The sequence below is a fragment of the Apaloderma vittatum genome, unplaced genomic scaffold, assembly GCF_000703405.1.
Source record: "Apaloderma vittatum isolate BGI_N311 unplaced genomic scaffold, ASM70340v1 scaffold11885, whole genome shotgun sequence".
Taxonomy (NCBI): domain Eukaryota; kingdom Metazoa; phylum Chordata; class Aves; order Trogoniformes; family Trogonidae; genus Apaloderma; species Apaloderma vittatum.
In genome coordinates this window covers 1-58,631 of record NW_009715950.1, presented here as the reverse complement: position 1 = coordinate 58,631, position 58,631 = coordinate 1, and the positions used below count along the sequence as shown (strand labels likewise).

Here is a 58,631-nt window from a genome sequence, read left to right as displayed (position 1 = left end):
CTTCAGGAGTGCCCTTCTCTGTGCACTTCTCTGTGTCCGTAGCGGGCTTCATGAGTATCACCTTACGTGTGAAATAAAGAAGTGTCATTTTTGTGAAGCTCCGCTTTTTTTGCTGAATGGTGAGGAGGGCTTGTGCTGCTTTTGAGGTGGTAACGGAAGGGGTGCATGGGCTGTGCCGGCTGTGTGCTCCAGCGACACAGCAGGAGGAGGTAACAGTGCCCTTCGAACTTCCTTGGTTTCGCACTTTCCAGCTCCAGGTAGCAAGATGAAGTTGTAGGTCTTCATGTCCTTCACACTGAGGATCCAGATTGGGAGTGTGCTGAAGTAACAGACATGACTACAAGCAGCTGTTTGGTCAGCAGCAAGTGAAGATAGTTTTCATGGATTTGTGATCAATGAGGATACAGTGTTTGTATGTTAATATTGGGCTATGTCCCAGTCCATGCCTGTGTGCCATCTTTCATGGATGCAGGTGTTTACAGAAGTGCCTTGCAAGATCCTATCTATAAAAAAGAATTGGGCGAGAATGTCTTGCCTACCTTAACCAATCTGTCAACAGCCACCTAACAACTGAAGTGCCAAGGTCTCTACTAGCAGACATCTATTGTACAAACATTTGCAAAGCCAGGTGCGTGGGTTTTGTCATGTCAAAAATATGCTGCTGATTGTATTATTCAGATACTAGTTTTGTTAAACACTAGAGGTGCAAAAGGCACCTCTAATGGTAATTCAGTTCTGAGGATAACATCACAGTGACTACCTTGAAATGTAATTGAAAGTAATTTAGTTGCTTGGTTCAGGTCCAGTTGGGTTTTTTTATGTTGAAATACGTTTTTAGTTTTTAGTCAGTAATTTCTGACAGTAATTAAATCTTAAAATTTAAGCTCTAATTTAAGATCTAACACCACAGTTAGATGCATAAATTGATGGAGGTTGTTGAGTGTTAAAGTCTTCCCTTCACTGTCACAAATATTACAGCAAACGTATCTCTCCTGTTTCTACTCGCTGATTGTTTTTCTGTCTGAACTTCTTAGGATAGAGCCTTTTTAGGAAGAGGTGCTTTTCTTGCTCTAAAAGTGTGAGTGCAGTGTTGTTCACTTTGCATAGGGTCTTAGAATCGTGTTTCACAGTGAACAGTGCTATGAATTATTGATCTGTGTGTCATTCTGTATTTGCTTAAGCATTTGTGAAAGAAGTTCTGGAATTCAGCTATCAAAAGTCTTAGCTTTCTTACTGAAGTAGAAGTCCAGGGCTAGAGTGAGGCTGAATGTACAGGATATTTATTTCTAGTTATGCATTAGTGGAACAGCCATAAAAGTTCAAGGAACAGGATGTCACCGGAGCTGGTTGTGATGTTTCTCAGGATGAGAAATTGAGTAGCGCTTGTATTGGATTTATTTATGAAACAGGTTTTTTGGTTTTTGTGTTTTCATTTGGACCTTGATGCAAAGTTTTATACTTTTTTTTGGAGTTTGCATTCAAGTGAACTTATTAAAACAATATTTATTTCTGTTAACATTTCTGGTTAGTGCAAAACTTACACGTTTCTCAGAAGTGATTTCTGCCTGCCTAACTCATTCTGTGGTCTCATTATTCAGTGGATGTTACATCAGAAGTCATGTTGGAGGTGATTGTCCTGAACAAATACTGACTTTATGATATCATTAGTTGAACTAGACAGAAAGAGAAGAGTTAGGAAAATATGCTGTCTGGCCACCCTGTATTAAAAGTATTTTTTGGAAAGGCAAGAACAGTTCTTGACCGTACAGGAAAGACTCGATCATGCTTTGGTAAATCTGAAGCTTTTCACAGCCTCAGCTACTATATGCCTTGAAATACTTTGAGATGTTTATTCAGAAAAAAAATGGCTATAAATTAGGGTATGAGGAAGAAAACCACAAAATCCCCATCATGTTACATATTTTGTCCTAAATGATTTTGCTGGAAAATTTTTAGGCATTGTATGTATTGTATTGTATTGTTTCTTTTCAACTGATTTGTTTTAAGTCTGTTCATAGACTTTTTTCCTGTACATATTGTATTTATTCTTATCAGAAATCACGTATCCTAAAGAACAGAATTACTTGAGATGAGTCTTCCTTTCTTTTGATGGTGCATTTGAAAGAGTAAATACAGAGGTTTTTTAAAATATGTTTAAAAAGAGAAACAGCCCCTCCCCATATTTATTTAAGGTTCATAAACTAAGAAGCAGAGGGAAAAAGGTCACTTTGCTGGAGGAACTCCATATGTTAGCATTATTTATGCAGTGTTGCTGACAAAAGTATAATGAAAAATATAAAAATGTGTCATTATAATAGGCATGCAGGAAGCAAGTGCATCGCAATTTAAAGTAACTGAAACTCACGGACAATAGTCCAGCTTTATACAGACCCTTCTCTGAACACTCCCATCCTTTTAAATCTGTATTAAAATTGTGAAATGACCTGGAACTGAGATTCAAGGAACATTAGTCAGAATTAGCATGTCAGTGAAGGCATGGAAAGGGGAGGCAAAGGATCTGGATATCTCTTGTGAATAGCTTGAGAGGAAGCTCTAGTCAGTATGGTGAGGTATGAAAAACAAAAACAGAAGATAGTATATTATATGCTTCCTTTTAAGCTGGTGTTGATGATTCCTTGAATATCACACTCTTTTCTCTCTCTTCCAGAAAAGATACAGAAGATGGTGATGAAAAATCTCCCTTTCTTGAGAATGGGGCTTTTTTTGGCATAGTTCCAACTTAATTGTGGAACTTACCATCAAAGGTATGGGTTTGGGGCTGCTGGTGGTGGTTGGTTTTGGGTTTAGTTTGGTTGGTTTATTTAATAGTAAGAGTGCATAATGTCATGGAGGCAGAAGTTAGTCACTAAGTTGTAAAGATTTGGGATAGATTTCCATTATAGACATTCGTTTTGTTTTTTCCAGAATCTCACTGCTTATTGCTCACATGTTATTCTTAGCAGGTCAAGTATTTCAATACTTGTATCTTTCTGTTTCGTTTGTTGAGCTGTTATTTCCCCTTCTGAGGAAGTGCTGTGAAGTCATGGAATCTCTTCTGCTCTGGTAAGATGGAAAACAGATGGATTCCTCAGCGGTCAGCAGTATTTCTAGCTGCCACTGTTCTTACTTTTGGCCTCTGTGTTTCTGCCACTCTGTGATTTCCCTTTCCTAAATCCATGCTGACTACTCCTAAACAGCTTCTTATCCTTCATGTGTTTGGAAGCAGTTTCCAGGATTATTTGCTTCACCTTCCCCTTGTGAGGGGATCAGGGTGAGGCTAACAGGCATGTAGTTGCCTGGATCCTCCTTCTTGGCCTTGAAAACAGGGTTGACCCTTGCTTTCTTGAGTCCTCTGGAACCTCACCCTTCAGTTTAAAAGATTCAAATGTAGTTGAGGGTAGCTTCACAATGACAGGGCTAACTCTCTCAGCACTCACGGTGACATCAGGGTCCAAGGAAGTGTTATTTAAGTGTTATTGTTAAATGTTTAAGAGTTTCTTAATCTGATCTGCACTCAGATCAAGTCTGTTTTGATCCAGACTTTCCCACTGGTCTCAGGGGTCTGGGATTCCAGAAAGCAAGTCTTACCTGTGAAGAGCAAGGTGAAGAAGGCACTTTGAGCTTTCTGTATCCTTTCACCAGGTAGCCCGCCTCATTCAGCAGCAGGCCCTCTACCCTTCCTTATGCTGCTAATGTAGCTGTACAAGATTTTCCTTTTGACCTTCGTATCCCTCACCAGATTCAGCTCCAGGTAGACTTTGCTTTCCTAACCCTATCCCATTACACCCAAGTGGTGATTCTGTATCAGGTGTGTGCACATACTTGATGTGGCCCCACTTCACCTCTGTTTTTTTAATTATAAGATCTCTTGTCCTCTTCATCCTGCATCCTTTGCTTGCAAACCCTGACTGCCATTTCCTTAATCATAGGCCACCACCTCCCTCTCTCATCGTTCCTAGTCTAAGCCTTCCCTTAGCAGATTGACCAGCCTGTTGACAAAGATGCATTTACCCCACATAGTGTCAGGTGGATCTTCTCCCCCATCCCCTGCAGTTCTTGATCCTCACAGAAGGTCCTGTCGATGTAAAAGTTGAGTTGCAACTTTTGACACAAGCTGCACAACCATCCTGTTGGTCCATGAGGTCTGTCTACTCCTCCCCAAGTCCTTTCCCTTCACCAGCAGGATGAAAGAGACATCCTCTGGTTCCCGGTCCCTGGTCCTCATATTCCAAGCCACATACTCATGCGTGAAATGCTCCTGGTCTCCCCTGGCTGTATCTGTGGTGCCCGTATGGAAGAGCAGCTGAGGGTAATAGTCTGAGGGCCAGACTACTATCAGCCTCAGTAGCAGCTTTTCCATGGTATCCAGGACCCAAGGCCCTGGGAAGCAGAAAACCTTGCCAGGTGACAGGCTGGGCTGTCAGAGGCGCCCCTGTCCCTGCAGCAGGGAATTTACCACCACTGTTCCTTGCCCTCTACTGCCTGTGCTGCCACAGGACAGAGGCACAGCCAGCTCAGTGGCTTCATTAGAGAGAACTGCCTGTCTTTGCCTGCTACCAGGGCTCAGAACGTGCCCTGTAGATCAGAGGTGCAAGTGGAGCAGGAATTGTTGTCCTGGTGCAGAAGCTCACAAGCTCCCAGGTGTTGCCAGGCTTAGCATCTGCATGCCCAGCTTGACAAGCTAAGCCTCTGCCTGGTTCTCCTCTGTGCAGTTGGGATTCCTGTAGCTGCAGGGTCTTGGAGGAGGTCGGGTTCATCTCCTTTTCAGCATCACTGAGTGGCCTGCTCACCTCCTCCCACAGCTTCTCTGCTTGTGGTGACAGATTCTCCATGAGTGCACACTTAGAAGGATATAAAATGGTTTTTCGTTCTAAACCTGCTGGTTGCCAAAGCTAACTTGCAACATGGGCACTTTAAGAACTGGCAGATTCAGGGGTATAATACTGTATCATTTATATGTCTACATACAGGGGTAGTATATTAATACCATGTATACAGCTGACTGGTGCATGCATGCTATGTATAGTAATATTAGAAAAGGGTAGTAAATTAGGCCAAAATAGGTAATAGGCTCTTTTTTTCATGGATTTAAAAACTGTTTTAAGGGCACAGTAGCTGTATTCAGTATGCAACATGGGTTATAAAACAAGTGTTAGCAAATCTAATGCATTTTTAAGGAAAAATATAAGGACTTAATACTCTGCTGTACTTGATTGATAACACTGTTGCATGGGAAAACAGCAAAGGATTAGATAAGTGCGCAGGAAGAGTGTAAAAAAATGTCAGAGAGCTTATTTGAGTCTAATTTTGCCTAGAGATCTAGAAAAAGAAGAAAACAAGACATCAATGCAGCCTGTGGAGAGAAATTGTGAATGCGAGTGACCATAGACAAACATGAAACAAATAAGCAAAACTGGAAACAGAGATGTCTGACTAATAAATAAGTTGAAATTTTCAGTAGAACCTGAAAGGAATGGAAGAAAATCCATCTGAGAAGTACAAGTTCTCTGAAGCCCAGAAATCAGGGATATCAATGGGTAGGAGGGTAGCTTGGAGTTTATGTGTGTTGTAATATTAAGATAGGTATATGTAGGCAGCCCAGCAAAAAATGTAGCTAGTAATCCTTCCCTTGAAGCTTCTGCTGAACAATCCTTATGACTTGGTGCTGTGTTTTTATTAAGGTAGCTTATGAAGCTCTGAAGTTCATACTGGCTTGATGAGGTTTCTTCCACCTAAAACAAAAAAGAACCTTGCACACTAAACTATCAGAATGAGATCTTGATGTTTTAAGTCTGATTAATAGTGAGAAAACTTAATATTGTATGATACCTTTTAATAATCTATGTGGAATATATTAGGATAGTGTGATTCCTTTCTCTCTAGTGGTTTGGTATAAATGCCTTTAAAGTGGCTTTTTAAGCATGGAAAAATGAAAAATTCCTGGGGAAGCTTGTGACTATTTAAAGCATACAAGCTTTAAAAAAAGTAATGTTGAAATATAGTTGGGAGACTACAATAGGTCGATGGGATGAATCCTTGTGCAACATAAATCATTCCCTGTATTTCTTGTTTGCTTCACAGGCGTTTTATTGTGATGAGAGGCTTCTTTAATGTTTGTATCTTTTATTGCTGTCAGCTGGCTGGCAGTTGTTTGCTTTACCTATTACTTAACAGTTTTCCCAGGTACTTGTTTTACTTGAATCTTGATGATAAATGCTACTTTTTAGCAAAACCATAAAATATTTCTCTTCCTGGTACTTGAAGAGTGTATGTGAAATATCTGTAAGTTTTCATATAATTTCTTAAAACAGTGGCTGACAAGGTAGGTTTTTTTATTTGAATGTGTGTGAAACTGTGCAAGATGCATGATACTATTTAATTTACTCTTTTTTAAAAAAATATTCTCTCTCTAGGATAATCTTTTCTGCCTGGGTTGTGACAGACGATTACATTTTTGTGTTCAATGGGACGACAAATTCACTTTGTGGTTGACCCTCAGGGTTGGTGCTGCATGGGCCTGATTATCTTCGTCTGGCTGTACAACACAATCTTCATTCCGAAAGTCATCCTTTTTCCTCACTATGAAGAGGGACATATTTCAGTTGTGGCAATTTTATGTAAGTCAATTTAAGTTAGCCCTTTTTTCTATTAGGAAAAATAATATCTTTGGGCAGTAGTTACCATAAATGAGAAAGGTCAGAAAGTAAAGAGAAAGATGCAAAATTAAGATAAAGGATCAGAGTAATGGGACGCATCCTACGTTTTTGTCTTCTGAAAAGTTGAGACACTTCATTTCAGAAGTGTTATGGTAAAACTTACTTGCATGGAAACTGGGGAGAAACATTAATGTCACTTTCAGATCCTGTAGCTAGAACTTACTGATAGAATTTCAGGCCCATTATTCTACTCTTAATGCTCTTTGGGTTGTTAGTACTGGTGATTGACAAACCGAGTTTTGTTAGTTCATCGTACATCCCTGGATGGGGTCAGCTAATATGAGTTATGCTAATAGGTTTCGCTGGGGAATAGGCTTGAATTATAATGGGAACCAACTTTTAAGTGCAGAAGGGCTGTTGGCAGTGTCCTTTCACATAGCAGCTTTGAGGTGTAGAATGATTGATGCTTGTTTGATAGGACAGTGGAGAAACTTCTCAAATACAGTCATAAGGTCATAGTGGCATCCTGCTAGTGTTACCAAAACAGGGTTCAATGCTGTATTCTCCTTTTCCTTTTATAGACTGAGGAGTGCTTAATATTTTAGACTGTAGAGTACCTAATATATATATGTAGTTGAATGAGAAGGCTGAGTTATTTATTTCCAGCTCAGTGCTGGAGAATCTATATTTTTGATTCAGTGCACAGCAGGTATTTTTTACACTTGAAAAAAGCAAACAAATACTTTATTTTTTCAGGTTACTACTTCTGCTCATTGTTTTGTATAGCTTCATTACTAAGAGCCTCAGTAGCTGATCCAGGAAAACTACCTGAAAACCCAAAGATACCAATTACAGGTATGTTGTTTCTATATAATTGAATAAAAGATATTTTAATGCCCTCAAAAGAATCAGGAATCAGTCTGATTTTGTGAGACTTGATGGAAATCATGAGCTGTCTCTGCTGAAGCCTTATTGTTAGTCGAATGAAAATTAGTATATCACTGTTTTCAACTTGTAAATTTCTAACACTTTCCTTTCTGTAGACTCAAAACTTGTTATTCAAAGCTTGTATTCCAGTGAAAGTTCACTTAGGTAGGACCTTAGGCTAGAAAATTTTTCCATAGGAAGAATCTTTTTTTTTGCATTCTAGAATTTCAGACATATTGTGTCTACTTGTAATTTGATAATATTTTAGAAAAAAAAAATTAGAGATGGTTAGTCATTATCATTCTACAGCTTTTTTCTGAGTAAATTTTTAAGATGTTCAAAGGGATGGTAGAAGGTACCCTTATGCTGGATTTTACCTGTGCTTTTTTATACACTTTTATTTTCAATGATGTAATATTTGTATAGCTGTTAGCCAAGTGTGATGCTAATTGCATTGTCTTACTATAAAGTAGAAACTTAACAGAATTCTCTTCTGACCTTGTGAATTTATCCCACAATTCTGATGCTCCAGAAATTGGAGAAAAATTTGAAACCTGAATAATCCTCCACAGAGAAAGCTAGTATTTTTGTGAACTGTTTGTTGCTATTGAGGTTCTTGTCTAATGCACAGAGCTTTTACATAACAGTTTAAAAAGAAATAGGGCTATTAAACAGCATGAGCTTTGTCACATTAACAGAAAATACTCATTGAACGTAGGAAATGTATCAAATGCAGTGAGGGGTGAATATTTCAGTTTTGTCTTGCAACATTGTGGTTGCCAGAAGCAGCAATTTTCTCCCTGATGTTAGTGAGAATCTAGGATGAGGTTTGGAATCATGATCTGTTTAGCTTCAGCACTGATATTATGATGTTCACAAACTAGGCAGCCGAGAGTGGGAAGGGATATATTTCCCTAGGATTCGGGTGTGAAACACTGATCACAGAAAATCTTGTATCAATGTTCTTTCTGCTCCTGGTTACTGAGCCTCTGATCCATAAAATGAAAGGTGGCTTAGAACTTGGATTCTGCAGTCATGTAGCAGGAAGAATGACATGGATTCTGCAGCCCAAGCTGAAGAATGAAGACACTCAGTACAGTTATAGACAATTATATTTATGGCCGAGTGTTTGTTTACCTGCAAAATACCAGGACCAGTGCAAATTCCCTTTGTGCATGAATGTTTCTTTCACTTTTAAAGGATCCCTTTGATTAGCTCTTCAACATCTTCATGCTCCATTTCATATTGCAATGTTACTTTATAGATACTTCTGAAGATGGACACTTAGGCTTGACTGTGACATGGGTGTTATGATTTGGTGTACGCTATATCAAGCATAAAAAAGTAGCATTTCTGTTTCTGATACTCTCTAGGTTGATGGTAAGATATATTTTACATTGTATAAATTGCATTAAAAAATGAGGTTGGGGTGTTTCTAAACTCTGCTGGTAGCTACCCTATTACGGAGCAACACCTTTGTGACACTGGATTTATGGGAACAGATTGTAAATTAAGTTTCCATCTGGCATTTTTACTAGTTTAATGTTCTCACATACTAGGCTTCTTTACTTCCAATGTCCAAATGTTGTTTTACAGTAAGAAAGACAAGATTAGAGCTGCCTGCAGGTGGCTCAGAAGTCAGAAGTGCTAAATTTAATTAACATAGAGACAATGCGTTATAAAATTCCAGAATGCCCTACTGTGAAAATTAAGCTTTCTTTTCTTTTCTTCCCCCCCCCCCCACCCCCGCCCCAGGATTTAAGTTGTTTCTCAGCATCAAAAAAGTTCTAGTTAGGTAGAAACAAATCAGCTGAAATATTTAAGATTCTCCGTCATGCACTAGTTTTCCTTAAAGACAAAAAATACGTGCTTTTGTGAATGGAAGTATTACGGTGTTAGTGTGATTTGCTTCACATCTGAAGGTGAACTTTCTGATTACTCCATTTTCAAAGTCTTTGTCTAATTTGGATGATGTTTGAGGTAAATAGTAGCTAAGCTCAGCAATGGTAGCTCCTGGTAGTTTCTGCTGCTTGGTTTCTCTGGACATCAGCTTAAAGAATCTCACTTTGGGCATCCAAAAGTAGTGTGTATTTTTAAATACAAAGCTAACCTATTTCTGTTCTTTGATTACCTTATGTGTAAAATTTCATGCTGTTATATGCATGTTTTAAAATCCTTCAAGATAGAAGCTACTCCTGAAGCTTTTCCTTGTATATTTTATTTTAGTTATCTAACTTTGACAAATTTGAGAATCAGTATTTCCTCAGGAGATTTTGGAATGACAAGGAAATTGTAGGATGGTTTGGTCTAGCAGATAAGTTTTTTCACAGTAGACATGTAAAAAAAAATTTGAATTACAGTCTTCCTTGTTTGAGTAACAGCTTTTGTGCTGTAGTTATTTTTTGTGCTGTAGTTATTACTCTATAGATACGTATAGGAGAGAGGATTTTGGAGAAGAGAACTGACAGAGTGGCAGAATTATCTTGCAGTTTAATTAAAGTGACAGTGGGGAAAAAAAGGTGTTTTATACATTGCTTACCCTTCTCATATCATAAGAATAATTTTTTCTCTCTTTGAATGTAGCATGTAGCTTTATCATAAACTTGTTTAAATCTCTTCTACATTTTCACCTAGAACGAGACTATTGGGAATTATGTAACAAGTGCAATATGATGAGACCAAAGCGTTCACACCATTGTAGTCGTTGTGGACATTGTGTGAGGAGGATGGATCACCACTGTCCATGGTAAGACCAGAACATTTGTTCTAGCAGTACACTGTTGTTTCAGTGAATTATTTCAAAGTTCATGGTCTTGACTGCTGGTCATTTGTCATATTTCTTTCCTAGTACTGCTTGATTATTTAGGCGTTTTGAGCAGGGAAAGAACTTTCTTATGCCCGTAAGTAATACTGACAGTAAGAACTGTTGTGATGCAATGTTTTGTTATTGTCAAATTCTTATATGCCATATAGTTCTGGAAAATTCCCGTTTTGTTTAAGGAATTGGAATTTTTGTTCCTAAGACTGATCTCAACAAAATTGATTTGTACATTGCAGATATGTTTCATTGGTTGCAATTTAGTTTCTAATGCTGGGAAAACATATATTTTGTAGGAAATTAAACAATATACATGTTCCTTGGATTGAAATAAAAGATTACAGTTTAAACATAATAGAGGATGCTCCTTATAATAATAAAAATGGATCATTGTTTCAGGCAGTTTTTGATTTTAATTTTCTGAATGACAGTGCTGAGTAGAAAATGTTACTGACTCATACCATTCCCCACTTGTCATAGCCTCTCTATTTTTGTAGTGTTTGCTAACTAGTTTCAGTCAAAATGAACTAATCTGGCTAAAATTCTCTACTTAAATTGATTGTTTGTAGCTTAAAATAAAAATAAACATTTTTGACTGGTTCTGAGGCGAGACAGCAAGACAGCAATAATGAATGGCAGAGGACGGGATTTTCTCATGTTGATTTAGTAATTTTTTAAACTAGACTTTTTATCAGTCACTACTTCAGAAGATAGTGCCAGCTTAGTGCTTCTGTCGTTATTGGCTGTGCCAATGCTTCTATGAAATTGTACCCCGACCACATTTTTTGCAGCAATGTAATTTCTGTAAATCAGACTAGACTTAGATTTCAAAAGTTTTGAACCATGTACTTAATATTTATATTATCTTTATGAATCCTTTACTGCTTTATGTTGGAATACACAGAATGAGCTTCTGAGTAGAGATGCTGTTGTGTCTTCTGTGTCTTCGGCTCATTCCTAAGTCATGCTGATTTGTCATTAGGGTATTCTGTGAGATCACATTTATTTCAAGCCATTCATTTGTATTTCCAGTGTTTGGGCTCTGCATAGTTCACAACACTTGAAATGTGTTGAGAAGCAAAAAGTAATACATATTACTGTGAAATTTTGCAAACTTAAGAAAATGATTTTACTCTTGAACATTACGTGGAAGTTGTAGGAGTATCTTTGCTGTATGAAGATATGGAGAAATATGTCTCCTATTCTAAGCAGAAATCTTGGTAATAGAATCATAGAATGTTAGAATGTGTTGGGCTGGAAGGAGCCTTTAAAGGTCATGTAGTCCAGCTCACCTGCAGTCAGCAGGGACATCTTTAACTTGACCAGGTTGCTGAGAACCACTCAAGCCTGACCTTGGATGCCTCCAGAGATGGGGCCTCCACCACCTCTTGGGGCAACATGTTCAGAGTTTCACCACCCTCACAGTAAAGAACTTCTTCCTAACATCTAATCTAAATCGACTCTGCTCTAGTTTAAAACCATTGCCCCTTGTCCTGTTGCTGCACGCTCTTGTAAACAGTCCTTCCCCAGCCTTCCTGTAGCCCCCTTCAGGTACTGGAACGCTGCTCTGAGTTCTCCCCAGAGCCTTCTTTCCTCCAGGCTGAACAGCCCCATCTCTCTCAGCCTGTCCTCAGAGGGGAGGTGCTCCAGCCCTCTTGTCATTTCTATGTTCCTCCTCTGGACCCACTCCAACAAGTCCATGTCCTTTTTGTATTGAGAGCTCCAGAGCTGGACACAGTGCTGCAGGTGACGTCTCACCAGAGCAGAGCAGAGGAGCAGAATCACCGCTCTTGACCTGCTGGCCACGCTTCTTTCAATGCAGTCCAGCATGCCTTTGGCCTTCTGGGCTACAAGCGTGCATTGTTGGCTCATGTCCAGCTTTTTGTCCACCAGTACCCCTAAGTCCTTTTCCACGAGGCTATTCTCTGTCACATGATCCCCCAGCCTGTACTGATAATGCAGATTGTCCTGACCCAGGTGCAGGACTTTGCACTTGGCCTTGTTGAACCCTATGAGATTCATATGGGCCCACTTCTCCAGCTTGTCCAGGTCCCTCTGACATATTGACCTCATCTCATAGCTTGATGTCATCTGCAGACTTGTTGAGGGTGCACTCAGTTTTACTATGTGATTGATGAAGATACTGAACAGCACTTGTCCCAGCACAGAGCCCTGAGGGACACCACTTGTCACCCAATACAACCTACACTTCAAGTAGCAGTGTAAGGAAACCACTATTTGCCATCGCTAACACAGAGACCATAACTGTGATTAGGAATGGAGTGATTAGTCAGTAGTTCTTATGTTTGCTCCATAAGTAATCGTAATTTCTGTTACTCACAGTATCATAACTGCAGTGTTAAAGTCTTTGTACTTCTGTCTTTATGTATACAATTTGTTTTTCTGCAGGATTAATAATTGTGTTGGTGAAGACAATCACTGGCTGTTTTTACAGTTGTGTTTCTACACTCAGATCCTTAGTTCCTATACGCTGATACTAGATTTTTGCCATTACTACTACTTTTTGCCTCTGAAAAAAGAAAATGGGGTAAGAACTTGTTTTCTCTACAAAGTGAATAAATAGCTAGTATTTCAATGTGATATCTGGTTACTGCACATTTCTGCTAGCTCAGTTTTTGAGAGTGAGGAGAGTTCAGCTACATGTATGTCACCAAGTGAGCAACGCATTTATGGTCAGTAACAAAATGCCATTCTGCAAGAGTTTACAATATTTATGTGTTAAAAACAACATTAGTTTTCTTAGAAATCTAGGAAAGGAGGACAGAACCAGTTCCTTTGCATTTATACTGTACCCTAACAAATACAAGTGCATCGAATAGAAAAACCTGGAAAACAAGCTTAAAACATAGTCTAAGTTAGATAACATTCCAGATATCCAAAGAGATTAAGACCATCCCAGAAATTGGTAGTGTACCCTAAATCTTCCTGAGATTTTTTCCACTACTGAAGTGCTGCAGATTTTTTTATTCCGAGTTGATGTGACACCCTGGCATACCCTCTGCTGGTGGCATCACACTCATCTTTCAAGTCTGCTGGAGACTGGCCTTTGGTTATGGGTAAGGCAAGTCTCATTTTCCAGTCTGCTGAACAACTTAAGCTTGTCGTATTATTTTGTATTCTACATAAAAAATAAGAACAAATATTCTAAATAAAATAAGAATGTTAAACTTCTTGAAAAAATCTGCTTCTGGAAAAGAGTAAGGCATAGCCTTCCAAGCTTGTTATTTGCTCCCATATGAGCCTGCAGCAGATGTGATATCCCCAAGAAAACATATGTGAAAATGATGTGTCATAGGAGAGATGCAAATGTAAGAAAACTGTATTCCTTGGATCATCCAGAACTGAAAAAAGTGCAATAATTGTGTTGATGGTTACAAGCTTATTATTATGTGAGGGTTATATGAGTATTTCTGCAAGTCTTTCTTAAAATAACTTCTAAAGGAATTCCATTTTTTATTTTTTTTCACTGGTATGCATATTTCTGTTTAAATGGTTTAAGGAACTTCAGAAATGTGGAAAAGAAGAATTTGCTGTTTGCGTCGAGCATCTTTCCACAGACACTATCCTGTAAACTGAGACAGACCTGTAAAATGTGTCTCTTAGAATGAAGTACTCACGTTTTTTTACTTTGTTTCAAGTTTGTTGCAGATGGGCTTTACATTTTCACCTTGTTTTACAGGTATTGTGAAATTTGAGTGAGCTATTTTGATTTGTTACATTCAAGTTGAACGGGATATGGAATTGTAGTCTTTCTGTATTGGTGACAAAATCTGTCATCTAAGTAAAATTTCTTACGTATATCTTACATTTGGGGTTTTTCAAAGTTAATGTTTTTGGAAGGTAACTTAATGTAAAGGCCTTTGCTTCTAGTTTCAGTAGCTTTGTAAACATTTTAATTTATAAACAAAGTTGACCTACTGTATTTCTGGATAAAGTAGTCTTATACTTTCTATATACTGAAGGCTTCCCGTGCTCTGGGTTTGCAGGTTTCAAGCTCAAAGCTTCTCAGTGATACTGATCTCAATGCTGGATTGGCTGTTGCAGTGCCTCTGGAAGTGTTGTTTTCCAAAGATAAAATCATTGTATGAAATTAGTGATGCTTCTCTAATAGTGTAATTTCATGGCACAACATTTCATTTTTATTGTGAGAGTCTCTTGAATGCTCTAACTTACCTGAAGTAATCACACTGTGTTTAAAAAAAAATGAACCTAAGTTCTCTTTGAAAGGGAACCAAATCTTTTGCTTGGAGATGGTCTGTGGAAGAGAGCAAAAGGGAAATCATGTTTATTCAGACAGTTTGCAACCTCTAAATAGGTTTATAATACATAGTTTTTAATAATAGCAGTTCAAAAAAATGAGTTTGTATAAAACTTTGTTCTTCATGATTTAGCTGGGTTAATTTCAAGTCCTTTGGAGCATGGCCTACTTTTAATACCTACTCTATAGAAGATTTAACAGCTTTGGAGGCAGAATACATATGCAGTAATTCATTTAAGCCAGTTTAAGTAGTTGCCTGAACAGTGGATTGACTTTTCATGTTTGTCTCTCTGAATTCACAGAGTCATAGGAAAAATGTAGTATTTTGTTCTATATGGTTTTGGTTTGTCTTAACTATGGGTATTTTTGCTTTATCAATTTATATATGTCAGCAGTTCAGATGGCACTATTCCATTTGAAAAACTGGATCTGTGTATACCGTGTAACATTCTGTGTCCCAGAGAGTTAAATATGTTTGGAACATATAGAAAAACTTAACTAGACACAGCAGATTTGGTCTGTTCAGACCCTTGTTAAGTCTGATATTACACTGAATAGTTTTTAGCTTTCACAGTTTTTCAGATGCAGCATTGAGGGCACACACTGAAGTACAGAAAATTAAGAATAATTTGTTTGGGTGTCTAGCCAATATATCTGCCTGGAAGATGATGTCAGAGATGCATTAAGGTGATTTTTTTTAAGTGTTGCTAAGGATATGGTGCCATATAACTTTGTGCCACAGAATGAACAGGATCAGTGAGAAGATTTACTTATGATTAGTTAGTTTTTTAGACAAGCTGAAAGGTTTTTTGTCTTTGTATGTCAGCTAAAGCTGAAGTACCACAGCATTCCAGAGACTGCAGTACCTTCTACATTTCATGGAAGCACTAGTCTGAGTTGAAGTTTTGGCTGTAACAAAGAGCTTATATTTTCTGAATTCATAGGGGCTAGTGTTTAGCACAGATTCAAAAAAAATGGATTTTTCTTCTAAACAGCCATCTGGAATTAGCTTATTCTTGCTCATTAAAAATACTTGTGAATTTTTGGCTTTGTGCCTTCATCTTAATTTTTATTCCCTGGATAAAAAATACTACATAAAATAGAAGCTGTATAATTAAAATTGCTTTTAGTGCTGTTGTGAAATAATCATTCTATCGCAGTACTGATTATGAAAATATGATTACTGTCTGTGTGTTAGTATTTCCTTGTATTTTTATTGTATTGTTATTTTTAAAGAGTTAAGAAAACCCCAAACGTTTTTAATTAAGTATACTAATGTAAGGGTGATAACTTTAAAGCTAATGGAGAAAGCCATTTCAACAGAGCTAAAAATTTTCATTTTCAGGTCTTATGGCAGAAAATTGCTTCAGTAGTGTTCTTGGCTCTTGTAGTGCGTTCTGTCAGAAAGATGTGTTGTGATTGTTGCTGCTATTTGGCCAGTAGGAGGAGTACCATTACTGCTAGAAATGAAAGAAATGGGAGCTACCTCATGTGAGATCCTGGCAGAAGAAAAATACATAGTGCGAACAAAACAACAAATGAGTTCCTCTGCTAGCTTTGGTGATTTTCAGAGGCTGAAACTGGAACGTTTAGTTAGATTTTACATCTTCATTAAAAACCATCAAGGTCAGGAAATCTGTATCTTAATACGCAGTATTAAATCGTGTGGATAAGATGCGAAGAATAAATACTAGTCTTTTTGTGATTACATAGTTGCTCTCTACGTGGCAGTACTGGCACAGGTCCTAGACACAGCTGGTCTAGTAGAAGCAAAAATAAATGCCTTGTCAGTATATTTTACCTGAATCACAGAAGGCTTCTAATATTTTCAGCGGAAGAAGTTTTGCTGATATGTTCTGTTTGCTAAAATGATTGTCATAGAAAAAAACACTGAAATATGAAAACCTAAACCCTTTTCCTCTGTTTTAGTTTTATTTTCTTCCTGGTTCTGCAGTTATAAATTGTATAACATGAAAATACAGTTAATTAACTAATTATAAAATGTTGTGAGCTCTGTTGGTAGAGAGGAGAGGAAACATCATAGAGGAAGCATTGTGTCAATATCAGCCTGCTCTGTCTGGCACTCAGCTTTCTCAATTCTAGATAAAAGACACTGGGAAGTATTCATTAGGCCTTACAAGAAAATTATTTGCAGTAATATTTATTTCAATATTATATATTAACAAGTATTAATTAAAATCTGGAAATATGCATCATACATTTATATTGTAAATAGAATCTAAAGGAAACATTTTCTCTTAGGGTCCTGAGAAGACCTACAGAGTGTGAGAATTTTTAAAGAAACGAAACTACATGAAAATTTTCTTTCTCAGTGTTCTGGAAACCAACCTACGCCTGCTCTCCTTCTGTCTAATTATAAGGATAGTGTATGAATAGCAAATTAAATTTAGAAAGTAAATGCATGGTCTGTAGAAAAAATATAGGAACAACTGAGAAGATAACATTTTGCCAAAACTTAATATATTGGTAGTCTTTTTAATGCAAAGATTGTATGGCCTTTTCTTAAAATCTGTCCTAGTCTGAAATTATTTTAGAATTATCATTTTTGAAATCCTGTGTAGACAGTAATTTTTGGAATCAGAGTGCTATTCCCATTTTCAGTTTAAACCAAATGAATCATGAATCAGACTGGAAAATTACTTACTTAGTTAATCCAGAATAGTCCTGAATCAAAGAAGTGCTTTATGTAAAGATCAGGTGTTATTAATAATAAATACCTCTACAAAAAGGGCTTAGTAGAATGCAGCTCATGTTCTGTGAATTAATGATTTTTTTTTTAAAGTCAGTGAATTTTCTCCTTTGTACCTTCTTCTTCTTTCTTCCTTCAAAACCCCCAGTCTGTATTTTTCGTTTTGCATTTTTGAATCCGACAGCCTGGCTTTGTTCTGTATTCTGTACTGGTTTTATGATAGCCAAGTTGATAGGCTGACTTCATCACCAGTCTGGGGCAGACAGCTTGGACATTTGCAGCTTAGAGTAGGCAAAACAGGTTAGAATCTGTTATGTGAGGTGTCTCGTCCCCAGGAGAAAGAAGGATGTTAGTATTTTTTGTCAGTTTATTAATTTATGTGTATATAATATTTTAGTAAAGAATCAAGATTGAGTAAATGAATATTGTGTCCAGTTCTGGGCCCCTCAGCTCAAGAAGGACAGGGAACTGCTTGAGAGAGTCCAGCGCAGAGCCACAAAGATGATGAAGGGAGTGGAACATCTCCCTTATGAGGAAAGACTGAAGGAGCTGGGTCTCTTTAGTTTGGAGAAGAGGAGGCTGAGGGGTGACCTCATTAATGTTTATAAATATGTAAAGGGTGAATGTCAGGAGGATGGAGCCAGGCTCTTTTCAGTGATGTCCAGTGACAAGACAAGGGGCAACAGGTGCAAGCTGGAGCACAGGAGGTTCCACAAAACTGGTCAGAAAAACTTTTTCACTTTTTCAGAGCACTGGAACGGGCTGCCCAGGGAGGTTGTGGAGTCTCCTTCCCTGCAGACATTCAAAATCCGCCTGGACGTGTGCCTGTGTGACCTACTGTAGGTGATCCTGCTCTGGCAGGGGGGTTGGACTAGGTGATCTTTCAAGGTCATTTCCAACCCTTAACACTCCGTGATTCTGTGATTGTAAGTTAAAATTTGTGGAGGTTGTTTTTCGCATTTTTCTGGAACAGATGCAGTAGTCCTGTGTTGATCCGGCTGAAAGCTCTGTCCTCCTTACAGAGTGTGCTTTTTTTAAAGGAATACTGCAAATGACACTGACCTGTTAAATATTTTAATGCTTTTTTTTTTGTTGTAATTTTCAGCAGGGTAAAAAGAAAGTCGAATTTGGGAAGAGTGTACATATCATTGATTATGATCTAGAGCTGGACCCATCATTGTTTTTGACCTCTCGCCTGTATGATAGAATAAAACTGTAAGAGCTGTTTCCATAGTCAGTGGTAGCATTCATCAAAGGATTCATTCACAACAGTTGATACTCACAAATGGAGACTTGGCAAGTGTTCTGCAATGGGACTGAGGAAGTCTCCTGTGAATCTGTCACAGAGACGTAACTTTTTGTGGAATGTTCTGGTACTGCTTGTTAAGTAAAGATGCTAGAACTCAATCCTCAACATAATCCTACTGATGTACACTTTCTTATTCTGTGACAAATTTCTATTGTACCTCTTTCTCTCCATTTTTATGAGTAGCCAAGAATCCTTGCAGTTTGGTTGATGGATAGAAGTAGTGGCTAAAGGAAATGTAAAAACCTTTAAAACAGGTGACAGCCTTGGGGGAGTTCACATCTGAGCTGTGTATGAAATGCTAAGTGGAAAGACACCAGCTAAACTAAGGTTTTGACAGAGCACTCACGCTGAGATGTTGACAAAAAAGAGACGAGGAAGGGGCTACCTGAAGGGCAGTTCTCACGTTGCTAAAACTCTGCGTCTGATATCTGTGTGAAGGCCACATATGTCAGCCTGGCCCAACATTGGGAAAAGCTGCTATGGGACAAAACTCTTTGTGCCACATGAGAGAGTTCATGTGTTGGTGGTGTTAGCTTTCATGTGCTTAATGATTTGTGGCTCAGTCTGTGCAGTTTTTTCTCTTAGCACAGATAGTGTGATTTTGGAGGTTTGAGGGGGCGTGGCACTGAGACTGATGAGTCCTAAACTATATTTGAAGAAGAGGATCTGTCCAAAATACGCTGAAAGAGGAATGGATTGATTAATTATTGACTAGTCTTGAGGGTTGATTTATTATAGTTTTGATCGATTTTCTTAGTTAATAAAAATGTTTTCATCAGTTCTGGGAAGGAATAATAAAACCAAATTGGGTTGAGTTTTTATGTAAAGTAGTAACATGCTAAACACATTTATTGTTGTTGTTATTATTACTACTGTAATTTAAGTGGATTTTTTAAATGGTCTTTTTATCTGTTTTCATAGAGTCACATGTTTCTGTTTTAATGCAGAATTGTGGAAGTAGCTCTATTATTAAGGTCTGATTACCAGAAGACTACTCCTGCATGCACTTTGGTTTTCTGTAGAAAAATGCTGTTCTGTCTGTACAGATGGCTAGGTGATGGCCTGGTATTGATTTCAAGGCCACCATTGCCTCATAAGCTTTGATTCCCATAGGACTGTGTAATTGCTGGAAAAAATATTTCTCACTAATAATTCAGGAACCCTCAATCTTTTGCAGTAGATGCATTCATCTTTTAGGGAGGAAAGAAGGGAGAAAGGAGAATAATATTCCTTGGTCTTCAGTATGAAACATCCTTTCTGTACCTCTAGTTTTAACATGTGTTAGAAGGACCAAATGCAAAATGCAGCCTGCCTTTTTCATGCTAGGATTTTGTGTTGTCGTGTGTTTAGTGATGTCTCTTTCCTGCTGGAGATGATACTCAAGAGAAGGAACTCTTCTAATTAGAGTGGGAGGATGCTAAGAGCTATGTTTTAAACTTCTTTCTAATGGGAGGGAGTCTGATGCTAAACCCAGAATCTGGCTTCACTGCTGGCATTCTTCCCTTTCCCTGTGTTCTGTCAGCTTGAGTTTGACTATGTTAAAACATTCCTGAGACAATAAAACAACACACTTATGAAGATGTAAAGAGAAAGTATTTTACAGCTGGTAGAACTTGTAACTTACCTTGCTTTTCTTTAAAGCTTTGGGGACCTAGTGGAAGGGGAAGGAAGGTAGGTGTGAATGCTTTTATTCTGAGTTGATTTAAGTGTGAATTAACTTCTTACCTGAATAGGAAGAGTGTAAAAAAAATGAAACTGAAGCGTTTATTTTCCACAGCATGAAAAAAGGCCAATACAAACAAGACCTGACTAACCAATTCAGAAGAGACTGGTGGAGTTTGTTTTTTGTTTTAGCTGGTTAACTGGTGATTTCTGCTTGTTCATTAAACACTTACTTTCTTCACAGCTTTAGTAGCCAGGATAAACTTTTTTCCCTGGGTTTTTATTTTGAACCTTTGTGGAAATAATTTAAACCTAAAATCAGACTTTTTAAAACTAAATGCAATTTGCTTTAACTATTCTGTTTAATTAAAAACCAGAATTTGTGAATCTAAGAATTCATATTTCTTAAGTCCTGCTGGTTGAATGTAGAGAAGGAAAGTTCAAAAGCAACGTTGTGGCTTCTTTTCATTCAGTTCACTTTTGTGTTCTGATTGTAATTTAAAGTTTACTTGAAAGATTTTAATAGTTTCCTTCTGTGAGTCTGCTTTTTAAAGTGGAGAAACAGATGTGTACGTTCAGAAGGCAGCCTTGAGAATATAACCGTAACTTACAAATAAGAGAATGGGTGTGATAAGTCATTATCAAAGGGTAAGATGTGGTGTGAACTTGCAGTACATCTGCAGTAACCACCATGTCCAAATGGGATAAAAATAAGGCATTTCATCAATTGAAAAAATCTGTAAAACTCTCCTATACTTTTCGTATTTTCTGCTAGATGAAAACAGGCTCTTGAGAGCAGCAGATACAGTGTATTCATATTCTGCTGTACCCTGTCGCAACTTGGTTGTCCATTCATATCTGAAGTTACAGTAATCCACTTAATGCTAAAATTTAAAATACGTAGGTGAGTTTATATCAGATAGTAGACAGAATACAGTGAAACCAATCCAATACAGATACTTGGATCTTATAGGTACCATCTTCAGGGGTCAGGCTAGGAATGTTGTTATTTTTATTGCAGAAGAAGTGATGTTTAAAATGAAATTTGCTGTGTCTGGGAGCTGAGATATAGGAGTCTTATAAATCAGACTCTTTAACAGAATGGTTTTCTTATGTTTTGGAGCTTGTGCATAGCAATCTGTCTCAGTTTGAGGTGGAAGTTTCAGGAATAACCTATTTGAGCTCTGTTTCCAAACCTCATGTACCTGAATGAGTTATTTTAACAGTGTGTTAACCCCCTCCCCAGCTGATTACATGCATCAGTAAAAGATTATTGGTTTATAATTTTAGCACATAAATGTATCAATATTTTGCAATGTAGCTCAAAAATCCAGTATTTGCATTTAGCTGTAGGCCTTTGGGAAGAGCTCTTACCTAGTATTTCCACTCAGTTTAAAGACTTAAATTAATTTGTAAGTGCTAAATTCTCTCTCTTCTTTCTGTCTTATTCTAGGATGTTTTTGTATTTAGACATGAACTTGCACTCTTAAGAATATCTGCCTTCATGGGTCTAATAATATTAGGTGGAATAAGTGGACTCTTTTACACTCAGCTAATGGGTATTTTCACTGTAAGTATATAATTTTAGAAGTATATGTTAATTGTATTTTCAATAAAATTAATAAAAACAGAAAAGCACATTACATTTATTGGAAGAATAGAGAAATACTGGCACTATGAGACACCTGTTCAGTATGTGCTCTGTTAAGACTCTTGTCTCCAAAGAGATCTTAAGAAACCTTTTAACAAACAAGTATCTGATAGTTCATCTATCAAGGTGATTTCCTGATTGTATTAGAAAAATAAAACCATACATTGTCCTGGAATTGTGCAGTGTACAAGGTATGTATTTGTGGGTTTTGATTTTTGGTTTTATTTTAGCACTTCTCATATACACTGATCTCAATTATACTTTGTGACAGTGAGGCCCACTGGTAAGTCACACATTCTGAGAACGTGGACTTTTTGTTAAGTATTCTAATAAATATACGTACATTCGTATCTCTTCAGTTACTAAACTGTGGAATGGAATCATGTACAAATGCATATTCTGTATTTAAAGGTGTAGAAAAAAATCCTCTGCATCAAAAAATTATTCAGTCAAATGAATTTGGTAATGTAATAAACGTCTACAGGAAATAAGCTTTTGTTGCTGTAACATCCTGTTCTGTACATTAGATGTTAATCACTGCCAGTGGATCCTTTAAAGTTATTGTAAGAATGCACAGAAGTGTTTATAAAGTACTGCAGTCTTGAATCGAGAGAGTACATTAGGTAGATCTCTGTATGTCTGAAAGGTTGTATGTAAATTTTTTTTTAAGGACAGCAACAGCATCTTTGTGACTACAACTCATTGAGATGTGCAAGAGATTTCATTTTGGGATTATGAAGCTTCACACAGTATTAACCTTTGTAGGTACATAATGGAAAACCCAACTGTATTATGTAATTCCTTTGTATAGAATAAAGGAAAAAAATTATGGTATAAATTTTTCTTTTGTTAGATAAAGCAATACTATTACTTACTGTTTTTAGTATATTACTTTTACATACATTTACTCTTTGTGTGACTGCTCTTTATGTGACTGTAGCTATGCTGTATATTATTCTTGCCATCCTCCAGCTGCTCTACCAGACTGGTTTTCGCTTTCTGTCAACCCCTGGATCTACAGATTTGCCTTTGTGCCCCTTTACCATGTGCCTGATTTCTGTTGCAGGGTCTTGCTGACATGTTCTCACCTCCCTGTTTAAATGCTGGCACACACTTTTGTGTCTGCATCCTCTAGAGCTGAGATTTTTTTCTGATCTGATACTGTGGCCTTGCTGGGTACCTAGCTGAAGAGGTGCAGACCTCTGAATTCTGCTCACTCTCATTCCCAGTAGTGGGAGAGACGGAAACTTGGAGAGTCTTAGATTTCAGATGCTGAAATATAGATGTCTTCTTTGATCTCTGTTAAATGGATACATGAGACAGAACAAAAAGCCGTATGATCAGTACTATGCTAAAACACCGAAAATGATGAAATGAAAACATACATCTACCATCTACTTCTGTGTGCTGCCAGAAGCTGGACTAAATTGTGCTGGTGGCCATCAGCATCCAGTCAGGTACTATAAGTATGCATCAAATAAAAACTCTCAGGCTGAATCTGATTCTATCAGACACGCCTAAAACTCAGAACACTTCTGTTCTGACACAGGATACCAAGTGCCTCTGCAGCTGGCATGAATTCCCAGTGTTCTTTCACTCTTCTGAACTTAACAGTGTCAGAGTGTTGCCACCGCTGCAAACTTATAAAATGCTTTAAAGCTCCTTTATTCTATGTCAGTTGTATAATACACTGTGAACTACATCCCAGTGTACTTACTGAGCTGCCCACTACCCTAGAACAGGTGTGGGCTAAGAGCATTTTCAAGTCCGACCTCTCTTAAGTGCCTAAATGGTAGTTCTGTGGATTCTGTACTACGCCTGGATATTGTCTTCTGTCCTTATTGCCAAACTGAAAAAACCACACTACACTAATTGCTGATATGGATAGACTGTGAGAGGCAGATGCTCTAAAGTACAGATCTTCTGTATTAGGGCCTCTCATTGCAGCATACCTGTAGCAGAAGGCCTATTGGCTTGCCTGATATGGACAAGATTTTAGGTTTGGGATTGTTAGATTGGGATTATTAGGGAAGTAGAAATCTGTTACTGGGATTTCCAAACTAATTCATTCACGCCACATGGATGCTTTAGCATTGATTCACTAAAGAACAGGTCATCTATCTGCCACTCAAAGCATTTTCATACCAGCAGTGCAATCATCTTCCTTTTCATTTCTTTCTTCATGAGTATAGAATTGTCAAGAATAAACAATATGGTCATTTTGAGGAGATCTGCTTGGGAACAACTAGTCAGACTTCCGACAAAGCAAGCCAGCTCTATTTGGTGAGGTTGTGCTAAGTCTGCAAGTTTTGCCAGAAAATCTTTCTGTACAAATGTTTTTTGATTGTCAGCATCGTAGTGTGGGGATTTCCTTCCTTCGTAAGCTCTTGCTAACAGCTTTGGCTTGCCAGTGGAAAAGGCAGAGCAGAGGGCAGCAGGTGAGTGAGTAACTTACTGCAGGCTCCCCAAAGACTTAGATGCATAGAACAGGGAAACAAAGAAACTTGAGTGTAGCCACCCACAGGGCTGAGCACACTGTGTGGAAAACATTCAAGCCCCACAGAAGCAGTGAACCACCAAGAGACAGCCAAGTTCACACTGTGTACTGTGTTGGAGTTACTGTTCAGCATCTAACCTTTCTGTATAAACTAAGCAAGCTGTATCTGAAATGAGTTCTGTTTAAAATAACATTTAGCTGAAACTTAGCAGTGCCAAAATTGTGGGTTTTGAAAGAAAAATAAACTCAAGATTTTTCAAACTTCAAACTTTGTAGCAAAACTTCCTGATTATCCGTAAGGTAAATTTGCTTGACCATCACAGTGTAATCTTTCAGAAATGAACCCAATAGTTTCTGTTTTGTCTAACTAATACAAAGATAAGGCTAACTTCTTCCAGAATACTGGACATGCATATTAAAAAAAATCCCCAGTTCTGTCTTTCATTATGTTCTAGAGGCACAGAATGTGCTCTGCTCACTGTCAGTCTCACAGAAGCAACTTGGGATAGTGAAATTGCAGAATTGTTCATCCTCCTTTAGCATCATCAGTAATAAGGAACTAGGACCTGAAATGGCAACTCTTTGCTTTGTTGTTTATGGTTGACTTCCAAAGTCTGGTGCCTCTGCTCAAATCTGAATAGTGGGAATGCAACATGCATTATGAAGTGTGGTAGGTACTGTAGTTCAGAGTACTCATGCTGATTCTTCATATTTACGAAAGTTTATCCTTTTGCCGTGGCAGAAGCATAAAGTTGAGTGTACAGAATTAATTTGCATTAAGTGACCTTTGTATACAGGATTTCAGTAAGCAGACTTGCTCTTTACTAAAATTGAGCTAAGTGATAGCTTGACAACTGTAAGAAGTAGCGTATTTTAAGGGGAAATACTGGCATTTTCTCCTTTTTGATATATTTTTTCAGAAATCAAAAAATGTCATTCAGCTGAACATGTAATAGAAAGCCTATGTCTGATGCAATCCAGCATGTTTTTCTGAAACAGGGCAGTAGCTAAAATAGAAAAGCAAAGCAGCACATTATGATGTGCAAGTGAAATACTCTGCTGTGTGTGCTGGCACTTAACAAAATTCGGTGGTTTTGTGCACTTGACTGGTCTGTGCCTTTCATTGCATAACTCTGATGGGTTATAACAGTAGGTTCATTATGTATAAGTTCTTTAAGAAAAAAAATGCATGTAATCTGCTGTTACCCTATTTCATTTGTGTTCAACAGATGCTTGGAAAAAATGTACTCTCTGATAAAAATGAAAAGTTTGTAACTTATGCACTCACATTTGGCTCTTGCACAGAGAATATTCTTAAGGCTGTACTGCTTGAGAAGGTGGTTACTGGCCTAAGTTAGCTAACACGCAGTAATTTCTCTGAGTACATTTACTCCCTCTGTTACTGTGGTATCGCTGTTAGGGTATCATTAGCACAAGGCTGTTCATATCTCATCTGGAGGTCCAGGAAGCCAAAGAGCAAGGGAGGTGACTTCCTACAATGAGAGGAGAACAGCTGGTTGGCAAAAACTGTCCTTAGAGGAACTTTTGACATGAATTGTTCCGATGAAGAGGGGAGCAGCTGAGGTGGCCTCTGTATACAAGATTAGTGCTTTCTCCCTAGAAACTAGCATATGTGAAACACACTTCTAGCAGAAGGAGCACATGGCTCATTTCATCCTCCTTCTCCAGTTGCTTTCCCCAAGCTCGTGTTTGCCTTTACTCTCATCGTCATCCGGAATTTTAACACTTCTTCTGTGATGCCCCTGAGATAGCTCCTGGGGGAGTTTTATTTGAATAAATTGGAAATAGAAGTATCTAAGATCTCCCTAATTCAGAAGTTTCTGAAATAGGGAGAGATTTAAGATCCTAATTTAGGAGTTCTAGGAACCTAAGAAGAAACTTCTTAAAATCTTGGTATTAACAGTTGGTCTTCTTGATTCTGATTTTCCTGGCTCTGGAGAACTGGGTGGAAGAAATTAGTTTAACCCATGAAGATAGCACTGTCTGACGTAATTTCCAAAATGATCATGTGTTTATATTAAATGCCTCCCTATCTTCAATACTAGGTCCTTGCTTTACCAGTCCTCTATTACCTGCCGTTGCTTCTAGTGCAAATTTGAATTTTGTATTCCTTAACTGGAAATAAGCCTGTATTCCCAGGTGGCATGATGCTTTTTAATGATACTGCCTGAGAAATAAAAGCAAGCTTAGTATATAACAGTAAGTAAAAAAATAACGCCAACATAAAAAGATTTTTTGTCAGTTGCACCTTAGAAAAACTAAATGTTCTCCTACCAAGAATAATTTTGTTTTTTTTTTTTTTACTCCATACTCCAGACTACTAGCTGCTTGTTCTTCTACTAGCAATTGCTCCTGTTTTGCCTCAACCGTTACAGCTATAGTATAGACACTTTCAAACCCCATGAAGGTAGAGAGGTGATTTTTTGTTTGGTGGTTTCTCGTAAAATGATAATTTTGCTGAGATAGTTCCATTCTAGAATTTTTTTTAATTTTCCACAAAAAAAATCCAAAACATCTGCTGTCTTATGCAACTACTGCCTACATCTGTTAATGGCATTTTACTACAGTGGCACATGTAAAGTTTATCTAGAAAATAATGTTTTGCATTTAACCTAGAAGAAAATCTTGAGGAGATCATATCTATGTTACTCAATTTTATTTCAAATTACTTTTTTCCTGTAGCTACCCTCATATAAATTAATAAAATTTAAATGGAAGCTAAATAAAGTTGGTATCCAGAAACTTGCTTGCTTTCTCAAGACACATTTTCTTGACATGTTTTTAAGAAGTCCTTTCTTACTTGGTATTTTTAAATATAGCAGACACTTGTTTTCCTAGAAAATGCTTTACTAGCCTACTTACTTATATAGTCGTAGGAAAAGGCGTAAATTCACCTGTGGAAAAAAAAAGTCTCTTTTTATCAACTACAGATTGTAGGAGGTAAAGAACTGCAATTCAGGCTCTTTTAAACATGTGGAACTGTCAGGATGCTCGTGTGTGTATCAGTACAAGACTAGCCCTAGCATTTTCATTTCTTTTGATGATGTTCCTTTTTTTGTTTTAAACACGTACTTCTGTATGGTTATCATGTCACTTTAGCAGTTAAATGATGTTAAAACCCAGTTTTTCTCTTTATATAGTAAGGTATTGACATGTTTGATTTACAAGACATTACTGTAGAACAAGTAATAAATAGTAAGGCATGCTTTTTTAAGTGGTGGTTTGTCTGGTTATTTTGATATTTATTCACATCTAGTGAAGTTTTAAATTGCACCAGAAACTGCTAAGAAGTATTCAGTTTACTGACCTTTTTTTTTTTATGGCTGGTACCTTTTACATATGTGAGATTTTCTTCCTCTCAAGATCTGTGTTGTTTTTTATTTTGTTGGCTGCCACCTGTCTGAAGCAATCAGCCACTTCTTTCTCTTCCTCTGTACAAAAGGAAAATCCCATCTTCCCATGGATGGTGGAAGGTAACAGGATAATCAGTTCAGCAGTGATCCTCTGATGTCATTGTGGGAGCCCTGTAAAAGCGGATTATCTGTGACCCAGATAAAATAATTAGAAATTACTTGGACACTTACAAATAACTGATCTACTAATCTCATTTCCAAAGTTAAAAAAGGCCTGTCTCTCAACGTAACACTACCAGATGTTTCAGTTAAACAGCATCCTTTGCAGAGACTAATCTGAACCCTAATTTTAAAGGATTACCTTTGATTGTTGTTTATTTCAAACACTAAACAGTTTGTGTTTTCATTTTTCCATATGTTCATACAAAAGTATTTGTATGGAAATAAAGAAATTTTCTTCATTTTTTTCCACTACAATCCATCAAGTACAATTTTACGTGATTTCTCTGTGTTAGTATTCCAGAGAAAAACTTTCCTTAAAATTATTTAGTAATTAACTTGTTTCTCTGAGGCAGAACTGTGCAATGGATGGGCTTTTATAAATTTAATAGATACCATGTGGTCTTTGTGCAAGATGGTGAATCTGTTATTAAAAACTAAGTGGACAGTGACTTTATTAATTTAATTAATGCTACCGGGGTTTCCTGTTAATTAACTGTTTGAATGGTGTATGGTGATATGCCAATATCCTGGTGCATCAGTACTGTGTGGATGTGGTAGAGAAAAATTTCCCTTTATTTGCTTTGGGAAGGATTGAAGGGAAAATAGTTCAACAGCTGGTGTTCAGCAGTCTGTCTGGGGCACAATATGATGCCAACCACATAAATTTTTCCCTTTAGCAGCATTTTAAAATGTTGGGGGTTTTAAATGCTATGTTTTATTATTGTTGCAGTGTTTCTCCTTTTCCCCTTCAAGTAGCAAATGTATTTCACAATTTTTATTGTTCTTGTAAACATAACCATCTCCCCATGAATATCTTGAACATACTAATTCATCTATTTTAAGTATTTGCCTTAGTGTGACTGATACTTGCAGTGAGCATGTAGTAAGGAACATTTTTAATTTTTCTCAGGGCTTCTTCTCAATAGAACAAAAGCTTCTTTTTAAGGAAGTTGGAAAAAGATGGACATTGTACAAGTTAATTTTCTGAGATATTTATATCAAAGGAGTATTTTCAAGCAGTTGATTTTCTTTATAATTTCATTTAACAGTATAATACAAAAATGAAGTGCAAACAAGTGAAAAAAAATTATTTGTGTAATCAGTAAGTCAGGCAAAATTTTACAAAGGTTGAAATGCAAAATAATGAAAATGTAACTGGAGTTATTCTATTAATAAAACGAAAGACTTTTTAATTCTTTGCATGTATCATAGTATTAATCCATTACTGTTTTAATATCCAGAGTGTGCAAGTGATCTTGTGCTAAAATGCTTTTTGTATTTAAAAATAAGTATCTTATAATTAAAAATATTTATACTCATATCTTTAATCAGATAATCTATTAAATACTATTTTGATTAGTGAAATAGGGCTTTTCCTGTTTTTTTCAAACATGGCAGAAATGTAATCAAGGAATTATTAATCCACATAATTAAGTTTAGCACAAATTAGGATTTGTAGGGGAAATTAGGATTCCCAGGCAAATGTATTCTTTACCTGGCTGTAATAAAGTGTAAGATAGAATGTAAATATAGACGGAGAGCAAAAAGTATATGAACTATAAATCCAAATAGTAATTTGAAACTAGATGTGTAGCAGAAAGTAAGTTTATATTAATATTACCTGTCTGTATCTTCCTTATTGTTTTTACTCCTTCCCCTTTTCCTGTCTCTGCTTTTAATCCACCTGTAGGTAAAACTATTAGAAGACTGCAAAAAGTCCTATAAATTAAATTGCCAGGAAGTAGTGATGTCCTGGTGTTTAAATGGGATTTTGTTAACTGTGTAAGGGTGTTTTTTATCTTATTTACCTTATTTTTCTCAAATAGACTAGCAATTTGTTTAACATTTTTAGTGAAGGTATCCTAAGAGTCTTAAACACCTATTTACCATCACAATAAAATTTTAGCATATTTTAAAATCTTCTTTCATGAGCTGTTTAAAATGTAAGAATAAATTCAAGCATAAGACACGCTAAGTGGTAAAAGATATCAACTGTTTTATTTAGATCACTACATGGTTTCACGCAAAGGGGGAATACTTTTATTGGTATTATTTACAGTGCTATTAAGGAAAAGTGTAAGTTAGAAAATTTAATCAAAACCATTTTATACTGTGCAGAGAGTCAAAAATATCCCCTGTTCACCTGAGGAGGAAGTGGGTTTAAAACTCAATTATTTTTCTAAATTGTAAAAAAGGAAGTCGATTTAACCAATTGAAATTAAGTATAATTATTATCTATAATAACAGTGAGTGTTCTGAGGGCTTAGTACATTTTGTTTAAATGTTGCTTGTCAGATACAGACATCGTATCATTCAAATGGCTTCTGTGTGGGAAGGTCAGCAGCTAGCGTTTTTTTCTTAATATTTTTGCCTTGAGAAGGTATTTGTGAGCATCAAGAAAATTAGTATGTTTTGTCACATGTCTTGCCATCATCCAGCTATCTGCACCTGACACACTATAGGTTTGAAACAGACTGGATAATTTGTATCATCTTCTTTGTAGGTATATTCCTAATCTGTTGTCAGAGGTTTTCTTTTTATTGAATTATTTTCTAATAGACAAATACATTGGAAATCTATTTAGCTATGTTCATCAGAGCTTAGAGGAGTGTAGGAGTATCCCCTAGATATAACATAGTATAGCTTAATTTTTCATTTTGTACACAATTTTTTACTTTAGGTTTTTAAAGTAAAAACAGAACTGTTAATTTTCAGCCTGAGCCTAATTGCAGTTGACAAAATTAATCATATTATCTTATGTGAGAAGGCTAGATTAAGGAAACAATGCTAAAAAGTAGCCAAATGTAAACAGAAAATGTAATTAATGCCAACAAGAAAGTTTCTGAAATACGAAGTATTCTTTCTACGAATTTTACATTTTTCAGTTTCTTACCTGTGATTTACATACACATAATAAAAGGAAGATAGGTAGAAGAAATGGGAAAATGTGTTTTTCAAATAGAGGATATGTTATCTTCAACTTTTAGATGAAAGCAATGGCTGCAAATGCAGGAAGGCTTGCAAGTTCTGTTTGTTTTTTCTCTTTTTGCTTTATCTCCTGCTGATTCTTATATACGGAGTATTTGAAAATACTCTGTTAAGAAAGCATAGCATAATGCTTACCATCTTCTGTTGCAAAATTTAAGCAGAGCTGTATTAATTACACATCACTTTAAGCAGACACAGAAGAGAAATTGAACCAGAGATTGTGGCTCGTGCTTTGGAGTTAGTCCTTTCAGTTACAAATTACAGCTTCTCCTATGGAAAACATGTATCAAGAAAAGGAAGATATTCATTCCATATTCTTCTTCAGTGATAAATTAATTTATGAAGAATCCCATCTTGTGGCACAGTTTGTTAAATAGTGCATGTGATCTTTTTAAAAAAAAAATGTTTTTTTCAGGCAGTTGGTTATGCTAATTAAAAATATAAAGGTGAAAGATGTATCCTCATAGTAGCTAACATGGGTGCATTCATTTGCAGATGAGTTTTTAGGTTGGTCTGCAGAATTCTGTCAGTGCGCTTACATACGTCTCTCCATTCCTGTTGTAACCGTCTTAGCTATGGCAGTGGCTTACTTCACTTAGAGCAGACAAGCTGCTCTTACAGACTTCTAGTAAGTCCTCAAAGTAAAAAAACATTTGTCATCCCCTCAGCAGAGTCTGAACCCTTTGTCCTTTGCCTCTTATTTTAAAGTGATACTTTGTTAATGGTTGCTGTGTTTATTTCCTCTAACTTCTTTTGCCTTTCTCACTGTGGTATGATTTTTTTCCCCTAGTTGTTTTAAGATGCTTATCAGTGGGTATGTATCTCTGAATAACCAGGTGCAGGAACAATAGTTGTTTCCAATCTGGATGATGACTGGGGGTCCAGATGACCCTTCATATGAAATTAATCAGTTGTGGGTTAGTCAGTTTCATCTTTTATGCAATTGTAAATTTTGTGGGATTTTTGGAGACAGAAATTACTAGGACTGAACAGATATGCCGTGTTTTCTCGTATCAAGTTGTTTTCAACTTTGGGATGAATGCCAGTTCTCCAAAAGATTTTCATATCAGCATTAGCTGTGAGTCTCAGGATAAAAAAAAAAAATCTTGGAGTTCTATTTGTATTAATAGTAATCCAAGCTGATAGTAGATGCAGACAGCCAAAGCCTCTTAGCCTGAACACAGTAATTCTGATGTAGCAAAACCTTGGTTTACATCAAATGCATAATTAAGAGAGATGATATTCTGGTTGAAAGCCATTTGTGAGGTGTGTTAATGAACATCATTTAGATGAATAGTGGTTATTCTGGTCCTGCTGTCTCCAAAAGAAGAAAAAATACATCTGTCTGAAAAGAAAGCTTTAAGTAACAGGCCAAAACTCAACTGGAGTCCTCTTCCTTTCCTTCCTCTCCTGTCTCCAGAGGGACTACCGAGTTTCCTGGGGTGCTGTGAAGTTTCACATTCATTTGAAAAGGTAAATTGGTTCTCTCTCAAAAGTACATTTTATATGAGTCCAACTGTTTTGCCGCAGTTTTGGGGAAGCGAAGCTGTGAGGGGAATTGAGTTTCTTACGTTCAGTCACCAGCACTCGTTAAGCAGCTAAATTTCAGAGAGGTGTTTCCTCTCATTCCCTCCTGTCCTAGCTCATTGCTCTCAAAATGGCTGTGAAGTTTTTTTAATGCTGAAAGAGTATCCCAGAAGCAAAGGATTCACTGTTCAGTCCCAATTCCTTTAAAGCAGAAGTATTCTAAAGTAGATGTCGTTTTCATGAAAAAGGGATGGAAGGAAAGAAGGGAGGGAGGAAGTATTTCCTTTAGCTTCCTACACATATAGGATCCTTGGTGTGTTTTAAAGGTGTGGAAGGTTTACAGTCTTCTTACAGTCATTTTCTGCAGTTCCTCTTCTGGTGCTTTCACTTAGTTCATTAATGTAACGTGTTACATTTTTGAGAGGAGCAGACCCTGATGAGCATCTTTCAAGTCTTGATAACATACCATGATAATAATTAAAAAGAAAGACATCCCCTAGTTCCCAACCTGGGAATTCCTCCAAAAATCTCAAATATAGCATTTCAGAGAAGAGCGTAAATGTCTAATGAATAGATGCTGTGGAGAAACATAGCAAAATGCCATATTTAAGGTATTATTTTATTAGTTACTGCTGCACCCTAAGCTGTTTTAAGGTGCTTTTTTGTGAAATGATAGCTTAAATCTTTGGTAGCTGGAAATAAATTATAGTCTGCAGTAGTATGCTACGGTTGTATGAAAAATCGGTGGCGATCATTGCTTTCAAACATAATGACAAATATTGTTTAGTACTATCAGGCAGACAGCTTTGAATTGACCAGCGTATAATCTTTAGAGCTGGTATATTTTTGCAGTTATGGATGGAGCTGTGGCATCTCATGAAAATTCTGTTACAATCTCACTGAAATGTCTGTGTTTACTTAGTCCTTTCTGTTCAGAAAGCTGTGTGTGATTTCCTGTTGTCAGAAAAAGTGGTGTGTGTTCTGCTGAGAGCTGGACAAAAAGCCAGCCAAAAGAAGCAGAAGATCCCTTGGCTGTGCAGTCAGGTCCCACCATTAGAAGGAGAGCGGCTTGTGTCTTGTAATACTTTCCTGACACCTTTGGCAGGTGAGGGGGAATGCGCTAGACGGGCCCATACAGTGGAGAGGAGAAGCAATTTATCTCTGAAAATCCAAACAACAGACAGTATTTACAGTCTGATGCCTCCACTCCTGTCCTCTCTTGCTGTTGAGTGGTTGTTCAAATCCACCTAACGATGGGGCCAGAACAGCTTGTGCAGTCTGCTATGCCTGCCTTCTCTGCAGAAACGGGGAAGAACTTGGGCGTCCTGGTGGGCTGGTGTGAGAAGAGGGGACTTCTTTGCCATAATGCGTCTGGAATTCAGCTCGGTAGGTCCTGGGCACACTTAAAATTTTTGCCGTTTATCATGTGGTAAGGGATCCTGTTCCAAGACTCATCAGAGCTGGGAAGGGCAAAATTAGGCAAGGGGAGTTGAGACCACCCATGCCTGCTGAAGCAGGGAAGCAGTTTCCTGTACATTATTTTTCGCTCACATTTCACCCTTCGCCTTCCAAGCTTTATCAAAGATGGTGGCAGAATCCCTGCAGTGCCCGCACTGAATTGGATGCACTGATGGCAGGAACAGTCAAAGAACACAGTATGGTGTTATTGCTAGGTGGTGTTTCCACATGACAAAGAAGTTACAGCGTAATTAAGTCACAGCCCTGGTGTCCCTGTGTGACTGGGACTATAGCAGCTAGCTCTCAGTTTCGTTCGAACACTAGTGTAATCTGACAGGTGCATTATGTGCATGCCTAAATCAATGAACAGTAAAGCGAAATATCAAGCTGCCATGAGAAATTATTTCAATTATTGTATGTTGGACCTCATGACTGATTTTTGGGACATAATGAACTATGAATGTGCATTGAAAACACGAATACTACTGGAGTTAGAATTGAAGTGATATTCAAAAACCAAGCTTTTTTGTTAACTACATAGTGCAAAAGTGAGAAAAAAGTGCTATTGTTGGGTTTAAAACTTTTGTTTGGGGATGATCTAAGCTTAAGTTGATTTGTTAGTTATAAAACTTTGTAACTCATTAAATCAATCATGTTCAGAAAAGTAAAGTATGAATTTAATTTACTGTTAGCTGCTGGTGTACCTTCACTCTGCACATTGTTTATTTTTTGTTATATTTTAAGAGAATAATTTTTATATTTGGTATTTACTGTAGTAACTATGGAAACTGGTGGTATACTCCTAGTGATGATGTTTGCATTATAATACTTAAGAATATAACTATTTAAAACCTTCTTAATAGCTCCTGCTTTTCAAAATACTGCATCTGATAATAGTTGCATTGTGCTACTTTTTCCTGTGGTTATCTAGATGGAATACTCGAAGACTGGACTAGGTGCACTTGAAAAGGATGAGAAGAGTGTACCTTTCATACGTTACTTCTAATTGTCCCAGAAATTAATTGCAATATTTTAATTAATTTTAGCTGTAATACTGCTGTAAGTTTTTGTTGGCATTCTGTGGTATGTGCTGGCATAGTAAAACTATGCAGTATAGTTTCACATTGTGTTTGTAAAAATCATTTAACAGACTGAGCAAATTTGTGTGTATAATCTCACAGCTGTCTAAAACTAATATTGTATATGAGTAGCATGTAAACCTGCCACACTAGTGCCAAAGCAGTATATGCTAGGAATTGATTCCCTGCTTTATTTAGTTGCTTTCATAATTCCATTTTACCAGTTAGGAGTGTAAATACTTTTTCATTGTGTTTTGTTTTCTTCAACAGGACACTACAAGTATAGAAAAAATGTCAAACTGTTGTGACGACATGTAAGTGCTGTAAAATTTCTACATTTATTTGCTGAAAAGCTGAAGGAGTACCTGTGGTTTTGGTTTTTTAACTGTGTGAGAGAAAAAAGGAACTGAAAGCACTTTGTTAAGGTTATTTTGAGTAGTACTGTGCCCTGTGCTTCCTATGTCTTGCAGCAGCTCACTAATCTTTTGTATTGATTGTACACAAAGTAGCCTCACGTTATTCCTGTTCCTTCCCTACCCAAAACCAATGCAACTATATTTTCTTTAAAAAGTACAGATCAAAAGACACTTTCTGCTGTGTCTTGGCATACATTTCATTGATTCTGAGGTTCTTCTCTGCTTCAAAAGTTGCCTTTGGTTGATTAACGACACCGATAGTTTCTGTTCTCCAGAGTTAAGTCTCACTGTGTGCTGTAATGAAAGAAAAGCTGTATTCATGATGCTGGGACACAATTCATCAAAGTCCAGTAATGGATCCCCAGCCAACCTGCATTATTCTAGCTGACTGAAGTGCACCGTGGGCGTGCTGTCTTTCACTAATAATGCTGTCTTCTATAGATCAAGGCCCCGAAAACCGTGGCAGCAGACCTTCTCAGAAGTTTTTGGCACTCACTGGAAGATCCTGTGGTTTATTCCTTTCAGGCAGAGGCAACCACTGCGAGTTCCCTACCACTTTGCCAGTCATGTCTAAACAGATGGACGGTGGGCACAGATGGGTCCTCCATGCTGGAAGTGCGCTACAGGTTTTATGATAATAGGACTGTGACAGTCTTCAATCAGTTGAAATCCACGCACCAATCCTAGGCATCACGATGTGCCCCAGGCTTTATTTGAATAGTGGTCTTTATTATCTTCTGAGATTAGTACAACTTGTAGGTATAACTTCAGGCATGTTTACCTTCAAATTAGTGTTCCAAGGGGATTTCTTCTGTCTTCAAGTTTAATACCAAAACCAAATGACTGGAATGCAGTCTTACTCAGTTTGATAGTGGCTTTTTTGATTTATGTTTTTTTGGTAGGAAACACTGAAGTTTACATTGATTGTTAGCTTTCCCACTAAGTGTCTTATTCTGCCTTGTATTTTTTTTCAGTAGATGTCTATTAATATATTTTTTTCTGCTACATGTGTTTAAAATTCTCTAATATTGCCATTTATCTTTGATATGCAATAGTAATCCTGCAACACCACACTGTAAAAAGTAACATTTTAAACTGAAGCAGACTTCTTCCTAAACCTTTCTCAGAGAGGTTTTTATAAATACAAATAAATGTAAGTATTTATACGGATAAATCTTACATTCTACAGTTATCTTTATGCACAGATATATTAGTGAAAAATACTCGTCTTTATGTCATCAAAAGCGATTAAATGTTCCAAGGTGAAATATGCAGATAGAAAGCATGTTTTTCCTACATCCCAAGGATTTATTTGCAATAATTGAACAAAGAAGTTGTACGGTGCAAATACTAGAATGATTTCTTTTTAAAATGCAGATTTAATTAGTTAGCATAATGTACCATAAAGAAGAGTATATTGTCAATGAAGGTATAAATTTTATATTTACTTTTGTTTAGTCAATATTAGCTGGCATTGGTCTAAGTGTTTGTATATTGGAAATATATGTAAAAATATTTTAAAAAATGTATACATAAATACAGATATTTGCTATGAACGTGTATAGTGTAGTGTATTAAACAATATAATAGGGTACTATGTTGGTGTATGATAGCTTGTTGTGGGCCCTGTAAGTATGGAAGTAGTAACCAAAAAAAGCATTCTTAAGATTACATCTGGCAAAATGACAATTCCCAAAGTACTCACTCAGCTTTGCTGCATCTGGACAAAAATATGTAATTTATTATAGCCCTCTTTGTCTGTACAAATCTCATCATTAGATAATTTTTGAAAGTTCTGTGAATTTTTGTTAAAATCATAGAATCACAGAATCATCAGGGTTGGAAAAGACCTGTAAGATCATCAAGTCCAGCCATCAACTCAGCACCGCCATGACCAGTAAAAAAATTCACAGCTTCGATGTTTTCAGTTATGCTGCTTACTATGTTTGTTGTCTAGTCTTATAGGACTTGGATCAACCCTAAATGACAGCCATGCAAAAGGATAATAAAAGGCACAAAATCAGAATATCATCTACGTAGGTTGTGTTTGGAGAGAATAATAGTTTGTGGACAGTTCATTCAAAAAGAAAGGGCTAGATTTGTCATGAGTGGTGTTCATGACTAATATTTGGATCATCTCTCTTAAAATCTTAACACAGTCACTGTCAATGTTAGGTGTCCCTTTATTGAATTACGAGGTTTTGATCATTCATTGAAAAGTCCAAAAACGTACATCTTCAAAATCACTTGAATTTCACACTTTTGTAAACTTCTAACGTTTGAACCAATTTTACTTTCCCTCTCTTTTTGAAAGTAGATGCAGTGTTTTCTTCATTTAAATTTCAAACCTAATGTTCAGCCATTTTTTTCATGGCATTTTTAGGCGTGAGTTTAGACTTTCCTTAAGATGGTGTTGGTAGCAATATTTAAAGAAAAAGATATTTGAGGAAGGTGGATGGAGAGCCTGGAGCAATGCTTGAAATTTAAAAGAATGTGCATGTACGTTATAAAGTAATGGCTGTATTCTCTATCTTTTTTTTCTTTTTTTCTTTTTCTAAGGAGTTCCACTATTACAGTCTCTGCAAAACACGTAGGGGAATAATGGCAGTTTTGTTTTGTTTTGTGTGCCAATATCTGAATCAGTTTCATGAGGAAGACATAGTTTAAGTTTTTCATACTAATCAGTTATAATAGTTAGTAGATCATTCAGTTCTGAAGCTTATTAAGTAAGACGATGAAGAATTTAGATATTCTTGATACATTCACTCTGGGGACATTTAATTGTTATACCATTGTTTCAGTTTATTTAACCATGCATGGAGTACCAAATCTGTACTGAAGAAGCCTCTCAGTGGTGGAAATTTTAGCTGTAAATAATGTATTTAATTTCCGTACCTGCTGCACAGTGAAGAAGTGAGACCATTGAATTTTTGCCTGCTTTGTGGGGATGAAGATGCACAAGCAGCCCAAATGGCACCTGATGTGCTTGCTGTGTTCAGTATTCCTGCACAAAAGCAGGTACCAAACATCAGGAGCCAATGCTGGTGCAGCACAAAGCCAGGATTCAGCACACTCCGAAGGTGCCTTGCACCGTGGGTACACGAACCCAGGGTTCACCACGAAGGCAGGTGGGAAGTCTCCAGTGGGAGTGGGTGGTAGCGTGTCGCTTGCACCCCACACGCTGTATGTCAGCCCACGTCATTATGATATAATGGGTACTGGGTTGGGTGCCTGTTGCTTCTCGGGGCCAGGGGCAGCTTGGGTGAGGGGACCCTGCCTTGTGCCTGCTGCAGGGGGAAGTGCAGCGAGACTGGTTTCTCTAGAGAATCTTCAGCACCATGCAACTTCCCTTTCAAACAATTGATTATAAATTTTAAAAAAATAAATAAATGTACATTCCAAGGCACTTACTTACATGACCAGAAGAGGAACCTTGAGGCTGAAGTACCTGGCATACATTTAAGTAAATTATGTACATGAAAATCTTGCCTGATTCTCAAATGAAAGTGGCAATTCCACAAATCAACAGTTTCTCAAATGTTTTCATATTGTTGGAGTTCTTTTGTAAACATTTTTTTTTCTCAGTCTCCCGTTGATCCTTAACGTCAGGCATTGATATATGATTAAGGCAACTACTTATTTTTTTATCTCACTTCTGAATATGTAGAGGAGAGAAGGGGAAGTTTAAAGAAGCTTTATTTTTAGGAGACACTGACCTTTGCTCTTTGAATAGCAGGTATCTAAAACTGTAAAAGTATTCAAAATTTGTTTTTAAAATTTCAGCCAATGACCCAGCCATGTTATTAGTTTATTAAAGTAATGTTTCTGAAACTGATTCTTAGAGTTGTTCCAACAGGAAAAGATCAGATAGACCTTTATGATCTAATCTGAAATCCTTTAAATCTTTAAATCCTTTGAACCTTTACTTTGAAATCCCACTTCCTTCCCTCCAGCTCTCCTTCGTGATTTTTTATTTTAGATGAAACTGCATTCTTAATACTAGTTAGTGCTTGTCATTGTTATTTCTGTAAAAAAATCTTATAGACAGTTTTAATGAATTCATCCCAATATAATATCATGACCACACCTGCTTTAAGTACAGTTGATATTAGCGATGAACATAATAATACTTGATTTCCTGAAGGGTGCAAAAAGAAGTCAAAGCTCTAATAAAAAACAACCTGAAAACATTTGAAAATAACTAGTTTATTTGCAACATGGAATAGCCTCTGGTAGGACTGAACAGTGCTGCCTGTCTGTCTCATAGTATCAGAGATTTGATATTTCATTTGAAAAATCTTAATGTCTACAATAAATGCTTCTGCATTAAATAATATTTACCAATATATTCTGTGATCTGTTGATATGAAGGACAGGGTCCACTGAACAGCTAGTAGAGGAGTTGAGATAGGCAGTCATTTTCAGTCTCAAGGAGGATTCATGAGCAAGAAACTGTCTAAGAGCTAAGTGGTAGGATAGATTTTGAAGGAGGCAGCTTCCGCCATGTTTTGAATCTGAAGCAGACTAATGTGAACAAAAGATTCATAAAAACACAGGGAAAATAAAGATGGGACCAAAAGAATTGTTCTAACTGGTTACCAAATTTTACCAAATGAAGTGGGATTGCAAAGAGCGGAAGTTCTGCAGTTAAAAACATGCCATCATTGTCTGATGCCTTTCAGTATTTGGCTTACAGTTGTCCAGATTTATTCAAAACTGATACTTTCAAGAAATTATGAAGTCATGCTTTGTTTTGTGCTACAGCAGGCCATGGTATGCCAATTTAAGGAATATAGGTGGCAAAGACAGAATTTCTGCAGTACTGTGAAAGAGATTGTTTTTTACTTTGCATTCAGATGGAAGATATGATAATGAGTTTTCTGGTGACCTGAAATTATTAGTTGACATAAACCACTCTTTTTTCTAATGCATTATTACCATATTTGACCAGCTTTCTTGCCAGCAGTATATCACTTGTAGCAAACTGTTGCTGTTGCATTTTTGAGAACAGTATCACATAGATGTATTATTTAACTTGGCTGTTTCTGCCGTTTGTCGTCACCAAGCACTCGGTTTTGCTGCAGCTCATAAATAAGCCAACGTAGCTTTGTTGGAACAACAATATCACAAATACTGTTGACTGGCTCTTCTCAATATTACAGCTGGAAATATTGCATTCCTTAAACGTATTTTCTTTATGTGGTGAAGTCTTCATCTTCCTGGACAAAAATTGTTGCTTATTCTACATATATTCCCACCAGTAGTACTTATGAGTATTTCTAAACTATTCCTAAAATAAAAACAAAGTCTACTTTCTGAAGAATAAGAGTTGCATAAAACAGTGTGGATCTTAATTAATATCACCTAGTACTTCTCATTCAGTTGTGTACTCCTACAGTTGTGTTACATGTGCAAGTGTAAAAAATCAGGGGTTTTTAGCACTGTGTATAAGAAATCCACTTTTATTCATAGTCTTGTAACCAACTGGAATTTAAATGTCAGAAGACAAAGGTACTGTTTTGTTTTTTGCACTTCAAGAAATTAGTAGCCTTTGTTTAGCCACAAAACACGTACTTTATGTTGTAGTCTGTGGACAAAGGTTTGAACCTCATGAAGTTATCTGACTGAGCGTTGTAGCTGTCCAGCAGCACTGATAAAAAGTCTTAGACAGGTGTGTATATACATAGCACAAGACCAATGTATATGTTTCTTAGGGCCGCAATATTAATTGCTGTTACTGAAACATGACAGGCCCTTTGTTGCTCTCTATCAGCCCTTAACTAGAGTGAATGAATAGTGGGCACATGGTGTGCTTTCTCATATCCTGCTGGGCCTCAACTTACCAACTTCCAGCTGAAGCAGGTTAGTGCTCAGGTAAGAGGTAGAGGCTCACCTTTTGAGACTATTCCTTGATTGCCCTTTGGTTTTGTACTGTGCTAACTAATGTGAGTACTTGAAGGACCTTTGAAACAAGAGGTCTCAGAAATCTAGAAGTTTACTTTGTGATTTGTTCAAGCAGATGATTTGCTTAAGTTTGGTTAACTTAGTTTTCCTGCTGCACAGCTCATGGCATTAATGACTGTTCTGGGTTCAGCTGGGATAAACTTAATTTTCACAAGTGTGAGGGAACACAGCTAGCATAGCTGACCCAAACTATCCAAGGGGATATTCGGTACCATATGACATCATGCTCATTATGTACTGTGGGAGAGCTGACGTGGTTGGGGTGGAAGGATAAGGTTTGCGAATAGGCTGAGCATTGGGTTCTGGGAGCATTGGGTTCTGGGTGCATTGCTCAGTTTGTGTATTCTTTTATTAGTGCTCTTCTTACTATTTCCTTGTGTTGTCCTACTAAACTGTCCTTATTTCAGCCGACAGGTTTTAACGTTTTTCTTCCAGTTATCCCCATCTCACCGCTGGGGGAAGGAGTGAGTGAGCAGCTGCATGGTGCTAAGTTGCTAGCTGGAGTTAAACCACAATAATCACGTAATTAATTCTTATGATTGAAAAAGAGGGAGTTAGATTTAAAAAATAAACTTGGTTGAAACTGCGGTGTCACCCATAAAATCGGGATGATAATGACTTCTCATTCACCTCTGGATCTTTTGTCCAAAGTATTTCCTGTTTGACACTCAGCATTTCCATAATATGTCTACATATTAGGAAGATGACATTCAAAGTAGGATAGCCGCACTCAAAGAGTTATGGCCAACAGCTTGATGTCCGAGTGGACACCAGTAATGAGTGGTACTCCTCGGGAGTTGGTGCTGGCACGAGTGCTGTTTAACATCTTTGTTGGCAACATGGACAGTGGGATCGAGTGCACCCTCAGCAAGTTTGCTGATGACACCAAGCTATGTGGTGGAGTTGAAATGCTGGAGGGAAGAGACGTCATCCAGAGGGAGCTTGACAGGCTTGAGAGGTGGGCTTGTACAAAACTCATGAAGATCAATAAGGCCAAGGGCAAGGTCCTGTGCCTGGGTCGAGGCAATCCTGAGCACAAGTACAGGCTGGGTGGTCACTGGATTGAGAGCAGACCTGCAGAGAAGGACTTGGAGGTGTTGATGGATGAGAAGCTGGGCATGACCCAGTGTGAGAGAGCCAGTCACATCCTGGGCTGCATCAAAAGAAGTAAGGCCAGCAGGTCGAGGGAAGTGATTCTCCCTATCCGTTCTCGTGAGACCCCAGCTGTTGTACTGAGTGCAGCTTTGGGGTCCCCACTGTAAGAATGACATGAACCTACTTGGGCAGGTCCAGAGGAGGGCTGCAAAGATGATCAGCGGTTAGAGCACCTCCCCTATGGAGACAAGCTAAGAGAGTTGGGGTTTTTCAGCCTGGAGAAGAGAAGGCTCCAGGGAGACTTTATAGCAGCCTTCCAGTACCTGAAGAGGGCCTACAGGAAAGCTGAGGAAGGATAGTTTACCAGGGCATGTAGTGATGGGACAAGGAGTAAGGATAGAAAAAGGATAGATTTAGATTAGTTTCAAGGAACAGGTTGTCCAGAGAAGTTGTGGATGCGTCATCCCTGGAAATGTTCAAGGCCAGGTTGGATGGGGCTTTGAGAAACCTGGTCTAGTGGAAGGGTTGAAACTGGGTGATTTTTAAGGTCCCTTCCAAGCCAAATCATTCTGTGATTCTAAGGGTCAGTACAAAATGCAAATGAGAATGTTTTCAAGAAGCATTTCCCTAACCTAGGAAGAAATTCTACTTATGAACAATTACCATTTGGATTAATGTACGAGATCAGACCTTTCTTGACTGTACTGGCAGACAAAATCACTTCTGCTGCCATGAATTCTCTACCGTAACAAAGTAACTACCTTGAATGACATCTATTCATTCTTTTGCTCACCTTCAGCTTCGATGGCTCTCGTCCTGTCTTCTCACTGAGCACACAGTAACACAGAGTAGTCCTACCTGTAGTAATGCGTGTGCAGTCTTGGCCAGAATAGACACTATGGTATATTAGCCGGGGAAGGTGTGGAGGTATAGACTATTGGTTTGGTTTAAAAAATTGTGTCCTGAGTCAGTATCTCCTGACCTAAGCCAGTATATGCAATGGTCTGCTGCTGCCGCAGGTACATTTAACAGGTGGAGATTCATGGCTCTTGTGTGCAAAAGTAACTTTTTTCAATTTTTTCAGTTGTGAAACTTGAATTCTCAGATACTTGTATTTTTAAGGATATATCTAATCTGTGGATCAGTTTTTATTAACAGACAAAACTGTTTAATGTTCTAAGCAGCTCTTCAGATATTCCTGCTAATTTGTTTTTGCTTATTGCTTTATAAACACATGGTTAATAAAAAAATAAGTGGGATGTTTTGACAAATCACATTGTCATTCACATTCAGGACAGTTCAGGATTCCTATTCACATTGTCATGTTCAGGATAAAACAGCTAATGATATTGATAGGGAAACTGAGATATAGATGCAATCTTTTGCTTTGCAAATCTTTTGCAGTCATTAGGAAATGATATATGTAAAATACAATGCTAGAAATATTTGTATAAATTATTAAAAATATTTGATTAAATGATTGTACTTACTTGAAAATACATAGGCATTAAAAAGGATGATTTAAATGCTGCATAATGTTATTTAAAACAGATGAAATGTGACAAGTGCTTGTTTGGTATGTTGTTTATATAAAAATGTAATGACCATTGTTTCTACTACACAGTAGGCACCTTATTTTCATGTTTATTGTTTTATATATGTGTTTTTTGAGATTAATAGTTTTAATAGTTAAAAGTGGAGAAAATATATTGGAAGTTGTCTCCTGCATTAGCCAAGATAAATTTAATTGTTTCTCTTACACTGAAAAGTTGAGCTTAATTCTAAATTAGTCAACACATCAGGACTTCAGAGCTGTCTGAGTGATAGTGAGTGATGCTAGCAATTGCTTTTGGGAAGAATCAGTACTTCTAAACACAGTGTCTGTACTTCTGTGATGTGCTGTGTAACTGAATCCTTCACAAAGCATTGTTCCTCAAAATATTTTTGTGCTGCTTTCTCACTGGCTTAGGATTTGAACTTCAAGATTCATTGAAGTATTTCTGTCTGTGAGCTGTGTTAGACCTGGGACTTCAATTCTGCTGAAATTGGTGGGTGACATCTTCTGTCTTGCCAGTCACCGTGGCAGAGTGATTAAAGCCAGTTGTTGCAACAAGGGCCATCTCAGTATCACCTGTGTAATTGTAAGAATAATTCAGATTTACAGTAAACGTGCTTTTTGAGTTAGAAAATATGGAACTTAAATTGTAATTTATGTGGATTTCTTTGTGAATAAGAATTTCCATGCACATTGCCAAGACTGCTAGACTGTTCGTCACAGCATAGATTATAGTCCTCTTAGCTGATTCATTCCAAGTGCCAGGTAGCAAAATAATACTGATTTCTGTAAATGAGACTTCTGAATTTTATAGTTCACACATGAGCATGTGATGGAGTTTTAATAATTTGTTCTTTGTTTGATCTTATAGAATCATAGAATCATTAAGGAGGGAATGCTTGCAAACAATGCTGAATAATATTTATACTGTTCTTTTTGAGAATTAAGAAGTCTAACACTGCTTATGCTTGAATTGGTAATATATGAGGTGACTGGCTGAATGATATCAAAACAAGGAAACTTAGCCTGGTATTCCAAAAGTGCAAGAGTATGTCCAGTTGAAAAGCAATGTATAGCCTTTTATTTATCTTTCTTAATTTTATTCATGTAATAATATTTTGGGGTTTGGGTTTTGGATTGGTTTAAGGTATTGATTGTTTTTTTTCATTCCTATTGAGATTTGTTATGTACTGTATTTTTTAGAAATCTTATTTTTAAATAAAATGAAAAAAATTTCTTTTTCTCCTCTGGATTTTGTTTACATTGGCTTAAAGTTTTGTAAATACTTAGCTAATATTTTCCAAAGTGTATTTTGATTTTCCTAATTGTTTTATAGATTGCTCTCATTGCCCAATATTTTTTAGTGGGACAAGATTAAGCTATAATCGCAAATGATTGTTTTGAAAAACTAAACTGTGAAAAATCACTGAAAACTTGATGAAGTGCTTATTATCTGAGCTTTGTTGTTTGTTTTTAAGAGAACGACAGAGTGTTGGTGGAAGCCAACAGCTTTTGGCGTATTTATGCCAAGGCAGAATTCACAGTTCTCCATAACCCCTACCAGAGTATGGATATATCAACTTCTACTTTTGCAGTTTGAAAAATGGCAATTTATATAACTTTTAGTTATATGAATTGCCATTTTTCAAACTGCAGAAGTAGAAGTTGATATTTTTTATTTACTCTTTGGCATGTTTGGTTTATACGATATATTAGATCTTTCATAATCATTCTTTGAATACTTTTGGATAGTTAAATGGATCTGAATCAGCAGCTCTACTGTTTTGTGCATGTGTGATTTTATGTCAGATTTTGATGCGGAGAGGCTCCACACACTTTGGTCTCATTCAAATGAGATACTGAATTTAGACATTTAAAAAGAAGTGCATTGGCCACAGAAAAATGTATCAGAGAGGAATAAAAGAAAAGCTGCAGGATATAGCATGAGCTGTAGTTTCAGCAAGGAAAGCAAAGGGAAGATTTTAGACACCTGGGAAGATCCATTGCAAGAGTAGTGAGCTAAAGAAAAAAGCCAGTGGTTATGCCTGCAAGGAAATTATTAAAATAGCTGAATTGTGACACTTTATGAATAAGGGAGCACAAACTGTGTGATGACGGTTTGTGGCACAGGACTTGTGTCTTCTGTTTCAACCCAAGAACCGGATTCTGATAATAACAGTAATAAAAAATCACTTCCTTGCTGATCCTTCCACAACAGCATAAAACCAACCTGTAAAATTCTGTGTTCTGTGTGTATTCCAGAAAAAGCTGTTCTTGCTTGCTGCCAACAATTTCAGTTTCTCTTGTCTGAAAATTCAGTGGGCCTCTTTTCCCCACGTAATGATTTCAAATCTGATTGATCTCTGCTATGAAATTTAATTAGTTTAGTATTTACAAATTAGATACAACTGACTTGTATGCGTGCGTGCCATCTTTTTGACGTGTGGAAACAGAGGTGTATTTCCATTTGTCCATAAAAATAATTTTAATATGTAGACTGCAGTATTTTTAATGCCTAAAGCTCCTGGAAGTATTTCTTGATGTGTTTTGTCTTTTTATAAACTGAATGAAACAAGTATTCACCGATACTTTGAGTCTATAGATTCATTTTAAAAGGCTGCCAGGTAGTGCAGATGAACAAATACAAACACTGCTGTAGGCTGACCAATTACCCATATAAGCCGCAATTATATTAGTGTGCAAAGGCAATTGGAGGGAAAATTGGACCCTGTGGACATCCAGCTGAGTAAACAGGCTTGAGGAAGGATGGAGGATGTGTGAGTCTGAATAAAATACAGCTCAGCTAATTCGGAAAAAAAAAAATATGAAAGAAAAAAGGCCAGAACTTGTATCAGTCACAGTGCATTCATTGTAGTTCGTCCAGTTTCACAACATTTTTCTCATTAGATTTTCCCTCTCAAAAACATTGCTTTTGCTGAAGAAGCTTGAGATCAGATACATGCAATAGACTTTGTATGCAGTAAGCCAAAAAGCTGTATTTCAGTCAAAGCTGAACATAAAATGAACTGGACAGGTGCTTCTGAGGAGTAACAACTCTTTTAAGCTTAAGTAATAATTTATCCCCAAATATGCTTGACCACAAGTCTGGGGTTCAGAAGATCTGCCTTCAGTTCTTGGTGTGACCTGGGGTGGTCTCAGGCATGACACCTGGGCGCCCAAAGCAGGAGTTAAGTGGAGCTGCAGCGCCGCCGACGAACATCGCAATTCCCTGCTCCAGCGCTGCTCTGACCTGTGATGAAGCAACTGAGGCTGCATTCCCAGAGCTCCTGGGACATCCTGAGCAGTGTGTCCCCACTGCCCCAGGCTGCCTCCACCCGAGGAGCCGCACACTTGCTTCCCACCAGTAGCTCACAGGAGATCTTTCGGATGATGCAGTCTGAACACTTCTGGGGTGCATGGGTGAGGTTTGCCTGCTACAGCCGCAGCTATGACTACGTGATGGCTACAGCAAGTGCTTGTGCCTATCTGTGAGAAGAGAATTGCAGTTAGAGCAGTTCCACAGCTTTCTGGTGCTCCTGCCAGCTCAGAGTTGTTCCAGCACATCTTGGGTGCTTGTGATTGCCTTGCATAAAGTCCCAGCTGTCACCATGTCTGCACCTGAAGTCCAAACTCCAGTATTCACTGCTGTAGCATTCTTTCCTGGGGACTACATAGAAGGCTTTTGTTGCATCCGGGCTCCATTTCTTTTTGCCTACAGGGGTGATGCAGAGTAGGACTACAAGTGTTGTCTGCTTCAGAGTTTTGCTAAGGATAACATTGTTAAAGGTGTTAAAAGGTTTGGTGCTCTCACTTTTTATATTTCCATAAAATATTCTTACAAATGAGATGTGAAGCTTTTTGAATTATGATTTTTTTAATGTTTTTTTGATTTTTTTGAGTGATGAAGATAACCCTCACTGTCGTGTAAGGTTGCAAAACTGATACTTGCTCTTTCGCAGTATTGTGACAATTATAAATTTGAGGTCTGCAATGCTGTCATTACAGTTGGAGGAGAAATACGTAGCTGTGTAATAAAGACCTTCCAGCTTTAGACTGAATGAAATCACAGGATGAAAAAGAAAAAAAAAGATATTGTCCCATATGCTTATGTCTGATATGGCTTTGTCATGTAATAATGCTTCTGCAGTGAGGCCAGAGAGGGAAAAGCAGAGAATTCAACAAGTTTATCTGTTTAATTTACTTGCCTTTCCTAACATTATTTACAATTAAGTCACCAAATGTCTATATCTGTACTGCCAAAAGGAAGTTAGAAAGATCAGAAAACAAATTCCCTCCTTTCCCCCACTTCATTAGAAATTAATGATTTGTCTCCTGAAGAGAAAATGGCTCTGGGTGTATTTAACAAGACAATGAATAATACACTTGGAAAATTTTACACTGCAGCTTTGTGGCAGCCGCATCTGATTTAAATGAACAAGGGAGAACCAATCAAAAAAAAAAATACACCTCAGTGACATGGACAGTAAATAAAAATAAAAGGCCTTTTGCCTTGAGTTAAATTTTAAATGCAAATAACATCTACAAGTCCTATTACTCATACATTAGCTTTCTACATACCGTGGATAACTAAGTTCAATTTACTGTGCTGATATTGATCACATCTCTAAATCAGACTGCTTTGCTACAAAATTCAGGGTTGAGGAGTCTGACCATGGAGTCTAACACTCGTTTTTACTGGGCTTCATAAAGACCAAGATTTCTCCAGGCTCTGAGTTGGTACTCAATAATCTGATGGATATGTAAACACCTTTGAGAATAATTTTCCACAGTATCTGTGAAAATAAGTAGCCAGGTGTACAATTTTAGAAGTATAACTGAAGAACAGATAGCTACTCAAGTGTATCTTATCTTTGGTGAGGTACAAGGGAAGCCACGTGTGAGAGATTTCATCAACTAAACTAGTCCTAGAAGTATTTCCATCTTATGGCTTTTTTGCTTTTAAAAAAATTATACTGTTTCTGATCTGGGCCTGTAAAATTTATGCCATCTATACAAAAGCGTAAATTTGTGATATTATATCCTGAGAAGATGGAATGCCACTTTTGTAAGTACCTTTGGAAATGCTGTTTATAACAAAAGTAACTCTATTCCAGTGAAAAAGATCTTTTATATTTTTGGAATGAGGCATACTTCTTGGAGTGTGACTGTGTAAAGGGACATGTTGGTGAAGACAAGTACTTTTTTTTTTTCATGTGCAAATAATAGCTGTCAAACTTCCAGCTTTCTGTACTTCAGTGATTCTTCATTATTCATGTCTTGTTTTCTTTTTAGAACTGATAAATGCCTGCAGATATCTTTAATTAATCTTTTTATATTCTTCTGTGTTTAAAACAAAACTTCTGAAGAAAAAGCTATTTTCAAATACAGTAATTGCAGAAAATATTTCCAGTAAGTGTTCCCAATTTATTCACCTCATATAGTGTCATTTTTGTTCTCAGATAGTAAAGTCAGGAATTATTGGAGTGATTTAAAAAAAAGAACATTCTGTAAAACATATTTGATATCTTTTCTGATTGCTACATGAAAAGGGGACAGAACTGTTAGGGGAGATAAATCGTGCTTCAAAGAGAAAGCCAGAGCTTTTAACTAAAACAAGCATATTGTGCTCCTGTGCAAAGAAAGGAATGGTGGAAGCCTTGTGCCAGCAGCCTTTCTGGCAATTCTTGTAGTAACTGTAGGAATAGAGTAGAGTGAGAAGAGAAGAGAGGAGAGGAGAGAGAGGAGAGAGAAGAGAAGAGAAGAGAAGAGAAGAGAAGAGAAGAGAAGAGAAGAGAAGAGAAGAGAAGAGAAGAGAAGAGAAGAGAAGAGAAGAGAAGAGAAGAGAAGAGAAGAGAAGAGAAGAGAAGAGAAGAGAAGAGAAGAGAAGAGAAGAGAAGAGAAGAGAAGAGAAGAGAAGAGAAGAGAAGAGAAGAGAAGAGAAGAGAAGAGAAGAGAAGAGAAGAGAAGAGAAGAGAAGAGAAGAGAAGAGAAGAGAAGAGAAGAGAAGAGAAGAGAAGAGAAGAGAAGAGAAGAGAAGAGAAGAGAAGAGAAGAGAAGAGAAGAGAAGAGAAGAGAAGAGAAGAGAAGAGAAGAGAAGAGAAGAGAAGAGAAGAGAAGAGAAGAGAAGAGAAGAGAAGAGAAGAGAAGAGAAGAGAAGAGAAGAGAAGAGAAGAGAAGAGAAGAGAAGAGAAGAGAAGAGAAGAGAAGAGAAGAGAAGAGAAGAGAAGAGAAGAAGAGAAGAGAAGAGAAGAGAGAAGAGAAGAGAAGAGAAGAGAAGAGAAGAGAAGAGAAGAGAAGAGAAGAGAAGAGAAGAGAAGAGAAGAGAAGAGAAGAGAAGAGAAGAGAAGAGAAGAGAAGAATAGACTGGAATAGAATGGTGAGTAATTGTATAAGAGAAAATGAAAAATCATGTGGGCAGCAAATGGGAAGTTTGCTGGTAGGTTTGGCAAGGTCTGGCTGGCAGGTACACACAGCTCAAAAGTAAACTATCAGAGAGTAGGGACCTTTGAGTGGGTAGGTTGTGCACTAAAATGCAAGTGCCTATGACACTGAGGAGTAAATATTATCACCAGAAAGCATTCTTCAGCTCTTTTTTCCAGCAGTTGCTTACATAGCAGCATTTAAACAGGAGAGGAGAGAGAGATCTTGTGTTAATAATTATGTAGATTTTCATGTTTTTAGCTTATATACACCAAAAGATTTCAAGTAGCATGTAAGTGTGCTGTTTCACACAGAGTGGAACATGCGGCCTCAGAAGACTATAAGTTTGATTAATATACTGTGATAGAGATTTGTTGCTGAGGAGTAGTCTTTCTCTAAATACTTCATTTAAACACCTTCACTGACAGAAATGTATCTTCTCCCTCCCACACTACTGGTTAGTTGCATAATGGGTCTGGGAGGAGTTGCTACTGGTGGTATGGTGAGAGAAGATAAAATGCAGAAGACAATCACAATGCAGACAAAAGGTTTTCTTAGATAACTGTAAAATGTTTGCTCTCTTTCCAGTTGTTTTTTTTCTTTTGAGAGCTCAGACTGGTAGAGAAATAACCTTGAGTGCACCTGTTCAGATATCAAGGCCTCATTTGCATTGTCTTGCAGAACTTCTTTCTGGAAATAACTTTTTATAGTCTTCACTCACCTGTCACAAGAGATACATAAATATGTTGTAAATTCAAAATCTTAATCAGGCTTATAAAAAGTAGCAAATATAGCTTTTTTCTGCAGTCTTCTAGAAGAGAATTCTTCAAAGTGTCATTAAAGTGGAGATCCATTGCTTGTCTTGGGAGCCTGATCCTTCAGTTAGTTTATCACTCTTTTCCATTCCTAGTTTTTCACTGTTCTCTATTCCAACATAAAATTTTAAGGTTTTCCTTTGGACTTTTTTTTTCCTTTGCACTTTTCACTTCTGTTCTTTCTAAGTGGAAGAATCCTTGAGCAGTCAGCATTCTCTTTGCCTAAACTTACTTTTAAAATCATATGAGATTGAATTTCAGCCATATATTTATTTGATAAACTAAGTGAATGTGCAATTACAGACCTGCTGAAGGGCATTACTGAATAAGCAGTTTTGTATAAAAGTTACCAATACAGATATGATATTTCATTAAGAGCTTTATTGTGGTCAGTGCCACCAACAGAAGTAAAATCCTCTTCCTACTTAAGCTTAACCTGCTGATTATTTACTCAGTGATTGTGTTAGTTCTTTTTTTGCTGCAACATCATTCTGGGATTTTGCCTACTACATTTCTACATTCAGAGTATGGCTCCCCGGACTTAGCTGCGTTCTCTGTTCCAATGCGTAACTTTGCATTTAGCTCTAGCGAGGCAAATTCTTTTGAATTAGGTCCAGCCATTTAACTGTGTCTGCCTTTTCTTTATGACTATGGTCAGCAAATTTTACTGGTAAATTTCTTTTTTCTAGAGTGTTTTGGTTCATGTGTTTGATTTTATGAATCAAACTTCTTATAAGGCAACATTAGTACTATCCCCATTCAGTTATGATTCTCTACAGGCAGCTACTTTTTGTGATCTGTTAGCCTGGCTTCAATCAAGTACTGATGCTAAGAATCTGTTAAGAGAAGGCAGTGCAGAGCATCTCTCAATATATAAACACATTAGAACTGTTCAATAATCTTTTTATTAATCTTCTCATCTGAGAATGAAATCACATCTGCAAATGTTTGTATTTATGTTCCCATTCAGATTAGAACGAGTGGTACAGTGAATCCTTTCATTCACGCTTAATTTAATCACTTTCTCCTCTTATTTTTCTTGGGATAAAAGTCAGACTGTGACCACCCAGGATCACTCTACCATTCTTTTTTATACTGGCACTCTTCAGGTTTCCTGGTGCTTTGTTGCTGCTTAAATCAGCAGGCCAGCAAACTCATCAAGCAACTTTTTACAGACATTTGCATAAAAAGCATTTATTGTGACAGGGTTCAGAGTGTGTTTAGATAGCATTTGTCTTAGCCACTGATAAACCCTCTGCTCTTTGTCCCAGTGGTCAGCCCTTAGGGTCAATCCCAAGGGACAGCAGATTTTGAAGGCTTGGCACTAGATTGACTGGAAGCAGTGAAAAATGAAAAGTAATGCCCATAATTTTTTGGCAGTTACAGATCCCTTACAGCAGCCAGGACACTGGTGTGGGGCCACCAAGTTCAGTGCAGCATTTGTGCGATATGCTCCTTTTCTGGATCAGCAGCTGAAAGTCAGGTAGGACAGTGAAAGCACCTAAAATGACAGAAACGTAGGTGTCAGTTTTCTACAGTCTCGTCCCTCCTCCGGCTGAGGGTGACACCCGTGCTGACTGTGCAGTCCCAGCTGATCTCAGAATGGAAGCAAAGTCTGTCATCAGGGCCCCTGAGAGACAATGTGAGATACTTCAATTAAAAACTATTGCTAATCTCACTGTCTGAGTTACTACATGCTGTATGCTTTTCAAATATGGTCCCTTCCCTTACATTGTACTATCCCGATCACAGAAGTCTGGATAATCCACTTCAGAAGAAACAGCCATATCCCATAGGTCAGGTAAGGAGTTTGGGCTGCCTAACATCCAGGAGTGCTTAGGCAACTAAAATTTGAAATATATGTATTTTTTCAGCTCATGCTAATAAACTTCTTGGATACACTGATGATGTACGTCTGGACCAAGGAGAAAAATCATACAAGAAACTGTATTTTGTTTCCTACGTTTGAATTTGGATTAAAATAAAGAAAAAGATGAGAGAGGAGCATGCCTCAGGTGGCCTGTTGAGTTTTAAACTTTTTTATTTTCAAAAATTGGTATTTTATATATCTGCCTTTAATATAGAAGCTACTTGTACAGAAATTGAAAATACCTTACTACATCCAATCTGGCTACTCTGAACAGTTGCATATTCAGGGCTTATTTATACCATAAAACATACATGCAGCATTTGTGTGAGTGGGCACGAGCTCTGGTTATTTGTCACTAACAACCAGGACTGAAAATTTTAGTCGTATGTCTCTACATTCACCAGCAATACAACATCTTCAGCAGAGAGAGTAAGAATTCTAGGCAAGGAATCAGCTGTTCACATTTACTTCCAGTTATCAAATCCTGGCACTGAAAAATCAGGTTATGGTTTCCCTGTCCTCCTACCTTAATACTCTCAGAACACAACAGTCAAGGTTTTTTTTTTCTTAGACTAGTCAAATGGTCTTGCACCCTGGTAAGTATTGCAGAGGCAAATACAACCAATTATCTTCATATCCTTGGGTTGGGAGAAGCCACAACAACTGGAAAAGGAGATGCAATGTATTTTCCACCAGTCCAGGTCCTTTGTTTTGAATCTGAAAGAGTCAGGAACATTGTTTGAGGGATGAAGCGTGTTCTTTAATCCAGTGTTGTATTAACCTCAGGTAGAGCGAGTTACTGCGCTGTCAGTCACAGCACACCGGGCAGGGACGAGGCTGTGGAGGAGTCTGGAGGAGTGGCAGTGTGGCTCTGTGACCTTTGTTGCTCGCTCTTTTGTACCGACAGAGACACCTGGCACCTTCAAACCTCAGAGCAGCATCTCCTTGCATGTGGGAGAGGGCCTTGTAAAATCAGGGAGATAAAGTCTGTCACCACTACAATAACTGCAGAGGAAGCCATTGAGCTGTGAAGTGTGGTGGAGCTGGCTCCTGTACTGACAACAGGGAGGAAGAATGTGGAAGTACCTCAGATGGGAATTGTTTTCCTAGTAGGCACTGATCTGCCCCCCAATTGTGGTACCTGAGCAGGAGCTTCTCTTCTCTCTCATGGACTCTGTAAATTTCCCTCAGGCCAAAGTACTCTTAGGTTTTGTCACTTGAAAGAAATGCTTGGTGTTGGATGAAACTCAAGCACTCCACGCTTCTGTCATCTTACAGTTAGGCAGTGGCTTGACAGGTTCCAAAAGACAAGCAAGAGTTGCTACCTGAAGGATTGGAAAATCCCTCTAAGAAAGTTGCTTTTCTAAAAGTTTCACATAAAATGCCATCTCTGAAATCCTAACATGTTTTGGCTGATGTTCTACTGAGCACCTAGATGGAGAAGTCCTCTAGGGTATTTTCAACAGCTTCTGTAGCTTCTCAGAAAACAAAAAAAAAAAAGAAGAAAAAAAAGGAAAAAGAATGTGACCATATGAATCATAACCTTTCTAATGAGAACTTAGAACTAATTTGACTTCTCAACAGCGTAGTGTTTCTCTGATGATCTGCTGCACAAGACACAGCTTTCCATGCAACTCTCCAGTGTAAAGATATGTCTGAACCTCAGTAAGTGAATATGAGGAGATGTATATACTGAATTAAATAAAGGATTTTCAAGGACCTGATTTATGACTATGACTACTGAAATTAGGATGTTATTGAACCCTTATAATTTTGTTCTGGTTAGCTCTCCTACCTTGTGTTCTATATATTAACTCTATAAACAACAAGCTTTTACATACAAAAATGACAGGTTAGATTTGGTTTTGAAGAATTTTTTAACACAGTGTTTTTCACATTTTTGAATCAATGTCATTCCACTCCATTTTCTCACTCAAAGTGACTTACTGCTCAATATTTTTTGAAATTTCAAGTTAGGCACATGGCTATGCTCTTGGCAAAGCAGTTCTGAAATGACGTTTGTGCAGCCCACAGACCTCAAGTGCTGAAAATCAATTATTTTCAATGGCACTGCAACCATACTTTTGCTATTTCAGTAAGCCTTGTCTTCACTACCACTAATGCTCCCTGTCTGTTTTAGTTTGTCTCTGGTAGTATTGCATGGAGCATGAAAGTCAATACTTAGTGCCACAGGACAAATTTGCCATGTTAATACCAGATCAAAATGAACTCTGTTAAAATTATTCATATATTAAAAATATTTAAATAAATTATTTATATATATTATTTGTATAAAAAGCATTTGACATGGTCCTACAGGACATCTTTGTCTCTAAATTGGAGAGAAATGGTTTTAATGAACGGACTACTTAGTGAATGAAGAATTGGCTGAATGGTCACACTTAAAAAGGTCTGGTCAATAGCTTGGTGTCCAAGTGGAAAAAGTGATGAATGGTGTTCCTCAGGGATCAGTATTGGCACAGGTGATGTTTAACACCTTTGTTGGCAACATGAACAGTAGGGTTGAGTGCACCCTCAGGAGGTTTGCTGATGACAGCAAGCTATGTGGTGTAGCTGACATGCTAGAGGGAAGGGATGCCATCCAGAGGGACCTTGACAGGCTTGAGAGCCAGGCCCTTGCAAACCTTGTAAAGTTTGCTAAGGCCAAGGGTGAGGTCCTGTGCCTGGGCTGGGGCAATGCCAAGTGGAAATACAGGCTGGGCAAGGAGTGGATTGAGAGCAGCTCTGCAGAGAAGGACTTGGTGGTGCTGCTTGCTGAAGTACTAAAAATGAGCTGGCAATGTGCACTGACAGCGCAAAAATCCAACCATGTCCTGGGCTGCATCAAAAAAAGTGTGGCCAGCAGACCATGTGAGGTGATTCTGCCCCTCTGCTCTGTTCTCCTGAGAGCCCACCCTGCAGTGCTGTGTACATCTTTGGGGCCCCTGCTGTAAGAAAGACATGGACCTGCTCAAGCTATTCCAGAGGAGGACCATGAAGATGAACAGAGGGCTGGAGCACCTGTGAGGACAGGCTGAGAGAGCTGGAGTTGTTCAGGCTCTGGAGAGACCTTCCAGTAGCTGAAGGGGGCCTACAGGAATGCTGGGGAGCAACGACGTAGAAATGCATGCAGTGATGGGACAAGGAGTAAGAGCTTTAAACAGAAAGAGGGTATATTTAGGTTAGTTTCAAGGAAGTTCTTTGCAGTGAGGGTAGTGAGACACTGGAATAGGTTGTCCAGACAAGTTGTGGATGCCTCATCCCTGGAAGTGTTCAAGGTCAGGTTGGATGGGGCTTTGAGCAACCTGGTCTAGTGAGAGGTGTCCCTGCCCATGGCAGCAGGGTTAGAACTAGATGATCTTTAAGGCACATTCTAACCCAACCCATTCTATGATTCCATGGTTTATAGATGAGTACATTGATCTTTTTTTCACTAAGTTCATCTTAGTAAAAAAATCATATTCACTTAATTATTTATAAAGAAGAAAGTTCTTGAAAAAAAAGCATCAGTATGCACTAACATTTGAAGTCATCTGTGATTAATTTATGAAATGAGTAACACTCTGTCTCTAATCAGTCAAATATAAAGGGAGAGATTATAATACTATTTAAGTGAGAAATTTATTTGTATGAGGAAATCCATTTATATTTAAATTGAAGAATGACCATAAAGGTGGTGAGACATCCATAACTGTCAGGAAAATCATTACTTCACACGGGGGCTGGGTCACAGTCAACTACAGCAGTTCTGGAAGAAAGTAGTAAATGTTTAATACATTGTAGCAGAATTGCTTGAAATTACCTTTCTAAACCCTAAGAATTGGCAAAGAGGTATTTAAAAATGTGAATTATCTTGTAATCTCATTTTAATTTTGGCACTTGAAACAAGAATTTTACCTGTGCATTTCAACTGATGTCAACTACATTAAGAAAAACTTTGTATCAGTGAAATAAAGGATTTGTACTATTCCATGTAGATGTAAGAAAAAAGAAAGTGCATAATTGCAGAAAGAATTTCAATAAATCCTTCCCAAAACATGTCAGTAAGGTCTGCAGGCTAGTTTTATATTCACAGAAAATGTAAAAATAAATATGGACAGCCATTTAGAAATGTGAGGGGCTGAAAATGCATGTCTACTTTGGTTTAATTTTCCTGAATGAGCCATAAAGAGCTGTTCCTTCAAGGCATGACTCTGAACTCGTTCTGATGTCAAAATGTTTCTGTTTCAGAAATGAGAGGTGCAAAAAGCAGTGCCAATGTTAGCAAACCTGGATGTGATTATTAACTTCTTTATCCTTTTTGCCTCCCTTCAGTTCCCAAAAGGCAGAGCTCCTTGCAGCTTTCCCATGGAATTGCTGAGTTATCAATAGGTGCATCATGCTGGCACACAGTGTCCACTCTTCACAAGTCTTCCTGCAAATTCTCTAGAGAATTGACTTTTCAAAAACTAGACAATTAAAGTCTGACAAAACTACTTGAAAGAAGAAGATGCAGTGCTGATGGAATTATTGAAATTCATCCACAGTCACATCTGATTGATCAGATTTCTCACCTGCATGCCTTTTTCAAAGCAGGAAAATTATTCTTTGTCTGAATGCACTCGCAAGGCAAACTAATATCTGTAGAATTCAGAGTCTTCTCATTAAAATGTAGCTGCTGTTTTCCAAGAAATGAATTCTCAAAGACGGTTGAAAAGCCAGACATCAATGTTACATCTAAGATGTGTCACTCTCCACATGTCCCATTTGAAATGCTTAGAAAAATAATTAGGAAAAGAACATCCTTCACAATTGAAGTTAATGTGCGTTAATTGAAATTAATTTGAATGCTTATGAACAGTATTTGCAGTTTTGGAGAAGCGTAAACAAAACCACTACTCTTCCAAGTGGCTCTTGATTAGACTAAAAGGCAGATGATGCAGAATATTCCGTAGTCAAAAAAATCATCTCAAGAATTTCATTTCTTTTATTGGAGAGAGTCAACAATGACAAATTTTCTTTTAGTAATTTGTGGCTGACTCTGGGTAAAGGAAGAAATTATTATATTTTTACAATATATTGGTTCATCAAATTCTAGGAGAAAAATTATGGGAGTCAGTGGAAAGGAAATTTGGTTTCTCAGAAAAGATATGAGGTAAACAACATTAATATATGTCTTAAAATGGGGTGAAAAGGAAGGTAGCATGACTGCATCTAGGAGAATACTGGTGAAGCTATTCCATTACTCTACATGTCCACTTGTCATTGTTAGGTCTAGTAAGGTTTACGGGAAATGTCTTAAATGGACTTGCAGTTATAATTCTGAAAGTGTCACAGAATCACAGAATCACGGAATGTTA

General features: G+C 37.5%; 1 protein-coding gene across 1 annotated transcript; it reads left to right on the top strand.

Moving 5' to 3' along the window:
- The first annotated feature begins 6,463 nt into the window (after positions 1 to 6,463).
- Positions 6,464 to 36,147, top strand: ZDHHC21 (zinc finger, DHHC-type containing 21). The gene is made up of 7 exons (XM_009869355.1): positions 6,464 to 6,617; positions 7,413 to 7,511; positions 10,218 to 10,329; positions 12,811 to 12,949; positions 21,815 to 21,931; positions 35,428 to 35,471; positions 36,015 to 36,147. The coding sequence occupies exons 1-7, from the start codon at positions 6,464 to 6,466 to the stop codon at positions 36,145 to 36,147; spliced, it is 798 nt and encodes a 265-aa protein (XP_009867657.1).
- The last annotated feature ends 22,484 nt before the right edge of the window (positions 36,148 to 58,631 follow it).

Coding starts and splice junctions, on each gene's coding strand:
- ZDHHC21 (XM_009869355.1), top strand. CDS start 6,464: ATGGGACGACAAATTCACTTTGTGGTTGACCCTCAGGGTTGGTGCTGC. Junction 10,330..12,810: donor ATGGATCACCACTGTCCATG/GTAAGACCAGAA, acceptor GTTTTTCTGCAG/GATTAATAATTGTGTTGGTG. Junction 12,950..21,814: donor CTCTGAAAAAAGAAAATGGG/GTAAGAACTTGT, acceptor GTCTTATTCTAG/GATGTTTTTGTATTTAGACA.